Source organism: Solea solea, chromosome 14, assembly GCF_958295425.1.
Source record: "Solea solea chromosome 14, fSolSol10.1, whole genome shotgun sequence".
Classification (NCBI taxonomy): Eukaryota; Metazoa; Chordata; class Actinopteri; order Pleuronectiformes; family Soleidae; genus Solea; species Solea solea.
The window spans coordinates 9,147,450-9,219,538 of NC_081147.1; the positions used below are offsets into that span (position 1 = coordinate 9,147,450).

The window sequence follows — 72,089 nt, forward strand, 5'->3', positions numbered from 1 at the left end:
ATTGAGGGTCTGCATTGGTCTCGTATTCTCCTCATGGGCATTTCCCAAACAACACCCTATCTAGAGTTGAGACAACAGAATTGTTCTCCAACTCCGATAAAAAGCATGAAGTAGAAAACAAAGAAAAGACAGTCTATGCAATGTGCTGTAACACCTGGCATAACCAACTTTCTTACAGAGGGGGGGTGTATGATGGTAGGAGGCAGTTGTAAGAGGAGGACCACTGCACTAAATGAACCATATCACCATCAAAACAAAGATCAGGAAACTTTGTTTATCGTGTCATGTCACACTGGTTATGAGGGTTTGGAAGATGTGACCGAGTGATATATCTGCTGTTACTCATAAAGCATGTGTAATTCATCACGGCTAAACTTCATGCTCTGACAATAACAGCGCAGCATCACACTTAGTAAATATACTAAGTGCCAAGTGTGTGCAAGCGTGCGTGTGCGTGTGTGTTCATTTTTGTTACCTCTTTCGGACCTTTCCTTGTATAAACACTGACTTTTTCCAGCCTGGTTCTGATGAGGCAGAACCTAATTTGTGAGGAACTGCTCAGGTTCAGGACTAACTTTTGGATTGTGGTTAGGTTAAGGTTAGGGGGTAGCCTTTAACTGTTTAATGACTAGGTTAGGGATAAGGCTTTATTTAATCTAGCTGTCCAAATGAATAGAAGCCAATACAGTGTCCTAAAAGGAACTGCTGAGCACACCTGAGTGTGTATGTGTGTACTGTATATGCATGTATGTTTGTATAGGAGGATATATGACGCCTGCAGGTGACTAGCTGATGCAAATCTGGATTACCAGGGCTTTCAAAAGGGGTCTCTTGAGCTGACACGCTTGAGTTATTCTGTGATAATTCATCTGCGTGCAACATTTAGACAAAACTATACGGTTATATCTTGAACATTTGCACAAGCCTGTATTGATTAGAGTGAATTTGACAAGAATGTAATGGATACGTTGTGCTGGGTGTGAGGAACGGTGACTGTGTGCAACAACCATGGCCTAAACATAAAAAAACTAGCTCTAAAAAAAGCAATAGTGAGCTTTGCATTGCGGATCCAAATTCACAGCTATAAGAACAATACGCTTGCTAATAGCCATTCTTATGCCTGAGGCTAAGCTGAGTTGTCTCGAGGTTAATGAGTGGAGTTGCAAACTGGGAGCCTGATCCAATCTTGTTTGTTTTTCTTTCTCTTATTGGTTTTACTTTGCTGTTAAGCAATTCACCATCTAAGTGAGCACACTCTGGATCTCAGTCATGCTGTCTGGTCCACTTTCCAAACTGGTCAATTGAAATAAATGTGAGTCTTTCCCACAGAGAGCGTGTCAGTATACACAGTGCTCTGCATGCTAAACAACAGCCTCATAATCACTGCGTGTGTGATTCAGCAGGCATCTACTCGTGAATGTGAATGTAAACTGCTGCAGCTTTACACTCGTAAAGTCATTTCGTTTAATTTTCTTCTGGTATGAGATAAAAATCCAGCTGGAAACATTATTAATTCTGCTTCTCATATTTCCACTTCCATCATTTTTCTAAGGTATCCAGGTATGGCCAGGGAGCTGCACTCAATCGTTGGCAATAAGTGAGGTACTTAAAAATATACAACACGAAAACACTGCTATTGTATAATATTCCTTTGTGACTATTTTCCACTACAGGGATGTCGCAGTGGATCTGCATCAGTCGTAAGTCACATTATTTGGTGCTGTTTTCTACAAGAATATGATTTACAACCAGGGTTGTTTTCTGTCGACAACAACAAGCAGGTTGTAAATGTGAAGATGCCACAGGGAAGGTCAAGGTCATGGGACCGTTATGATTATGATACATTCTCCAGTGACCAGGGAACGTCGGTAGAAGGAATTGCGCCAATTCATCAGGCGTGTTGTGCAATCCATCTCCACTAAAATACAAGAACATCAACCTGCTATTGGCACAACAGGCAACAAATCAGGGGATCATGGTGGTCTGTACTGAATCTAATAAATTCTCCTAATTTTCCTCTTAATAATTCTCAATGATAGAATTTACTACTAAGTTTTAAGAACAAAAGCCATGAATCTGGTGCACTTGTTTACAGTGATTGCAGTGTCTGTTGTTGTATGTTGTTATTTTCCAATTCAAGTACTTCACTTAAAATATGAAAGTGCAAATGAATACGAGGCCACATTTGTGATTTTAATGTAAAAAAGAAAAACCCACACCACTATTGGTTTGATATATAAAAAAACACACACACTATAATAATGAATGCAGTTCATAGGGTTACACTTATATCAATAACGGTCAGGCACAGTTGAATGCGAGGTGGCGGGCGGGGGCCCCATAAAGGCTTGGGCAGGTTGACCTAGATCAGCCCTGCATGTCCTCTGTTAAACTGTAAAACATTAAAGTCAGTGGACAAGAAAATTAAAAAATGTACTGGGTGTGTGTGTGGGGGGTGTACATAATAGGAAGCAATGATTTTGTATTATTTTATTATTTTTATAATTTCTGAGCGCACCCATTAATATGCCCTGTAGGCAGGACACAACATTTCCCCCCTTCTTACTCTTCCTTCCTCTCCCTCCCTCACTGCAGAGCCCTGTTCATATCACCGTCTTCGCTGCATGTTGACATGAAAAATATTTTAGGGTGAAATAGCAATGATTCATATACACACACACTCACTGGGCTCTGTGTTTGTCTTTAAACTTCACTTTACCCCAAATTGTGTATATAAGCCATGTTTGGGATGTGGAGATCACTCACTGCCTTATTGTCTGGACACTGGGACACACGGTTCTACAAGGCAGGACCTTTTTATACCTTTATGAAGAAAATGTTGATTGGATCTGGGCAGACTGGGACTTTTTCTTTGGACACTGGCTGCTGGACATTTGTCAATGGGAACCTGGAGAGTTATTTTAATCAGCAATGAATAGGATCAGTGACATTTGGTTGGAGTGGAAGTGGTAATTTAACAATGATTTCTGATAAAAGAGCATTTGGAGCACGTTAACAAGCCAGCAGCACTTATTATCAACAGAAGAAATTGTGCAGATCCTAGAATTTTCCACTGACCTTTAAGGGACACAGGAAAGAGAAAGGTTGTTCAATGACTTCTAGACTGAGGGCGAGGTACATTTCTTTCATCACCTCTGTGCGTGTGTCTCTGTGTTTACACATCAAGCATAATGCACAGTTCGAGCACCGGGCATGACGACATGTCTCCAGGCTTGCTGTTCTCTTCTGCCGTTTACTAAACAGCCTTGATAGGACATGACTGTTTTAGTAAATACAAAGAGCTCGTGTGTGTCCTTGTGTGTGTGTGTTGTGGGTTGATTTGGTACCAGAACAGTTAGCTTTTCCGTTCAGGTAGCAGTTATCCAAAGAACTTAAAAGTGAATTAACCTGAACAGATTTACTCGCTGTCAGAGTTTGTAAAATCTTCATCCAGTACAAGTGTGATTTTTTTTTCTTTTTTTCTTTTTGCGTCACTATAATCAGGACAGCTCTTACAAAAACATCATCCCTCATGCATAGAAGCTCAGGTGGAATCGTTCCCTGACTGAGTTTGTATTATAAACATCATACAATGCCTTGCACTGCAACAACGCATACACACACACTCACACAAACGAATATGTGTGTGTGTGTGTGTGTGTGTGAGTGTGTGTGTGGGCACATTCCGTTAGTTCGACAGGTGTGTGGAAGACTGCCACGAGCCAGGCGGCAGGTGGAGATGAGGATTTATAGATTTTAATCGTATCACTCTGTTGAGCAATAATTCTACTGCCTGAGGCGAGGAAGGTCTGTAGCTACAGTAACATGTGATTGATGAATGCTGTGCTGGGTATCCCTCAGTCATGCAGACACAGCTGTGCTCCACACAACATGTATATTAGCCTCCTCCACGATACATCACAGCTTAATTTTGAAGCTGCGATGTATAAAGATGCGTTTGCAGACAGTCAAACAGCTGAGCTGGTGAGCGATTGAACCACCAGACAAATGCAGAGTAGGAGAAAACACCAGGAGGAAAGAAGAGGTTTAATGACTAGATGTTACATCATGGTTGACAATGTGTGAAATTGGTGGTTGAAGTAACTGTCCAAATACAAGAAACTGAAAAACAGACAAGGGAAGTTCCAAGAAATTGAACTGTGCATTGTGTACAAGAAAGGCTTTGGTGTCTGGGAGTCAGTAAAGTAAATCCCTCAGGTTTTTTTCCATCTTATCCAGGAATCTCCATCTGGAATACAGCATTCTCCCCTTCAACCTTGTCATCCCCATCCATGGAGTGTTTAACTGTTACAAATTTGCATCCATCTGAAACTGTCTGGGTAAGACAGCAGAAGGAGACGTCTGCTGTTAAGGAAGACAAAAGCCCTATGATGTGTCTTTTGGCAGATACTCACAGAAAAGGCACATGCTGGAACGACACGGCCACAGGCCACTGCTACTCATATATGTGATATGTGTTTTTCCTGTCAGCACAAAGTCTGAACAACATGTGGAGAGAAAAAAAAAGGAATAAGTCAAATGCGAATCCAGATGGCGTGGATGGAGAATTATAACTAATATCTCTTTATTGACTGTACTTTCGCTTGTTTCTCTTTGATCTTCCTTCTGCACGCTGACCGTGTCTTTTCCGCTCCTCTCGTAATTGCTCTGAATATTGGCACAATCGTGATTGCATGACAGCACGAGCTCTGAAGTTTGAAGTGGGACATGCCTCACACTTCAATCTGCTCTCGGCTCTGTCACAACTAATACAGCTGAACTTATGATCTATCAACCTCATCACTTGTTTTGAAATCAGTTATGCAAATATGGGCAGGTTGACCTCCTAATCTCCAACCTCTAATGCACTTGTTTTTTATTTCACAGCAGGATGTCAATTTCCACTTGAGCCAATGACTCTCAACTGCACTTTTCTTTCTTTCTTTCTTTCTTTCTTTCTTTCTTTCTTTCTTTCTTTCTCTCTCTCTCTCTCTCTCTCTCTCTCTGTCTGTCTGTCTGTCTGTCTGTCTGTCTGTCTGTCTGTCTGTCTATCTGTCTGTCTATCTGTCTGTGTTTAGTGTAAATGCTGCCATGCTGCCTGTGTTTCAGGGTAAATAAAGGCCTAAGGCTGACAGCAATCTAAGCATTTATAGTTATTTCAATAACATGTGCAGAATAACTGAAGAACTGAGAAGAAGGAAACTGGGAAAATAACAGTAACAAACTGTACAAGTCACAGTTGACCCACCTTTGACTTGCACAACTTTAAAATAACAAGCAGTCAACCACAGTTTTGATTGACCAGATTTTCTTGACAAATTAGGCCAAACAAATAACAAACACAAAACATTCATATGTGTATGAAGTGAAATCTAAACTCATATTACTACATAAATTACAGCCGCTGCATCAAGCATATGGAGATTTTTGGTTTTATATTTTCATATAAACGGCACATGTATGTTTTCCTTTAAAGCACTTGTTTACAAATACTAAACACAGAACAAAGCATGTAATGTCTTGATGTACTGTGTATGTTCATATGATAATAAAACGTCTCCCTTTGACTTCATGTGTAAATCTTGTTTGTACCAAATGTTAATATTTGGAATTTAAAAAAAAATCTTAAAAATAGACAATCACCACCAAGTATCCTAAGTCTGAGTGGGTCTTTTTTAAGAAAACAAACAAACAAAAAACCATCCAAACTATCCATATAGAAATTTATTACAGTCAGTAACAGGGTCAAAACTGTAAAAATATTAAAGTTTGTTCTCATGCAGTACACTAAACAACCTTAAACACTAATGATAATTTATCATCGCAATATATGATTAAAAATGGAACTTAATGGAAATATGTAAATATACTGACATATTGTCTTTTGTAGTTTGTGAAAGTGATGATTGTGTGGGGTAAGAGAGGTAAGAGCTTTAGCTTCAGCCTACACTCTTTTAGTTTACCTCACAGAATTCAGAGGCTCAGTTGTCTTTTCTATATTTTAAAATAAACAACTCTCCAAGCTACAGCGGTAAAATTGGGCAATTATGAATCCCCGTGTTGTGAGCTACTGTATTTATTTAGCAGTTAATTCATGTTTCAGCATCTTTACAGCCATTTTACCGTTGCTCCCTCGGCCTGCGTCCAGTCAGCAGTATCTGTGCTCAGATCGTGTGACAGAGTTGGAGTTCAGTGTTTGGTGTAGCGAGGAGGGACAGCATGGGAATGTGTATTTTTGCTGTTTTGAATCAGTTAACTATCAATCACACAAAGATCAGGTTACACTGACATGATATGCAGGATCTTCACTCCTGGTCACTGCTTTTCTTGCAGAACTGTTTTCTCCCAGTATTGTTTAACTTTCTCAAGGGTGTGTGTGTGTTTGTGTATGTGTGTATATTTGGGGGGAGGTATAAGGAAAGCTATAGTCTGCTATTGTTGTATAATAACTCTTACATTTATTTTTCATTAAATAATATGAAAAAAAGAGCAAATGTTGACATCTGAAATAATTTTATTCATAACAAAAACACAAAATAAAACAATGTACATCAAAAGGCAATTTTGTGCAATGACAGTTGCACCAACAAATCAACATAATAAATGTATAACATTACACAGCACAGAGACATAGTATGTACACAGAACAATCCGACTACAAGACTGTCAGTTCATCAGATGTAGACAATGCTGTAATTTAACTACACCTTTAAATGTGCTGTCTGGGCACTGTATGTGTGAGAATCACAGCGTGGAATGACCTGATGTCAGCAGATCAGATTTAGAATCTGTTAATAGTGAGTCAGATCTGATAGAGACTGGCTTTAGGTTGAATAAAAGCTGACTGAGGATCTGATAGAGAGGCTGACAACGGTTTCAGGGAGGGACACTTGTCGACTGCTGCTGCTGACTCAGCTGTTCCTGTGAGAATCAAAGCCTCCGTACTCTGCTGTCACACACTCTACAGATCTCAACCGTCTCTGTCAGCGCAAACATGCTGTGTGTGTGTGTGTGTGTGTGTGTGTATTGTCTTTCACATGAGAACCTCTCTAAAAACACAGGTAACAGACAGACAAGTATAACTTCCTGTCAAGAGTCTTTTCAAGCCAAACTTTTTCCCTGTCATATTGTCTTATCACACCTCTGTGCCCTCTCGATGATAGATGATTCCCGTTGAGCCCAGTGTGGGGTAGAAATGCCCATTGGAGCCAGTGTACTGGCTGAGAATGGGGCTAGTGTACCCTAAGGAAGAGTGGGTAGGTGATGAAGAGAGCACAGGGGGAGCTGGCACTTGAGGTACCCACTCTGGCCCCACTGAGTTGGGGGAGTAGTTAATAAAGCTTCCAGGCTGTGCAGGTCTGGGCCCATCTAAAGGAAGATTAATCTGCAGTGGCCGGCTTAACCCATCGCCTCCCACCTCGGTGGCTGACGCAGACGTCACACCAGACATTTCAGACAAGAAACTACTCAGACAAGGTGCAGGACCCGACGATGTAGGCGATGGGATCCTGTCAGGTGTGGGGGACATGCTAAGGGCAGGGTTTCCAGAATGTTTGGGGCTGCCTCTCTCACTGTCGCCTGATTCTGGAGCCCCTGAACTGCCGTCACCACCGGGGAGGGTGTCAGACTTTCTCTTTCTTTTGCGGCGGAAGTTTCCGTTGTCAAACATCTTTTCACAGTTTGGATCAAGCGTCCAGTAGTTGCCCTTTCCTGTGATATAAGAGGTGACAGTTGGTGAGATTCAGTTAGGATTAAAACAGCATGGAAACAACACCATTAGAATCCAACAGCAAATAGAAATAACTAAGATGATTAATTAAATAATTATCATTCTCTGTCACAGAGACAGACATATTAAAAAGTAGAAAAACAATGAGTTTACTTTGCTTTTATAATATTACCTGGATCATCCTCATCTCTTGGCACTTTTTTGAAGCAGTCGTTGAGTGACAGGTTGTGCCTGATCGAATTCTGCCAGCCTGCTTTACTCTTGTTGTAGAAGGGGAAGTTGTCAGCGACGTACTGGTAAATCTGACTCAACGTCAGTCTCTTGTCTGGCGCTCCGTGGATAGCCATGGCAATCAGAGCAGAGTAGGAGTAAGGGGGCCTAACCAGTTTCATCAGGTCTTCTTGTGAGGGCAGAGAGAACCAGCTCAGCTCCCCTCCTGGGCCTCCAGCTCCAGCTGGACCTAGGTAAGACCTCTGCATGCCATAGTGCTGAGGAACAAAGGGAGGGCCGGGATTGCCAGAGGGACCAGTCGTCGCCAAGTACGGTGGTGTGTTGATCCCAGAGCCGTTGAACCACAGGTAAGGGTTCGGGGAGGAGGTGGTGTAGTCGCTCAGATCGTAGGATGTCGGAGTGGTGCGCTGAGGACTCGGCAGTGAAGGAGGAGGGTAGTAACAGTCACTGTACATGCTGAGCTCAGGTGGCTCCTGTCCCAGACTGGGGAACTGTGGGCCACATCGAGGAGGAGACTGGCCCTGAGTCTCAAATGAAGACATTTCAAAATTTCCTCTCACCTTTCGGTGTCTCTCTCTTCTGAACTTCTTGACTGTCGATGCACTTTCTGTTGATACCAAACAAGTTTTGTGGCAATTCTGTCAGCCCCTGAAAGTCCTTGTTCAGTCCTTTGTTAGTAATAGAATGCAAGTCTTTTCCAAGTATTAGGCTACTCTTCACTACCCCTTTGTTGTCTGTTTGCCCTTGGTTTATGTCAAGATGTCACCTGTCACGCAGGCTTTATCTGTTTCCCTGGAAACACCCATTCTCTTTTGATTGGCTGTTTTTTCCAGGTGAGCTCCCCCCCACCCCCCCTTCCATGCTGTCATCTTATGCACAGGTTTTGTTCACCCTCAATCTAATAATTTTCCACTTGAGCTGAGTTCAGTTTATATTCAAATGATTATGATGCACATTTATTGAAATATACTTAGATTTGTTTGCTGTATTTAGATAAGGACATTTAAAATTACTTTTCCCTCTATCTTGTCAGCCTTGCTATAATGTACAGCTTAGTCATCATGAAAATTAATCATCCTCTCCTGCAGTGGACATCCTAATAGTTTAATATTATTCATGTGTTTACTTAATATTTACTATATCACAGATTGACATGTTTAGGCAGAAATTACAAATGTTTACTGGTTGCAACTTCTACACCACATATTTAAGGACTATCTTATCTTATCGTATTTAATGCGCGGATGTTTGTTGTATAAATATTTATATGTTAAAGTAAAACCCGGTTAAGAATGAAAATTATTAACACAGGAGAAGCCTTTTGACAAATAATTCCAGCAAAACAGTAACACGTATGCAGCAAAATGGGATAACATGTTGATAATATTTAGCCGACTCAATTTTCAATTCTAAACATATATAGGATGAGCTAGTCTTAAATGTTTTTATATATATATGCTAAACTTTTGTTTTCATTCTTATCAATACAGTGCTTCCTGTCTCTCGAAGCAGCATTTTTTAAACCTCAATTGCCGCGAGAACTCATTTTCCGAGGACAATTCTTTTACCGTAAGTTTGTCAACGTTTTTCTTTAATTATTATTTGATTAACAGCCCCATAAAACCGTAGTCTGCTTATTAAAACTGCGCCTACGCGTGGAAATGTTTAATGAGTTCAAACGTAGAGTTTGAACGATGCTCGCGTTCCCGAGCGTTGATAGTTAGCTACCAAACATTTAGCATGGCTGCTGTGTCACCTGTCATCAGGACTGTTAGCCTGTTAGCCTGTTAGCTTTAGCGTGGGTGCATCTGCGTGATAAACTGTCGGCTTGACACAGATGGCCGAGTTGTCTTCGCCTCCTGAGCGTCTTCAGGAAAACAAGGAGGACATGTTGGAGCTAAACAATGATTTAGAGAGCATGATTGAAAACGCTGAAAACATATCAGGTATGTACAACCGCATTCTCGCTAAACTTCATGTAGTGCTACAGTAATGATGGATTTTTATTTCCCTAGAGTGGCACGAAGTTCACATAAACCGCGTTATTGTGTCTTACTTGGGTGGAAATTATTTTTGATAATGACGTTTTATTTTTTATTTTTTTCTTAAGTGAATACATGCAACTTTATGTTGTTGGTTTAGATTTTGTGGTGTGTTTAACAACTTATCTGGGTCAAAAAACTAATTAATGGATCTAATTATAACAATTTATTAAGTTGAGTAAGTATTGTTTATAGATTCCGTATTGCTGCTCTTGGTGGCCACATGCAATTCATCTCATTTTAATGCAATGATTGTGCAATTTATGCATAAATGCACTTTTGCACATTTTATATGCCGTGTTTACACTGTACACACCATGCCCATGTTGTATAGTTTCAGTTCAAACTGGTTATATTGCATATACTGCTGTTTTCTTTTTTCTTGATTTTTCCTTTTAAATATTTTCTATATATTTTATATTTAAAATGTCCAATTATTGCCTTTACTTTTTTCATCTGTGTTGTTGTAACACTGTACATTTCCTCGTGTTGGCACTAAAATAAAGAGTTTTTTTAATCTTATCAATCTGTCGACCCGCAGTGCAGTTGACCTGGATGACATATGACATGGCGGTTCTGCGGACCAGTCCTGAGCTGGGAGTCCTTATGAAGACTTTGGAGGAAACCTGTGACAGATGCAGAGTGGCTGTGTATGGAGAACGTGACCAGGAGCCTGAGAGGGACGAACGTCCTTAAACTGCTGCTGCGACATGTTCTCACATGTGATGTTGTTTTCAGTTTCCCCTTCAAAGGAGTTGCACTGAGGAAAAGGAGGGAAGCTTGTTAAAGTAATATCACACTGAATTGTAATTGTATTGGGCTTCAAGTAAAAACTGTACTTGTTGTAGTCTCTTATTCCCAAGGAGAAATGAAGTATTTGGACTTTCCTTGTCTGTTTACTTAAAAAGGGATGTTTGGTTCCGTAGTGCAATCTGTATTCAGATTTGTAGCATATTGATTTGTTGTCTGTTGATGTTGGGTTTAGGCAACCTGTTTGTGTTAAAGTGATTTGATGCAATTACCATGTTAAATTAATAAATAAATAAAAAATTTGGAATGTGTTCTGTTTTTTTTTTCATTTAATAGACCTTTTTTTTTGCACTAATATCAGTTAATTTTATGTTTGACTTCAAGTTTAAATGGTATGCCTTTTGTTATAATTGAGTCATTTTATTATATATCTTGTTCTGCTGTGTTGTGGTTGCTTTACAGATGGAAAACCCAGAGAAGACCAGAGAGCAAGTCGCATCCACTGGTGACATGAATGTGGAAAACATCCTGAAAGGCCTGGACTACCTGACTAACTCTATGAACCAAGTAGCATGTATGTTATGTTTAACTTTACATCCCTGTCCACACCTCTAACACCTCCAAATTGTCAGTCAGATGACCCCGTTGATTTACAAATATGCAAATCGTATGATGTAACTGTTATCCCAGATCTGAAATGTGATAGCCAAAAATGAATTATTGTACACCCAACTGTTGCACAGCTTATCCTTTCTTGAAGATGTCAGTGGTGTAAAGATACATGATAGTACATGACATCTGTCAGATTGCACCCTCCTGATGGATAGATAGGAGTAACTGAAGGATTTAACACATGGGTTTTCGTCATGCTGTTTGATGTGAGGCGTAATGTTGAAACTTCCTTTTCTTTGCCATGGGGGATAGATGCGGGTGAAGTGGCAGTCAGCTTAATCGTTATATTGTGTGGTTTTAATTGCAACTGTGCACTTGCTTTAAACTTCGAGGCTGGACACATATCAAATGTTTTTTAATTCAACCTTTTTTTATGAAAAAATAAAAAAAACATTTACTGCAAAGCTTTATGCTGTGTCTCCTTATTGTTTACTGTATTGGGAGTAGTGTATAAGAAATTAAATGACTTGAAGGCATTTACAAACGTGTTTGTTCTCTGTCTGCAGTGCGAACCCAGCTGAAGCAGTGCGACCTGATCATTTGTATCGGCTGTCCTGACAAGCAGGCATTTTTGCGAGGCAGTGAAGCAGCGGCCCCCAGCTTGACCTTAGTCAGAGGCATGAAGAACGGAGGTAATGCTGTGTGTAAACACGGATTTCATCAAGTCATACACCATGCAAATGTGTTTTTTTATCTCTTTGTTTTATTTACTCAAACATGTACGTGAAGGCGCCATAAATGACATGACACTGACTTGTTGTGACATTTATTTGGATTTAAAAGTCTTCTAAACTAGAAATATGTGCAGTACCACAAATTAACATAGAGAAACACTAAAACAGACGCAAACACCCATGAGACCCAGTGCTGGTTGCTGGTTAGAGTCCCGCAGGGTGCAGCAGACAACATTGGCTCTGCGCTTCAGAGGTCTGGTCTGTGGCATCAATGAGCAGCAGTGGTGTGTGTGTGATAGCTAATCATCTCCTTCACCCTGGGGAGACTCTGCAACACAGCAGCACACACACACATACACAAAAATGACAGGGACCTAATGACGCATTGCAACACAAGTCAGCTTCAGACCCTCCCCAAGGTGCACAAGATGTGAACGAGGTCTTCTCTGAGGGAGCACACCAACATTTTCCTTCTCATTTTAACAGTTATTAGACACACCAGTGTCATTATTTTTAGTTTACCTTGGTTGTGTTGCCGTCAGTGCTAAGGGAATCATTGTCTCCTTTGTTATGGGCCCTAATGTTGTGCACTTCATCTGGGTGTAAGGATTGAGCTGTCTGTTTGAGCTCACCACAAATGCCCAATTCCAAAGACAAATCAGCACACACATCCCTGTGATGTTTCAATAGTACAGTTGTGGTTATGTATGTTTGTCATTCTCCTTCAGGAAATGGGCGAGAAATGTGAGACTTTGAAAGGTAGCACTTGACCTTGATGAACCCTCTGAGAGCGACTTCAGCTTGATGTCTGGTCACCGTTCCTTTGTGCCAGCTGCCATCCAAAACCTGGATACACCATAAATCATTCACAGTAAGGACACCCTTTCTCCTTATTGTCTTTTGGGTGAAAAAACACAATGTTTGTCTATTTTTAAAGTAACAAAAAAAAAACAAACAAAAAAAACATTACCCATGCCAGAGAATAAAATTTGTTGAAGTTCAAAAGCTCTGACAAAAGAGCTCCTATTGTTCTTTTTTTACAACATCCCCACCTGTTGTTTCTCATATGAAAATGCTTAAAAGGTGTGGTCACCTGTAACATCATGGGGGTCTTTACATACATTGTATAGAAACCATAGCTAACTTGAAATTCTTGAGGCTATCTCTGTCATTGGTCAGGATTACTCCATAACAATTATGAGATGTAAATATCTCAAGGAATAATTTAGAGGTCGGTCTGAAAGATATCCAGCACAATTATGTAAAGTGCAAATAGACATTAAAAGTTTTCTTTTGATCTGGACAATGATCCTGATTTTAGTGTCGGTGGATGTATTCTCTGCTGAAGCACTTCCTATTTCCCGCCTCTTTTAGTTCTGAGACTGTATTTTTCATCATAGTAGGTTGAGCTGACCCTCCAGGAAGTGGCATGAGTTCACATGTTCCGAGTGAAAAATTAAAAAAAAAAAAAAAAAAAACATATTTACATTCTGCAGTATAAAATGCTTGTTCTACTCCTTGATTGCTTTGACTACCTGTAAGACACATCTGTGGGTCTGGAGGTTCTTGGTTGTAGCCACTTGCTGGTCAGTGCATGATCCATGACAATGCTGCCCTCTTGTGGACATTATGTATGGTGTGGAATGCAAAGGCAGCAATTGAGGCATCGCATACTTGATTTTGGAAGATTTTTCAGGGATTGGCCACATTGTCCAGGCATCTTGCTCCTGTTGAGATGCAGATTGGTGTTCAATTGGAATCAAAACACCTCTGTAATATTAACAATTTCTGGTCTTAGGTTTTATGGAGTACTTAAGTGTAGTAAATACAAAACATAAGGGCACAATGGGGAAGGGTTCAATCCTGGTTGAAGTTGAATAAGTTTGAAATTATGAAAATCAGATCTTCATGTGACTGCATTTGTTTGTGTTAATCACCTTTTCTGTTACCTCTGCAAGGATGGAAACACTTGAAGGTCATTCTCAGTCATTTGCTGTAGAAGATTTTGCTATTTTGAGAAGTTTAGAAACAGTTTGTCAGCAAGGACAAACATTAGGGATAGACTCACCATAAACTGTGACACATTCAGAGTGGATATACTGTATAACACAGGATAGTTTAAGGTAAATGTCAGATTACCTCAACAAGACTAAAGATCGTAGATATAAAAAGTGTGATGTTTTATCTTTACTGGTCGCCTTTCCGTACTCTCACAAATCTCAACCTCAAAGTTAGACACAAATGCCTGTAAGCACACACACGTGTACTGTATGATGTGTCATTAGTGCACACACACTGCAGAGAAAGTCTCAGTAAACATAGAGCCTGCTGATTTCCTTTCACTTGCATTCAGATGCCAGCCATATGTCTGAAGCTGTGTGGGTTGTGCTTAATGTTTTTATTACATTCTGGTCTCTCATTTATCAACAGCAAAGCCATATGAAAGGCTGTGTTTGTCGGATCCTTTCCTCCAGCCACAGCCTGTCCCATGTTAGGACTCTTGGCATCTCACACCCAGGTGAGAGAGGTGGGAAAGGGGGATAAGGGGATGATCAATCACGCTCTGATCCCCCTAGACCCTCAGGCATGTCTGGGTGAATACATGAGTCCTCCTGGGGGGTCCTTGTAGGAGATCTCCCACCCTCCCACAGTTTCCCTCCTCTGTCCTGAAACATATGAAAGACACAATTCTGCCACTGTAGAGGTGGCATGAAATAGTAAATAATTGGAAAACAATTATTTTAATTATAAAGCAAGTAATCAGTGTAAAGTAATAATCTGAATGTCCATTGGTTGTTCCAAAACAAATTGACATTATCTGAGAGGGACGCAAACATTTTTATTACCTGTTTTTTTGGAAAAGATGCTGTTTTTTTTAGCTTGTATGGACGGAAACATGTGGTCATCTTGCTTGCATTGAATGGAACCAATAATGTTACCCAGTGAGAGCAGAGATAAGGGGCAGAGCAGTGAGGGCCTCCAGTAGAGCAAAACCTTCATTAACACACAGCAGGGCGTCATGGGAAATACAGGACATCTCCACAAGCAAACAGACAAATGGGGAATGATGAGACGGAGTGTTTTGGTCTGTGGAAGTGTGACCTGTTCCTTCTTAATCAGGATTTTTTTTTCCACTTGGTGTTTAGTGTTATTGTTTTATTGACAGTTTCTAGCAAAAATCTCCTTAATATATCCTTATAATAATAAAAGTCCATTCACCCATAAACTCTTGATTTACTGAATGTGGACTTAATTGTGTTTCAAATGTGGTCCTCATCATTTCTTATATCATTTCTTGAATGGAGTGAAATCAATCTTTTGTAGTAGTAGACCTGCAAGCTGGATTATGATCAGGGTCCAAACCAATGCAGTTTCTGGTCCCATGGCTCATTGAGGTCATGCATGTTGGACCTTTAGGTCCTCTGGTGTGTGTGTGTGTGTGTAATTGTGTCATCCAAATATAATAAAAATTATCTTTTTAAGATATTTTGGGGCTTTATAACCTTTATTTGATGGTGAAAGGGGGCAAAAAAGAGACGGAGAACCCTGACCCAAGACACACACCGTTTTTTGGCCCACAGGGTGTCAGCTCTACCAAGTCTGGCCCCCACAAAATTATAAATTCAATCCTTGAAAGTTGTTTAAGTTAACTTCTGATATTTTGTTGGTGTTTTTCTTTATATCGTTTGTAAATCTAGCTCCAGTCTGGCTTTCAACTCATAACTAATATAACTAAAAGTGTTATCACAATAACAATGTGACAAATCTGTCAATATAAATATTTACTAAGTTAAATGTCAGATAATTAAATAATGACCTTTAATTCTGAGTGAAAATGCAAAAAAAACGTAGTCATGGTCCTAAACATATTTATGGGCAGAAATATATGTCAGATGTTATATCAGTGTGTTTGCATTGTTCTCCTATAAAGAAAATGATAACTAAATAACCCCACTTTGCCTGGCTTCTTGTTAGTTTTCGGATTAATTTTAAAGTTTTACTTTTGGCTTTTAAAGCTCTTAATGGACTGACATAATCTTACCTCACTGAGACCTTTCATCCTTGTACCCCAATGCAAGCTCTGAGGTCAACTCACTGGTTGCTTTACTTTTAGAGGTGCCTAAGACCCAACTGAAAACTCTCTAGCTGCCCCCAAACTATGGCATAGAAAGACTTACCCATTGAACTTAAATTTGCCCCGAATAATGATTAATTGAAATCACTTTTAAAGACCCACCTCTTCTCCATGGCCTGCGCTTAAGAATATTGTCCCGCAATGTATCTAATTGTTATTTTTGTAATAAATACATTTACTATTTTACAGTTTGTTTTTATTGTGTTTGTTTTATGATTTGTGCCTTGTTGTGGTCAGTCCTGGTTGTTTATAAATGTGCTTTAGAAATAAAGCTGACTTGACTTTGAGTTGTTAGCATTGGTTAGCAGCCTCGACTAAAACCACATTTGGATGAAAATGTTTTGGGGTATGTGGCCCAAGGAATAAATGATGAGATTTTGGAGGTGATCTGGTTTCTGGATTGTTTTTAAAACAACGGTTAAACTTGTGAGACAGGAGAATATACCGACATGTTGGGAAAGTGAGAGGCCCGGGCTTTCTCTAGTGTATGTTGGTGATTTGTTGTTGCCTCAGTTCTTCGCCATCAGGTAACGTCAGTTGATCTGACATTTCTCAGTCAAACTGGTTGTGTATTGCTTCTACTGCTCTGAAAAGAGTGTGTAACAGTCATGTAACCAGCACCCCCCCCCCCCCTCCCCCAGGGCATTGGACCCCCTGATGAAGGCAATATCCATGCCATCACTCATGATGCTGAGTCTGTGACAGATTTATGACACGTCCAGCTGAGGGGCAGATTTTTGCAGATACAGGGGGTAGAGGCAGGAAGGAGGCAAATGAATGACTCCTTAAGACACAGATAGGCCAGTGGGCGGAGACGAGGCTCCTCTCAGACCTAATTACTTGCAAATTATAAGATTATAAATTAACTTTGCGTTCGCGAGTCACGCTTCTTCTTTCTTTTTTTTCTCTGGATGGATTCACAGTCTTACAACTGGACCTCGGTCAGTGTGAGAACCTGTAAATGGAAGTCAAATTTCTCTCTTTGACAGTGAGTCAACATGTCTCCCCCCCCCCCCAAGCTTTGATGTATTGTGATACATTTGCGTTGCCTGTGGGATGTGACAAAGGCCAGGATAGGCAGGATTATCAGGCCAAATACCCTCTAACTTGTAGAAGTGGAAATACTTCTTCCTAATTTGTCTTTCAAAGCCTTGCTGCTCTTTGAATGAAATCAATACACGTTGACATCAAAGTGGTAGTGGATCAACACCTTGGTTAGGTGTGGAATGCACCATGTTATCCATGTAATCCGCTGTTAGTGTATTCACTTCATTCTTATTCTAACAGACAAGTTGTGTTGACCTGGGATTTATTAAAGTCCATGTGTTTAGCATTTAGTCAGGTCTATTGGCAGAAATTAAATATGCTAGCCATAAGTGTGTCTGGATTAGCCTTAGGGCAGCAACGATTATTCGATTACTTAATCTGCAACCATTTGAGCTGTGTTTCTTTTAATAATTAAACTGGCTCTCTGATTTTTCAGCTTCTAAAGTGTGAATATTTTCTTGAATATTACTAAACTAAACTTAGGAGACATGATCACGATTTTATGGACAAAACAACTAATTGATCCAACTAGTTATTTTAATGTGTACGGAGTCCCAGACATGACATGGGGAATAAAAAACTCTGATTCGTGGCCAAAAAATACTTATTTGTTCCCACAAAATAGGTAAAACGTGTGCTGCAATACTAATTTGTGGCGATCTGTCCAGGGTGTAGCCTGCTTATCGCCCTGTCAGCACAGCGCCCCTCACGACCCTCATGTGGAGTATATAGCGGTATGAAATGGATGGATGGACATAATACCTATTAATAGCGGTATGAAATGGATGGATGGACATAATACCTATTAAGTGGGAAGGCATTAGTATTTTGTGGCCTCGAATCAAAGTTTTTTTTCCCAATGTCATGCAGCTCCGTTAATGTGAAAATAATCGTTAGATGCAGCCCTAATAAGTGTATAATTCTGTATAAAACTGCCTTTTATATGTACTTAAGGCAAGGGACTTGCTTTTTGGAGGCTGCCATCTTATGCTGCATGCGTCTACAGCAGAGAATGCATTTTGAAGCAGAAACTTATTGCACAAGTGAAGAATAACATCTTCTCTGGCATGCAAAGGTGGAAAGGGAGGGATGAGCATTTGTTTAATAATTAGATGTCACTAATTCTTACACACTTGACATGTAAGTTATATAATTCTGTTGAGTGAATGAAGACATGGCATTGTTTTTAATTATTCTTTATTTATTTTGATCATAAATAGAAAGTCAAGTCTTTATACAAGTACAAATGAGAAAAACACACGATTGGAAAGTGCAAACAGACGTTTAACAAGACATAAAACAGATTCATTTAACTTATGTTTTTGATTATTTGGGTCCCCGGTGCCTCCATCTAAAGCCATGTCCCTCTCCGGCTTCCCTTCGGGCACACACATGTTTGACGATCACCTGGGAGCAGTTGTCACAGTTCACCTTGCAGCACCAGTGGAACTTGCAGTTGCAGCTGCTCACCACCTCTGTGCGCCTCTCCTCCACCCTCAGGCCGCATTCGTGGCACAGCCTGCGGCAGCTCCTCCTCTCCCAATGGGTCAGACCCTCACCGTGCTGCACACACTCGCGGCCCTCGGTGCCGTACAGGCCCAGGCTGACGTTCCTCCTGCAGTAGTCCGGAGAGTCCTCCAGGTAGAGGAGCTCAGTTTTGGCAATGCTGCCGAATGCGTCCATGATGACACTGCGGCCGTCTGCGCTGTTGCCCGCTCTCATGCGCTTTTTGTCGATGTCCAGCTTTTGGGCATTGTGGTGTTTGATCTTCAAGTAGTTGCCAATCTCTCTGAAATCTGACAACTGCATCCAGCAGGTTTGGACACTGCAGCTCTCAGACATACCATGGCATCTGCAGATTCGCTTCATTGTTGCCTTCACAGCCTGTTGGAAATCAGGAGGAAACAATTTAATTACAGCAAATGATCTTTGAAAATCTTTGCCTAAATTTGCCTAATTCTCACATGAGTTATTGCATTAGTAAGAAGGCTCTCAAATCATTAGATTGTGGTCTTCTTCAAAAAAAATTATTATTAAAATTATGTTCCCATTTAGAGGAAAATAGACTAAATAGATATGTGCTGACAGCACATATAAGTTAATTTCAGTGTGATTGATGGCTGCTTTTGTCCAGTAAGTGCCTGGTTGCAGGTGACGTCATGTCATGTTAGTCAAACCATAAAACTTCTAAAAGGAGCATATCACCTCCAGCCAGAAAACGTATTTCCTTTTTTATATACAGCCCATGTCAACGGCTTAAAAAACTCTGCACCGTGACTGTGCAAAAGTGACTGTGAATATATTACCCACCAACCGTCCGGCCTCATTGTTGTGTAAGTTGACTGCAGCCCTTGAGTCCTGACCAGTCTCTTGCGCGTCCACGTACTGTCTGGAAATCCTCTCCCCGAAATCCACGTTATCACTGCAGCCACCCCACAACCAGCCACGACCACCTGCCACACACAAAACACCACTGCAAATCAAATCACCAACTTCAACACTATAAAAGAAAATACCATGTTTTTTAAAAAAGGTTTTATGTCCTATGTCATTTTTACCTATTTTGCCGTTCTTGGACACATCACAGCCACAGTTGTCCAGGTCTCCCAGACTACAGTTCCTGGTCAGAGTGTACATGACCCCTGCTGCACTGATGGCGTGGACAAAGGAAGTCTCTCTTGTGGCTGTGGATGTGCAATTGTGTTTATTTATTGATGAAGGTCAACAGAAATACATTTCAATGTTTGAATAATTTGGTGAAATTCATGCAATTAATGTGATGATTTTAAAAAAGTATCACTTTCAGCTTTGTATTTCTTTTCAAACCTGCGCTGAGTTTCTGCATCATCAATATATAAGTTATTGGGGACATTTTTGTCAAATTTTGTGATCGTTGGCATTTTGGATTGGAATAGTGTGACTGAAAGTTTGTCTTATATATGACCAAGCTGTCAACGAGTTTAAATCAGTGTAATACTCAAGCATGTCTTGAATACACTGGTGGTGGTGAATAGACCTTTTTCACAGTGTAAGAGTAGGTCACACTAAATACTTATGTTTTAAAACTGCGTATGCGTTTCCTGTATTTTCTGGATGTGTTTTTAATTAAGGGTTTGAGAAATAATTATACTGTATGGTCATCATAGCTTTGTTCAAATGACAAAATCTAATGGTGGCCAGAGACTTTTGCATATGTTAAGGGACATAGGTCTTACTGTACCCATATACAAACAGTTTTAGGTTTTACACAATTCATGCATTTATCAACAACTAAGGTGCATTTTGCTCATAAATTTTATATTTTATTCTGTCAGTTCAATTTATTAATGAACATTAAAGTACAGTAGTCTCGGAGAAAAGAGGCTTTGTACCAGATTTGACCACTAGACCGTTTCCATCTGTAGGTGACCAGATAATAAAATACAGAAGACTTTTTAAACGTGTTTAAATATAACTTTTGTGTCTGCACCTACCGCGTCTTAGCCCTTTGAGCTGAGTGGCGCTGTCAGGACAGTTCCATTTGTCCCACGCAAACTGTTGTTTGCACTCCTCAATCCCACTGTGCGCGCCCACCTGCACGCTCCTCGCATAAGTGAGATAGGCCTGCGGGAGAGGTAGTGACAGTTATTCACTTTAATGTTACTTTTCCCCCCTCTCGAACGCATTTTGAATTCTTATTAGACTCAGTAAAAACAATCCAGCTTTTCTTTTTACCTTAGGTCCCGTCATTAGAAAGTTACTGGCCACCCTTAGGAGAAGAGAGAGCAGACATAATCAGATACCTTTTAACTTTACGCATGCATGGAAAGGTGGAAATACCGTAATTGTTTCTTACCAAGCATGTCCCGGACACGTTTTGTGTAAAAGAGGCAGCAGGAGCCAAAATATGAACTGCACCATTTCCATCTGCTAAAGCTCAAAACGTGGAGAGATCTGCTTACTTTGACCCTGTCTGCTCTAACTTTCTCTGTTAAATGAATGAAGAACAAATAGGACTCCCGTGCTTTGTCCCTCAAGGTCCGAGAAAGCTGATTGGGTGACAGGTTCAGGAAACGCCTTATGCGCACTTCAAAGGCTGCCACCACAGGTCACGGTTTATTTTCTTCCCCTATGACACCAGCCACCAATATACAAACCATCAACAGATTCACTGACGAACCAGACGGGAGTCATGAATGTTATTAAAATATTTATTAACATTTTCAATTTGTACAAATAAAATTAGACAAACACAACAAAACCAAGTACACAAAGGGAAAGTTTGGTTCTCATCCTGCATATAAACAATCAGGATGAACTCATTTAGATAAAGTGCATTATAAAATCTTCAATTACCATGACAGCTAAGAAAACTGTGTCCATAAATGAAAAGTAATGAGCAGAATTGGCTGCATAGTCTTTGCAACAGATGAGGATCAGTGCCGGCGCCCACGGTGCCTGCGCTTGGCTTTATTGTGCTGTGTCCTCCCGCTCTCTTTGCGCGCACAGTAATATTTGGTGACAATCTGCGTGCATTTGTCGCACCTCACTGTGCAGCACCAGTGGAACTTGCAGTTGCAGCTGCTGACCACCGCGATGCGCTTCTCCACCACTCTGAGGCCGCACTCGTAGCACAGCCTGCGGCAGCTCTTCCTCTCCCACTGGGACATGTTCTTGTTCCCCTTCAGACACTCCCGTCCCTCGGTGCCCTGGAATCCCATGCTCTGGTTCTTGAGGCAGTAGTCCGGGGAATCCTCCAGGTAGATGAGCTCCGTCCGTGGGATGCCACGAAACGCGTGTGCAATGCTTCCCCTGTTGTCTGCGCTGTTCCCAGCTCTCGCGGGCTTCTTGTCCATCTCCAGCTTCTTTGCTTGTTCGTGCTTCTTCTTCAGATAGTTTCCAACCTCCCTGAAATCTGCCAGCTGCATCCAGCAGGTTTGGATGCTGCAGCTCCCAGACACTCCGTGACACTTGCAGGCTTTCCTCATGGTGCCTTTCACTGCCTGCCAGGAGAGTGGAAGAAGTTTAGAATGACAGAATGTTTGTTTTTTTTAACTCCAGAATGTCACTACCCGTCATTTTGGGTTATTATGACATGCCTTCATTTGAAAACATAGTCATAATAACTCTATAACCACAGCTTACCAGTCTGCCTGCCTCGTTGTTGTGCAGGTTGACTGCTGCGCGCGAATCATGTCCACCTTCTAACGCGTCCACAAACTGCTTGGAGATCTTCTCTCCAAACGCCACATTATCACTGCAGCCTCCCCAAATCCACCCTCTGCCACCTGGAGATGAGGAATACGCATTATTATTCAGTTCAAAAACAATAAATAAAAAATAGTTACACTATTTAGACAAAATATATGTATCAAAAATGTACCTGTTTGTCCAATTCTGGAGTCATCGCAGCCGCAGTTCTCGAAGTCCCCCATACTGCAGTTCTTGGTGAGCGTGTACATGACTCCGGCTGCGCTGATAGCGTGGACAAAAGACGTTTCCCTTGTGGCTGCAGTGGGTGATAAAGAAAACGGACCATGATGTTGCTGTCAAATTATATTTGGCACAATCGTTGAGTAATAGCTGCAGATACTTTGCGTAAAAGGCGCGTGTATGATGCGTTAAGATATCCTAGAACACTAATACTGTAGTAGTTGTCAGCACACTGATTTTTTTTTTTTTTTCAGATGTGGTTCCACTCAAAGAATATCTCCGGTGTTTTGTCTCCTCTCCACGGAGGTCAGACTCCAGAGCAGCTGCAGAACTAAATGATAACCTTCAAGCTGACTCATCCCCGCATAATCCCGCAGCAGCATATGATACAAATATGCGGATAAGAAAGTGCATTACCACTTCGAAGGCCGTTGTGCGTGGATAATTGGAGCGTGCTCTCTGGACAGTTCCATCTCTCCCACGCAAACTGGTGTTTACACTCCTGAATCCCACTCTGTGCGCCCACTTGCACACTGCTGGCATAGGTCAGAAAAGCCTTGGGAGAAAAAGAAAATGATTTTGTTAGTTTGTTGTTGCATTTTTATACATCTTATCTTTTTTATAAATCTTACGCATAGAGTTGCTCAAATATGGAATACTTATTTACCTTAGGTCCAGTCATGAGGAAGTTATTCACGGTCCTGCAGAAAGAGAACAAGAATGTCATGTTAATTCCATGTCATGCTATCAGCAAAAGTAACAATACACTGTGTTTTAAATCAATTCGTCCAAATTTAAGCGACATACCAAGCCATCGCAAACTGAAAGTGACAGCACACGGATAGAGCCAAAGCTGTGAGGAGGTTTAATGGTCCCATTGCGGCTGTATTTCCAAGCGGAGGGCCTGCGTGTTCCTCTCCCAGATGTAGAGGACCAAGAGGGAAGAAGGCGACTGAGGATGCAGCCGGACCCCACGCTGATGATATTTATATTGCCATTGCCCCTTTGATTGACAGATTTGTCCTGCAGGTAACGTTTCACTGTGAAAAAAAGTGTCAACGACGACGCTGATTGCCGCTGTCGACGCATAAGTGCACTTCAAAGAAATGACGCAGACCATTAAACAGTGCCTCATCCATTCACCTGTTCGTTCCCAGGCTCTAATCCTGAGACGCTTTTCACGAGGTTATATTATAGGAAGCTGCATCTCATATCATACAGCCATTAAGTTCCAGATTTATTAAAGTGACACAAGGAGTCACAGATAAACACATTATATTATAATGCAGTTGTATTGTTTTTGTTTGAGGATGTAAAGTGAGTTGCAGTGTCTGAAAAATGTGTTTTCTTATTTAAAACATTAGTGACAAATTATATACATATATGTGTGTGTGTGTGTGTGTGTGTGTGTGTGTGTATGAAGGAAATGCTGCAGTGACTGCTGCGGTAAGGGCTTCACGTGTAGTTGGAGCCGTTTGGGAAATGGCACCAGTGTCCCAGGGGGAGAGACGGTGACTACAAAGCCATAAAGTCTTTCAGGCCGTGGCGGTATATAGTCATGTAAATATTGCCTCACACATCGGCGACATTGGCATCGTTGTGATAATAGGATAATAGATGTTTCCCTGAGACACAACTTGGTGTGAAAACAGTCTGGAATTTACAGGAGCATAAACACATAAGCGCTTTAATGTTGCAGCCATTAAACACTAAGTTAGTTCGTTGGTAAATGTCGACTGTAAAATCTTGGTGTAGTTCAACAAGCTGGATTAAAATGCAAACAAACTCCTGATAATCCAGAGTTGCTGATCATTCTCTATAATCACTGCCATCATCAACACCCATGCCAGTTTCTGTCATTTCATGCCCACACTGTGATTCGATGGGAGAGAAGTGGCCGAGTCAGTTGATTACTATTACACATAATTTTAAATTAAACTGCTTAACACTTGTCAAATCCCCATTTATCCACTCAAAATCCCTGAATGCGCATCGATCCACTCAGCGCCGTGGACAATAGTCGGACTGCTGCATGGGCGAGGTCCGTGAATGGGCGGAGGTGTAGGTGAGGATAATCCCCACTAATTAGATATCACCCACATTCAATGCGGCAATAAGACAGAAACCTAGAGCCCCTTATCACCTTTCCGAGAAATAATACAGAGCAATTAAAAAAAAATCAATCTGAGCCATTTAATAATAAATAATAACACTCTTTGTCTTAATAACACTCAAACAATGGCGCTGTCTGCGACTGGGCGTGTTTTTACACCACATTAGATCGAAACTCTCTCCAGGACAAATCACGTGGGCTGTTAACTGACATTTAATTACACATTTATTCATTTAAACAAACGTAACAGATTGTTGTCTCATGTGTTGCAGAAAACTGTATATACATCCACTGTGTGCATGTTACAATAACGTCGCGTTTTAAAATGCAACTTAATTAAATTGTTGTTGCAGACATCTCCGACACATTGCACGCTAAATGAGTGATTTGCGGCAGCGCAAAGTGATAGAAATCGAGCAATAAAGGCGCGGGAGGTGACAGCTTCCACAGGCTGAGGGGAGGGTGACAGGACTGCAGACGCCAGTCAGCAACACCAACAATGACACCGGGCCATAAATTACCATTTTAGTGCTTTATTATTATTGAATTAAACAAACAAAGCAACAACAACAAAATTAACCACATAATGAATTATGGCATACATGTAGATGGATCACGCAAAATAGTAAACGAAAAAAACAATAATTAGGTCAAATATACATTTTATCATAGATTCTCTCCAGTGAAAGTTTATTTAGTCATTCTGACAGATTTTTTTGGCAGCACCTATTTGTTTTGTTTTTTGGACTAGCATTCTTATTGTATTTATTTCTTCATTTATTATTATTTATTGCTATATTGTCTACCTGACTTTTATTTTGACCTTTATGTTGACGTTTATTATCTTATCTAACCTTGTTTTTAATTGTTTTATTTATATTTTTAGCACCTGTATTTTCATACTTTTATTTGCTCTTGTTAATTGAATTTATTTTCTTTATTTATTTATATTTTATTTATAATTATATAAATATAAATCATTATAAATTTATTTTAAGACCTCACCTGTAAATGCAATAACAATGCAACATAACAAACCTAAATATTATTTACCTAAACATTATGTGCAAACAACACAGAAAGTATAACTTAAATACAAAACAGAATTCACTTAACAATTGTCTAATGGAATCTTGAGTTTAATTTTGTATTGGGCAAAGACAGAATCAGTAAGTAAGTATAGTTGCAACATACACTATACAAACATATTGATACACTGAAAAGATTATTTGAAACTCAAAATGGAAATATTATCTTTGTATTTAAGCCTCCAACCACTAGTTAGCAGCAAGCTTTCCGACATTTGACTCTCTCCCCCTTCCATTACTGTCTAGACCAAATTGTATAATGTTAACACATAAAACATTATTTCCCCCTCAAAATAGAATAATATTGTGTAGGAAATATTCGTAGGACATCACAATATCATCTCTCATGTATACGGATTTGTATGCGACCCTGTTCTTTATGTTAGAGAAAATTATGCATGCATACATGCATGTTATGCATGTATGCTCGTTCACATTTAATTACATGTTAGTAGTCTACATATTATTCACACATTTCTCAAATAAAGTAGATAAAAATACAAGAATTGCATTTGAATGCAAATATACATTTTAAGTATAAATAACTTTGGATTGTACCTACAGACACATGATACTTTAGCAGTCTTCATTGTAAGTAATTTACTTTTTTATTCAAAGAAAAAGGTATTAACAATGTCATTGTGGAAATCCATAGCTTTTTCTAGGTGAATATCACTCCACATGACTTGACATTTTCATTGAGAAATGCTCTTTTCCAAATAATAACAATCACTGTCCTCTCAGATCTGCTAGTTAGCATGCTAGCTCCTCTTAGCCACAGCAACAAAAGTACTTTTTCGTGTCCAGTTAATTTGAGCTACAGTTAAAGCTCATTGCACGGTTGTGTCTTTACTGAAGTGTCTCTGCCTCCACTACACTAGGTGGCGATACACCCTGTCTTAGCTTATTAGTGTGAGTCAGGCAGGTTACAGTTTAGCTTGTGGCTAATTGTTAGCATCTCACAGGCTAACTCGAGTCTTCCTACCATTCATGAACATTATATATTCAATTATTTAAGCTGACAGAGCATGAGAACAGTGTGCGTTACACCAGTCTCTGTTTGGAAAAACAATTAAAGTGTATGATCATAAATATGACACTGATTAATGTGTTCATTTCAGTTTCCCCAAACCTCAAAATGCTTTTGTTTTTGTCAATGCCTTAAAACAACATTTTAAGTGGATAAAGGACAACATTAAAGCACATTTTGGAAACTGAAACATCTGAGTATTTGGAATATTCTGCCAAAATGTTACACAAGTAGGTGATTAAGTGTTGAGTAAATAATTTAGTCAGCAATAATAGATGTTTATTACCAAGTAAACGCCATGAAAGTTAGCTTGAAGCACCAGCAAGTAGTCATACTTAGGAGGTGAGTTTGGGGAATTTGTGTAGTTACTGTACAATTACTAATGGTATGTTTTCTGTATGGTTGTGTATTTTATAAGTTTTATAAGTGTTTAGTGTTTTGTTAATGTTATTCATCTCTGATGTACATCACTTTGTTTCAGCTGTTGTTGTTTTTTAAAGTGCTTTAGAATAAAGTTGGATTGGTTTACAAAAGTACACTTAAACATTTAAAGTGATGAAAACTTTATGAATCTATTTGTGAGATAATAATAATAAGACTTTCATATAAATATACTATATACTATACAGAAATTGCAGATAGTCATAGGAGGCAACTCTGCTCGTCAGTCAACTCAGTTTTCAATGGAAGTCCATGGGCTTCTCACTTGATTTATGACAGCAGTAAACATTTAATTGGTGAACTAATGGTCCCACTCACTAGTTTCAGGTCTTCTTCAATGTCACATGATGTCAATTTAGAGGAAAATAGATGATAAAGCACATGTGAGTGGACACCAGTGTGACTGACAGCTGAGCCTGGTTGCAGGTTACATCTGTGAATTTCCATTTGCAAAACCTCTCATGGCATCAAACTAGAGGTTTGTTTTGCAGCAGGAAATATTTACTAATATATTATAATATCCAGTCTTATGGGTCCAACTAAGTTACACAGTTGTGTAGTGATTTATAGACCTGTTGCCTGTTGCAAGCAGTCTCGATTAATACTTTCTATTTTTATTTATCTATTCTGTGGCCTTGCTTGGTCATTCACGTTATTAATGTGTGTATTAGATGTGGGACATAAAGGAGACACAACACAATGCTCAGGAGCGACTGGTTTCACGTCTTCATATTTATTTCATAAAGAAAAAGTAAAAAGATTGATAAGAAAAAATCCCACATGATTAAACTCCGATTGCTCCCATGTCCAAAGTGCCCCACACCCCCAACCCAACCCCCCGTCACCTCAGCCTGGATGCCTGCCTTTATCTCTCACTCTATCTATACTACTTCACTTCCTATTTTGGCAATATTGTACACATGTTAGCTACATGCTAACAGTGCAAGACAGGCACCCAGGCTCAAGTTAATCCACCCAGGTGGCAGGAGAGCTCCCCATGTGAGAATGCCATGTATGATTACAGCACCTCAGGGAGCTCACAAGCACACATTTCCGAAGACAAAGCAAGAGACTGTAATACTGTGATAATCAAAAGAAAGTGCTTTTTTTTTGCTGTGGCATCTCAGCGTCTTTTCTTCATGTGCTCTGAAGTCAAGGTGTGGCATCGCCTTTCCTCTCTTGCTCAATGGCTGAAAAAGAAGAGCACAGGATGCTGTTGAACTGTTGATCAGCAGGCTTGTGTTTAGTCATTTATGTGAAGGGCACGATGCAGTTTTTCTATTTTGCTGTAGACCAGCCATGTGCTGATACTGCAGCAAATTGATGCTGCTCTGCTTGCTGAGCATGTGGTGCTTCAGCAGCGTTGGAGATGAGGTAAATAGCCACTGACAGGAAAATGGTTGCAGGGGATTTTCAGCATCGCTCAGAAACGCACACACAGACACACGTGCACCCGGGAGATACTCACTCTCTTTGGTGGGAAGAGGGTTTTTCTCTTTTGTCTCCGTCTTCTTCAGCTTTGTCTTGTCGAAGCGGGCGATCTCGGTCATGTCAGGCTTGTCAGACATTTTGGCTGTAAAAGATGAGGACAAATAGCTGAGCACACAGGCTGGACTTTTCCTGTCTGCCATTATCAATCAATAATACGTCATAAAATTATGAAATTGTCCACAAGCTGTATGGGATATACATGAACGCCCAAGGACAATGTTGTAAAGGTTAAAATGAGAGCTGTCAAAAAATCCTGAAGTCACTGATTGATATTGGGAATTTTGAGCAAGTGCACAGAAAGGGAGTGGCTATACGACATGTGCAGCTGAGATGTTCACATGGATTGTTGCGCCTCCCACACATGCTCTGCCTACATGTTCTCTACAAAATGGCTTTGCAGCTAACACACACACACACAAAAACAGCCGTTAGTTCATTCCTTTGTCTCTGCTTTTCCCACTCTGAAGCTGAGGTCTTTGTTCTCCTCCTCCTCATCCTCCCTCTACCTTCCTCACCCCCTCTCTCCTTTTCTCTGCATCCACTGCTGCAGCCTCCTGGATGGAGGCGATGCTCCACTGGCTCCTCTGCAGTCATAATCCAGACCCAGCCTCAGGTCTCTCTAATACGTCTCGCTCAGTCTGGACCAGTCACGCCTGCTTGAACCGGCTCTGTGCAGATGTACAAGCCCACTACCCTGCAGCCAGTCATTTGAAAACCAAGTTACTGTAAAAATCATTCTCGCTGGTCTGAATTTATAAGAGGCCTAATAGAATCAGTGTTACATAGTCATGCTGGGCTCATGCCCAGAATTCTTACATTTTCAATTTCTTGAAAAGAGGCACACCGAATAATATCTGGATTACACTCAGATACAAATGGTGCCTACTGTTATTGTACACCCCCCCACCAACCCCTCCAAACACTGACATGAACAACAGCAGCCACAATCTCAGCCTTTTCCTTTCTCCACTTCATCAGTAAACCTAATTATCCATTTACATCTGTGCCATTGTCCCTTTATCGCCACCACATCATCATCGTCATCAACCTTTGCCGTTCACAACATCTCACTGCTGCCATCAGCTGCCAGTTTCTCCTCATCCAGCCACACCCCAATCCTTTGTCTGACTCCTTGTGAACACGTAATCCAGAGACTGACACACGGACACAGACAGATGAAGAACAGACGGAAGGACACATGAGTCTTTCTTACCAGAGTTCCACAAAGCAGTGGGATAAAAATCCACCAGAGGAGGGAGAGAGAGTGCAGTTAGAGACACGAGAGATGGAGACGGCAGAGCGATGCGGAAGCTGAGTGATTCTACCGGTGTGTGCACGCCTGCCAGAGAGCATCCAGGGTGTGGGTTTAAGAAGGAGGGAGGGAGGGGGAAGAAAGAGAGAGAGAGAGAGAGCAAGAGAGAGCTTGGTCAGCCTCCCTCTATGTCATCAATATTAATCTTTTCTAGGGAAAAGACTGGAGGAAAGCCATCCCAAATAGGAAACAGATGTAATGCGTATATTATGTATGATTGATTATGTTAAATTCTTAATGTAATACATTATTATTATTATTATTACAGTGATTTTGATGAGCAGGTTCATGGATATAATGTCTGACATGGTGGGAAGAAGACTGTACTTATCGATATCATAGACGTACCATCGTGATGTGTGTTTTTTTATTTTTTTATTTACCCTTTATTTCTCTAGAAAGTCACATTGAGATTAAAATCTATTTTATTAGCCAGAACATAGTCTAAAACATACAGTTGCTCAGTAACATGTAACATTAAAGAACAATACAAATAATATAGCTCAAAACAATGTTAGCACGAGCTAAAGCAGAAACTACTTCCATAATATATTTGATATCATTAAAGGGCCCAGGACCATAGAAGAAAACAAAGATGTGCTTGTCTCTCATGTTTGTCACAGGAAAGTTTACCACACTGAATTAAATATAGATAGAGTACTAAATAAAACACAATTAATGTTTATTTTTACCAGGACAAGCATGCATGGCATGGACCAGTGTTGCATACCACAGCTTTTATAGCCTCAGCCAGTTTGCTGCATTTGTGTGTCAAAGGACATTTATACAAACACAACTTAACACACACATACACACAACATGAAGACAATGATATAAATGATGTATATCTCAGTGAGACTAATTATAATTTTCCAGTTCATGAGTACTTTATACAAACCCTTCTAACCTTCAGTGATATATTATTATTTGCTAAAATGAGCAGGTGTTTATATAATTAAAGACAGTGGCATCATGTAGACATTTATATTTATCATTGTTTATTCATTTATAGATGACAGTGGACTAGTGCCATATACCACAGTTGTGTGTGTGTGTGCTATAATTCCCAGTATGATTAATACTAAATACTGAAAGTCATTTTTAAAGGGGAAGCACTAAAGATTAACCACTATCAGGCTCTTAAATGTGAGTTTTTGCTCTTTTTGTTTCTTCCCCTATGAGAGTAAACTGTACCTCTTTGAATATTGTACTGTCACACCATGAAACCAAAGACATCCCCATGAGTTTTATAAAAATGGCATGGTCGAGTTGTTTGTTCTTACTGTTCTGACATTTAAAAAAAAGGAAATTATTACATTGAAATTGAAATACCTCTATGTACAGCCATATACACTTTGAGCCACAACTCACCCCTATTTTCATCACTGATTACTTCATTATTCGTCATTTCTTACCTAATCTAGTCGGTTAAATGTTTGCTTCATTAAATAATAGCAAATGTCAACCAGTGTGTCTTAATCTCAATCTCAATCTCAAAGATTAGTGTCATAGAGGATCAACGGAAACAGAACATATTCACATTTAAGAAGCTGAGGCCAGAGAACTTGTTTTTACTCAAAAAAGAACATATTTTTTAACGTGATTATCAAAACAGTTAGATATCAGTTTAGTAGCTGACTACTAATGATTGAGTGGTTTCAACCGTAGTTGGTACAGTATACACAGTCTGGTTTTATCCTGAGTGTGTCACATCCTTGATTTTGCGACTGATGAACAGCTCTTGATGACATCAGGCTATAATAAAGCTGTGATGTGCAGAGCTCATGTTCCTTTGCTGACATCATGAAACCCTCCTGGTCTTTTCTCTTTAATCTCCCCAGAGGTAAAGTTTCAACCTGCTGATGCCGCCACTGAGCACATGGATCCCAGAATAGCAAAGTGAAGATGAGTCTGATATGATCTCAACCCTGGAAATGATGCAGTGAGCCAAGCAGGCTGATGCACAGTGTGTTTCTGTCGGGCCTGTTAATGTGACTTCATTTTCCTGGATGACTCTGGGTTTTACTGGACTGCATCCACGTCATACTGAGGTCATACGTTTCTTCAGAGTGCTCTGAAACAAGGCTGTGCTGCCACCTGCTGGCTCAAGTCTGGAACTGGGCAGCAGCCATTGTGCACGTGGGCCTCAGAAACAGAAAGAACATAACATGCAGTTGTTTTTGTTACAAGTTAGATGGACACAAGGCTCACTAAGTACTACATGCAATACCCTAATCACCCAGACAAACTTATGAGACAGCCCCAGTGGAGCTAATGATGTTTCAATGCTCTTCATGTCACTCACTGACACAGTGTTTCAGATGATTCCCTCCACTGAGCTGTTTGTTTCTCTGTGTTGTTGTTGTTGTTGAGGCGAGAGGGGGGGAAAAAGATCTTTGACCTTATCTAAGTTTGAGTCGAGCCCTACTATTAACCTTTCTGTTTGGAGCGTAGCACATCTGAGGCGGAGACGCGGGATGCACACTGACAAAGGTCAGACTCAGCAGCCAAACGACCTGTCAGAAAAATTGGACAACACGCTGCTCGTCGGTTGGCGGTAATTGACCGGTAAACCTTTCCTGGAATCAAGTGTCTGAGCTGTAAGACGGCGTCTTGATGACCAACAGTGCCAGTGATGAGCACATTTCAGTGTTAGGTCCAGTAGGTGGATAGCAGCATCCTTGGAGTTTGAACTGTTTCTACAGATACACTGAAAATAAATTGATTATTGTATTAATGTAATCTTATTGTCCTTGATTTAACAATAACCCAGACATATAGGAAGCCTTTGTTAGTGTACAGTGAGCAGACCTGCTTAAAGAGGATGTTAACACAGGATGGCAGCACAGGATTATTTTCAACTTCAGGTTAAGATTTAGGAGGAGAGGTGGAGAGCCCATAAAAGACCATTAGGGGGCAGTCATTCCCCAGCTCTGCTTGGAAGAGACAATGTCACTAATGCCATTAATAAAAATCTCCTCATACTTTTCTAATTGATGGTAAACAAACGACCACTGTGCAAAACTTGAGTGATTTGCTCATTTACAACAGCCTTTTTGAATCCACGTTGAAGCTTATTAGTAAAAATGAACAGTCTAAAGACGAAAGCATTGTACAAGTTAAATAACTTAACAGAATTCTTTATGTTGAAGAACAGTATTTGGATTTAAATGGATATTATACTCAATATAATTGTTGATATTTTTGGGGATATGCTTGATGCTCTCATGATAACCTGTGAAAATTAGGCTAATGGAGAGAAAAAAGGCACATGATTAAGGAATCTTTGTTCAGTGTTTGATTATTTGACATTTTCTCTTCTGTCATGATGGATCCCTTAGATTTAAAGGAAGTGTTCAGTTTTTTTAAATTATGGTTGTATGAGGTACTTACACATGGTTAGCAGATCTGTGCTCTTCCTGTGCTTAGAAGCCACAGAAGGCACACATTCAGTGACACATAGATGCTAGTGAGGAATTCAGGAAACAAAATAAGCCAACTTTAAAACAAGTTTGCCACTTTATCTTAATAACAAAAGAAAATCAGTGTTTTTAAGTCTCAGGACTCAGGAGTCTACTGTACTGCCTCAATTAGTATGTTTTTAAATTACAAATGGAAAAAGAATCGGATCAATAACTGTCAAATTGCTGATTTCCTTTCTGGACTTATGTGCAGGGGGAGTTACAAAACTCCAATTTCCAGTCAGAGAAGGATTTCGAATGGTGAGATTGTTAATGCAACGTACGTATGCTCATGCAGGCATATATTTCATCATATGAGCCTTTTTCATCTTTTTTTTTTCACTGACGTTCCTGCTGGCTTCCATGTTTTCACTGAGCATGTGCCTGTCACAAGGAAAGTGCACAGCACAGTCGGCTGTATGTGGCACACTGACTTTATGTCAGTGCCTCACTTCAAGACATCTTTAACTATCACTCTAGCATTGAACTGAAATACTTTATTTTTTTTTTAAATAAGTCACATTTTGGCTGTGAAACACAATGTGCTCTGCTTGAGAACTTCCATGTAACTGAATAACGGAGGCTTGCTCAAGAGTTTGTGACCTCTGAACACAGCCAGTCTTCCCGTTTGCCCTCGTGTCCTGAAAGTCAAGTGAAGCTAACCAGCAACTCTGCCTGAAACTTCTTAGCATAAAGACAAGAGAGTGGTTTCAGCAATTTCATTTCACTGCAGGCAAAGAAAACAAATCGGGCCAAAATGTCAAACCATTCCTCCACCAATCAATTCTCCTCTTCCTTCAATTATTTCCATCATTTCTTCCCTCCCCATGTTCCACTGTGTGTGTCAGCAGCCATGTCTGTTGTCAGTGAACGCAGAGCGCTAAATGTGCTTGAGGGAAATGCATGCGATGTTAACACTTTCACGCACAAATTTGTTTGCCCGCAGCTTATGTTACTTTCCATCATATAAATTGACAGGAGACGAGTTTGGTGGTCAAGTGTGTAACATTTAGGAGGGTTTATTGAATATTGAATAAACTGTTGAATAACTATGTTTGAACATTGAACATATTAACCCTAAGTATTTTAGTACAAGAGTGTGATTGCTTTAAATCAAAAACGGTGTGGTTTTCATGGCCTTTTATAATAACCATGGCAGGTGGTATCTGCCTTGTCACCAAGTCTTACACACTGGGCCTTTGAGTGGATAGTTGATTTGGAACATATAGGCGACATAGTGGTTGTCCCACGAAGCCCGCAGAGGTTAATTGGACACTTGTCTCTATGTGTTGGCCCTGCGATGGACAGATGTCCTGTCCACAGTTTACCCTGCCTTTGGCCCTATGTCAGCTGGTAGACAAGAGAACAAATGAATAAATGTTGTTTTTCAACAAGTAGAACTCTGGCTGAAGTGTAATAAACATCCACGCAGATTAAATCCTCCCAAACACTTTTTACTAGCTTTAAACCAACACAATGGACCTTTTTTATTTAACTCAGATTTGCAGAGGCCTTGGAGATATTTTATTTTTATTTTGTCAGTCAGTGTAAGAGCACTAAGTTATCTCTCAAATTATTATTCGATATTAGCTGTTGAACAAAGTAGAGCTTTTGTGGAGAGACAAAAGCACAGGGAAGTACGTTTTGAGAGTTGCCTTAAACCTGTGTGTAAGACGGGCTGGGAAAGTGCACAATCAGTCGGACCAGATAAGCACACTTCCTCCGTTCATGATCTCCACGACTGATGAACCAGCCTTCGATTGGTGCCCCGCGTTCCATCACCGGGCCAATGAGCTGAGAGTATCCGTGTGGAGGAGTTATCTCACCGAGCCAGCTGGAGGACAGTGACAGAGATGAAAAGAGAGGGAGGAGAGGAGATGGAGACAGCGATGAGGGATGAGGAACCGAGCGAGAGAAAGAGATTGATGGAAGATTAGAGCACTGCTATAAACACTTAACACATCTGTTATGCACATTATCAGGTATCGTGGAGAAATGACAGTCTTTTAGTTTGTGTGTGTGTGTGTGTGAGAGAGAGAGAGAGACAACACTCTGCTTTGAAATATCTATACTTTTAGGGCGAGCTTATAAGCTTTGTTTGCAAAGCTCAACACATCAAAGTAAATATCCTCCTGCGTCTTGTCCTCTCTCACCTCCTCCTCTGATGTTTTACTACTTTGTCTCAGGGATAAATTGTGATAAATTAGCCACGCACACATGCACACAGTGAGGACTTGACTGGATTAAGCCAGTGATCAATCCTTTAAATTGTAAATTAAAAGAACAATGGAGAGAGCAGACATATATACGGATTTACTCATTTGTTCAAATTAAATCTAAAAGCAGTTTGAAAAAAGTGATTTCTTGCCTCAAGGAGTAGAAAATTGTGTGTGTTAAGTTGTTTGTCACTGGCGATTACGATGAAACGGAACTCACAGCTCTGTAAGCCAAGTACCAGGAGGATTTATGCTAAAAAGGCAACAGATCAGGAAATAGACTGAGCGGGGGAAAGAACTGATTTTGACATGAACTTGCAGTGTTCCTGGACTCACCATCCTCACTTTAATTTTGTGCTGGAAAGTTATTGCTGTTGTCTGTAGTGGCACTTCCTGTGGTGTGCAGACATCAATCTGTAAAACTGTAAAAGCTTGAAATTCAGTTATGTCGTACTGTGATTCCCACTGAACAATAACAGGGTCTGAGCAGCAAGACCCATCCAGATCTATTATTCCTCATTTTATTTGGGAAATGAGGAATATTATTATTATTATTATTATTATGGTCTTCTAGTAACACAGGGTTCAAATTCAAGGACTTTTCAATACATTTCCAGGACCAATTCCCTCAAATTCAAGAACCAGATGTGCTTAAGATGGGAGGGCAAATTGTAAGAGCTGCTTTGCCCATGATGTCACTTTTATAAATATGCAGCATACTCTGCATCTGTACAAGTTATTGTCCTTGAGATTTGGGGTAAATCAGTCTTTGTAATTGTCTTTGGTGAGCCAGAGATCTTGGAATTTTCATTTCCCAGACATCACATAATTTGCTCTCTCTTGCTTAACGTTACACGCTCATTGTTCTGCATGGAATCTCGTGTCAACGGCGGAGAGAGAGTGGACAGTGTCCACAACACCGCTACTAAATACAACTCAGCGTTTGTAGGCCTATTCTATGTACATCAAGCAATGCATGGCACGAAACAGCAGGTGGCGCCATACCTAAATATCAGTTCAACTTCTTTCTTGACTTTCTTTTAATCTTTCAAACGATTTTCAAAAACAAAATTTTCAAATTTTTTTTTTTTTTTTTTTCAAATTTACAAACCTTCAAGGACCTGTGGGAACCCTGGTAACAATAACATTGTATTAGAAATTAAACATGACACTTATTTTTGTATTTTTCAACACTGATCAATACAATCTTATCAGATCACCATTTTCTAAAGCACACAGTTAGTAATAATATAAAATATAAAATCTATACAAAAATGTCTGAATTGGGTTTTTGTCAATATTCATATTATATTTTATTCTACTTTCTAATCTGACTTTGTCACGTTAACATCTCACTTTCACTCTGATGCTGTAAAGTGATCATATCCACCTGTAAAGTTCTTAGATGTTGACCAGACATCCAGACTGTGGATATTCACTGTCACTACTTTTTATCTTCTCTCTGCTTATTCAGAGGAAAAATATTCTGCCCCTTCCTTTTACTCTGGCTCCTAATTTCACGGCTAGAATTGATTTTCTTGAGTCTGTGTTTGTTTTCCAGATAAACATCTTTTCCTTGTTGATTGATTGTGTTTATCCCGAGTGTTGTTTTGGGACCAGTCCTAGTGGAAGTTTGTATCATAAAACTAATTTTCTCTATTTTTTCTCTAACCCTTTTTAAACCGTTTTCTATATAATGTTTGATGATCATATATCATAGATTTATGTCGTTATAATTGAGGCCATCTGGTTTATTCCTTCAGAACGTTATGGTGTGGCTCTATAAGGCGCTTGTCCCATATGTTGAGTGTGTATCCAATCGGCTGGCATATACAGACCAACACATGCATGTTTAATCCAAAACTATAAGATAAATGATCAGGAGAGGGAGCTGAAATGACACAAATTCAACAGTAACTCGTAATGACACAAAAGCATAGAAAATCATCTGCATCACAAACATGTTAAAGGAGATCAGTAAATATAAAAACATTGGCAAATAAATAGTTAGAGATGGAGATAGAGATGGTGATTGAGAGTAGATCACATCAAATGCAACCATTGCTTTCAGCAAACAGTGGCGAGTCTGCAGTGTTGTGGCGCCTCGGGGTGATGATGCTCGGTTAAATGTGCTAGTTTGTTTGAGGAGGAGGAGGAAGAAGAGAGGGACCTGCCAGACACGGAGGATGGATGGATGTGCCTTTCTCATTTCCGTCTATCAGTGTCTCTCTTCCAGGTTCTGCCCTCTCTTCACTTGTGGGTGTAGATGAGAACACGGAGCTTGCAGTCGTAAATACTACACTTGTTGTGAAAGGGGTGGATAGACACCAGTGGTGAACCTGAGCCAACCTCTTTCAAGCGGACCAGAGTCCAGTTGTTTGATCTGGATCTCCTCCTACTGTACAATCACATTAACCCAAATTGTGCTAATTGGGTAAATGCAGCAATGTTTGATGTAACCGCAGTGGAAGAGGCTGGTGTGAGCACACCCTAAAACCCAGGTGAACATGGCCATTTTTTTATTAGTTTCCTCTCTTTTTGCTAAAGATGAGACATGTCCAGTGCAACGCTACAACATGCATTCATTGTCTGACCATTAGCTCAGCTATTAGTATTAATGTTTTTAGCTCTCCTTACTTTTGAAAACTTGGGACCTCATTACTGGTGTTAGTGTTCACATCTGTGACATCACAATTCACACAAGTGTGAGGCAGGGAGGAAAACAGAACACCACAGGGCAGAACAACCACTGGAAGTGGTGTTAATTGCCTATATTTTTGCCTATTTACATTGGAGCCGAGCGCACATGAAAGTAGTAAAGTCATCCATCGGGGGGTCACTAGAATATAATTCAAAACCTACACCCCAGCCCGCCCACTTCGCTCTGCATCGGCAAACCGGCTCGCTGCCCCCTCACTGAGAGGATCGCAGAGGCATTCACAGAACTCGAGACTGTTCACTGTCCTCGCTCCCAAATGGTGGAACGAGCTCCCCATCGACATCCGGACAGCGGAAAGCCTCCACATCTTCCGCCGCCGACTAAAAACACATTTCTTCTGACTCTACCTCGACTAAGACGATAACGACGACGACAAAAAAAAATAAAAAAAATAATAAAAAAAAAAACCTATACATCGCACTTACGACTGGCACTTCATACTTTGGTTTACTTGAAGCTCTTACTTACTTCTAGCTCTTATTTGTACCCAAATGTTTAAATGCACTTATTGTAAGTCGCTTTGGATAAAAGCGTCTGCTAAATGACATGTAATATAACCAACAACTGTTATTTAATCACAAATAATATAGTTTTCAATGCAATACCTATCAATTAAATAAAGGAGATAAACAGTCAAACAGAAACATGTTTTCCAACCAGCAGTTTAACAATAGGTGCTATTATTAGCACACACACACACACACACACACAGTATATACTAAACCAACAAAGTGTATTTTACTTTGGTTATTGTATTAGGAAAGTAGAGGGGACAAAAGGGACAGTGATCAGAACCGTGCTCACTGAAAGTGCTGAGGAGCTGTTTAATGTCACCATGGTGCTGAAATGTCTACCAATTTGGACATAAAAGGGCATCATTTATGTGGCCGCACAGCAGAGTAGTGGTCAGCACTGTTGCCTTGCAGTAAAAAGACCTGGTTTGTGATGTAGTTGGAACGAGGGCCTTTCTGCATGGAGTTTGCATGTTTTCTCCGACTTCCACCCATGGTTTAAAACATGCAGAAGTAAATTAGACACTCTAAATTGCCCGTAGGTCTGAGTGTAAGAGTGGATGGTTGTTTGTTTCTATGTGGCCCTGTGATGGACCAAGTTGTACCTTGCCTTCCGCCCTATGTCAGCTGAGATTGACACCTGCACCCCACGTGACGGATGGATGGCATTATGTGTGCAATAACCTCACAACAGGACCTCCTATTGTATAAATGGGCAAGCAATTGTAATAAGATTAAGCCTATAGAGCAAAATGAGTCTGAAGGGAGCAGCAGTTAAAAAACATCATGTCACAAAAGGTGATCAGCTGGATGATCTTAATAAACCACATCAAATGGTGATTTTACTGCAGAGAACATGAGCCGTCACACAAGGATTTAACTTAGTTTTATATTTTAGCCACTGGGGGCACTGCCCCCTACCACCGCCCAAACTCAGCCCATGATAATAGATCATGAATTACTAACTATATATAATATTCAGAATTGTTTTTTAAAGAATTTGTCAACAAAGACATGGGACGGTGTTGCACACTAAACGTGCCATCAGCAAAACCCCGGCACCACTTAAAATTCAGTATTAAAATGCTGTGCACGTGCATTTTCTGCTTAATTCACCTGGGATCTCACTTAACCATTCACCCCATGAATGTTTAATACCATGTAACAAAAGTCCCAAATACATTTAAAAAACTTCTGGCCAAAGGCAAACTATGTAAAAATCTACAGAAATGGCCATTAAAGTTTTAAACAGAGTTAACACAAGCCAGCTGCTCCAAATGAATGTGAGCTCATTTGCAGTCATTTAACAGTTTTTCTTTGCAGTAACAGGCCAGGATGTGTTCAGGCTTTAGTGCAAACATTAGGACAGTGTCATTTTGTAGCAACGTCATGAGCTAATCACCAGTTAGCATTGTTTCTGAGGAAAATGTAGACATTATAATGTTGAGCAGCCTCACACGTCACTGTCATTTTTAAGGGTCACCTCTGTCTCGTCTCAGGGGGGACGTCAGGTCTCACGATCTCTGCAGTGCGTGTTGTATTGACTGTTTTTCCAACTCAATAAATGTCCTTGTTAATGCGTAGACAGTTGGGATGACTCAGACAGAAGCTCAGTCTCTCTTTTGAAGTCAGTGGTTCAGATGACTTTCCTGCATAGGGTTATTTCATGTTTGTCATGAGTGAGTCAGCTTAGGACACATTTCGGCGCAATATGGATAGCAGAAGCAACACTTTCATCATATTATAGTATTCCACCATTTTTATTTGAGCGGTGACAGAAACATTTTGTTCCCACCATCTAATTCCTTTTTGTTTTTGTTGTTTCATGCTTCTTTGTCCAACCACTCAGCCTCATCTGTCAATAGCCAACGTTAATGTAGTCCTTTGTGACTGTGTACAGTAAGAGGGCTATTAGTGGTTTACTGTAACATTCGTATAAATGCAGTGTGGGCTGAGTGAGTCATACTGGCTTTTTGAAAGTGAAGGATATTTGTTAAAGGAGCATTTGGTCTGTTATAAACTTAACTCTTCAAATGTGTATTGGCGTCACAGCAATGATTCCATGTCTCAGTGTCTCTGGCACAGCTACGGTGGCCTTTCATGGACACAAATAGGAGCTGATTAATTGGAGTCGAATTTTTCCATGTAACGTTGAGACTGTTGGGATACAACAGTTATAGAGTGGTGTGTGTGGGTGTCTTTTTGATTACGCAAAAATAATACGATCAGTCTTTTTACTGCAAGGCCACCACGCTAACCACTACTCCGCCGTGTGGCCACAGAAATAATGTCAGAGTTGGTGGTCATTTCAGCACCACCGTGACATTAAACAGCTACTTTCACCCAGCGCTGTTCTGATCACTTTCCCTTTTGTCCTCTCTACTCTCCTAATACAACAGCCAAAGTAAAATCCACATTGTGACAAAAGGTCAGTGTTTAGGCCAGAAAAAGTCCATTACAATTGTGGGGACAAGAAAAAAATGTCAAAATGTCCTCACAAAGATAGGTTTGTTTTTTGGACCTCACAAAGGACACACAAACGCACAAATATACACATACACTGTGCTTCAGTTTAGTTCTGATCCTCAGATTTAAGAGAAACTGTGGTTGAGCCACAGTTTAAGATGATAGTTGGGCTCCTGTTACCTTGACAATGAGGAGTCAAATAGAGGCGTGAGTGTGTGCGTGCCCATTTGCATGCGGTTCCCATTTAAAATAAAAATAAAACTGTGCAGTTCCACCTGTCTTCGTCTTTGAATTTCTTTCCCCATCATTTTTATCAGGCACATCCAGTTCAGTCCAAATTGAGCCAGGACAATAAATTGGAAGTATGTGCGGGGAGGAAACGGGAGGTTAGTATATAGAAAACAGAAAGGTGGAGCCTGTTTTTATTCACTGCTGTAGCATCGGCAACAAAGCAAAACAAAACAGATTTTGTTTTGCTGTTGCGGCTCCACACCGGGCAAATACAAGGTGACATCTGTTCAGGACTCCCTGCTCATAGACCTGAAAGGCTTTGACACTCTCTTCTCTGAAATAGGGAGATCAAAAAAATGTCCCTGTCTCTGCTTTAGCATTAGAAAAACACACAAAGCACTGTGTGTGTGTGTGTGTGTGTGTGTGTGTGTGTGTTTGTGCGCGTGTGTCATTGTCAGCACAATATGCTATACGTTATCTCCACACAGCCACCTGTTTATATGAAGGGAGTCAACAAACATCGTATGAATTCCAATAAGGCCGATCCTCAGAGTACACACACTTCATCAACATGAAGCAAGCGCTGTTCACCCTTATTTGAAAGCTGCGTGTGCGCGCATTCATGTGTGTGTAAGAGAGACACTGAGACGGCAGCAGGAAAGCCAGATTATAACTGACAGTTTCCGGTGGTCTGAGGGTGACTGTGCTGAGTGGGGTGAAGATAATCGGTGTTTAGTCTCAGCAAAGGATTGATCGCAGGGTTAATTATCAAGAACCGTGCTCAACACCAAAGTGACAGGTGAACCAGACGTTTGAAGTATGTTGAAAAAACACAGCGAGAGGACTTTCTGATTTACAAAACTAGTCTTAAGACCAAAGTTTCAACAATCTTTTGCCTTTTAAAACAGCGGTGTCAAACTGAAATGACGTGGGGGCCAATGAGCATCTACTCTAGGGAAAAGAAAGGCTTAAGAGCTTAAGATTATGACAATATTCCATCATGATATCAAAGTTAAGATATTGATGATGATATTTCACAGAATTTCAAAGTAAAAGTGTTTGTATTGATATGGAATGATGACAATTATGATGCAAAATAAATCTATTTATATCAAGGACAGTATCTAAAATTAGGAAAATAATAACATGTAGATTGTAAAACACACATTCAAACATCCATCCATCCATTCTCTACCACTCTATCCTCCACATGAGGGTCGTATTTCAGATGACATAGGGCGATAGGCGGGGTACACCATGGACAGATCACCAGTCCATCGCAGGGCCATAGAGAGACAAACAACCATCCACTCTCACACACACACACACCTGTGGTCAATAAAATAAATGATATTAAATTAAAGTCTCCGTTTCACCTATTCCCCATATTGGATGTTTTTGGACTGTGGGAGGAAGCTGGAGCCGAACCCTTGTTCCAACTGGGGCTCGAACCCGGGTCACATTCATACATGCATAATTTAATTTAATAATTTAAGTGTTGTGTAATATATTTAATAAAACAACAATTACAACTGAATATCTCCTATAATTATTACACAAGTATTGCGTACAAACACATTTAGTGTTATATTCTCTCAATATTCTCTCACTCCATTGGCAGCTGTGCCTTGGCCACATATATGTTTACAAGGAAGAGGAGGATGCAGGTCATGTTTTCACCATAACATGATATTAAGTGGCGGGCCACATTTGGCACCTCTGATCTAAAACAAGGAGCAAAAACTCCTCTGCAACACTTGAAATATTTGAGTAGTCACCTCACGAGCTGCTTCAATTTTCAGCAGGGAAATAAGACTTTTTAGACAGGGACTGTGTTGAGAATTAAAGCTGCTAATCCTGTGGATTAATACAATTGAGTTTGCTGGATTTTGGTAATGCCCCGTTTCCGAAGCTTTGCCCATTAGGCACCTGCTGCTGTCACACTCCGTTGGCTTCACAGGAAATTGCCTGGTTTTAAGAGGGTGAGCGCATCCCAGGGCATTTGAACTGAAACACTGAAAACCACTTACACACTCAACACACACTTATACAAAGATACAAAGTGAGATTTTGCCGTTCTTGTCCTTTTGGCTTCATGAGCCCAATTACCGGCTTCTGTGTGTGTGTGTGTGTGTGTGTGTTTTTGCATGCAGGTGTGTCAACAGACCCTGACAGTCAGATTTCATGCACCACAGGCTATGCCACAAAACAGACACACTCTCGCGGAGAAGAGGAGAGATGATTGGCCCCACTGCTCCTTAAGGAAACAAACATGATGATTTAGACTGAGCCGGTTGTGAGTGAGCCACTGGCCGCTGATTATCTTTCCTCCTCACCTCTACCTACTCCAGGCAACTTGAGACAGAACTGTACAGAGACTGAAGTGCTTGTCAGTTTTGTTTGGTGACAGAGAAATTGACTCAATGAAATATGGAGATGGAGTCTCACAATCTTACACCACGCAATCTTTCCCGTGGTTTGAATATAAACTGTGTATAAGAAGTGGACGTTGTCTTCTGGTTGCAAAACAGTCTCCCGTGGTAAAGCCTCAAGGCTCTGAAGTTCACTGACGCATTTCACTTTTTCATAGCGGAACTCACCTGTTGTACTCAAATCTGCCATGTTTTCTCTTCTGTTTTACTCAAAATGGGACCTGAAACTAGCAATTGAGACATTCACTCTCTCAGGAAAATATTTGCAGATATTATAAATCAACAAAGAAGTCGGCACATTTCCCTATAAATGACCATTTTCATTTTTACACATTTACTCCTATGCACCCCTACTTCAAAACAGCTTGAACTATCCCCTTAACTAATTGTCTAAAGCTGTCTTAAAGCTGCAGAGTCAAAGAACTGCTGGTGTTACAGGTGTAGATCTTGTCTGACAATGGCCAAGCAGCTCCCTCTTGTGGAACATCTGCTAAAAAGGGAAGGTGTGAGCCAGTTCATGTCCACAATAAACAGCAGAAATAAAGAAATGAACAGTTGACCTTTGGTGTTTAAAAATCATCTAGACTTTTACGAGCGCCATCCATTCATCAAACCCTTCTGAACCCACTCACCCGTCTGGCATCCAGTTCTATAAATCTCCAACATCCGCTGTGCGTCCGCTCATATTGTGCACCAGCGATAACAATACATCACCTCGCTGCAGATACGAATGTGTCATTGCAGATGAGAAATACTCCACGGGGGGACACAAGCAGCTGTGGAGGTGGAGAGCAGCGTCCATGAAGGATGCCGTGTGCTCATGTGCTCTCACACTTTGCACTTTGCTCGGTCCTTCACACATAAACCCATACGCTGCATATAAATAGGTCAGTACGAGTCGTTATCTCCCCTTTTGTTTCCTCCATGATTCCCTCCCATGCTGCTCTGCCATGAGAAATTACCACTCACTTCATTATATCTATAGTGATGCCTCTACTGACCCCATTCTCATTTCTCCAGCTCTCCTCTCCTCACTTACCCAGCACCATATCCATGTACAGGGCCCTCAGGGAGGAAAAGTAGTAATTACTATGCTGATACATGAGCCTGTGGTGTTGCCACAACTAGTTAAATAGCTATTTCCACCTCTCGCTATGTAGTGAAGCCCTGAAGAAGCCTCTGATGCGTGCACACGTGTGTGTGTGTGTGTGTGTGTGTGTGTGTGCTGGAGTGTGTCTTATAATGAGGCAGAAGTCGCACAGTGGTACATACTGTTCTTGTCACAGGAAAGGTATAACGCTGATGACAGATGCTCTCACTATGTGGTCTCGCACTGACTCACTCTCATCTGTCTGTCTGTCTGTCTGTCTGTCTGTCTCTGTGTACATGCGTGGGGTTTGTGTCGTTACATAAGAATCCACACAGATTCCTGGGATATGTGCTCTTTTCATTTGTGCGAGCAAAGGAGCGAGGGAGTGTTACCATGACGATGGCATTAGAAACCAACCTTACATCAAACCCTATGTGTGTGTGTGTGTGTGTGTGTGTGTGTTTTTTCTGTGTTGCTGTGATGTTTGTGCGAGCTGTGCTTCTGCGTTCACTTCTATTAAAGCCAAACCGGAGAACTACGCGGCCTCACAGTGCAGTGAAAGGGAGGAGAGGAGAGGGGAGGGGGTGAGGAGTGGGGGGGGAGAAAAGAGAGATTTGGAGAGCTGTTGGAGGGACGGAGAGGGAAAAAAAACGAGGATGCAGGGGAAGTTAATTAGAGGGAGGGAGATACTGATTGCACACCCAGATGTTTCTAAATGGTCTGCTGATAACCTCCCTTCATCTCTCTCTCTCTCTCTCTCTCTTTCATGCCTGTAAATATGTCACTTTGCCAAAGCTGTGTGCAGACTGTGTAGGTATGGGTGGGTGAGTGTGTTTGTGTGTGTGTGTGAGACTCTTGTTGCGTAGTGTACAAATGCAGTATATGTGACCTGACCTACTCTTATCTGATTAGCCGTGTTATTTTCGAGTCAATGCTACAGGCTGTGAGTCCAGGCTTGACCTCTCCACTCCCTCAGGTTTCCTGTATAACACCCCCCCCCCCTCCTTTGCCACACTGGTTCGTGATCATGACTATTCTGTTGTTACATATGTTACTACTTTCAATACTTTTTTGCTGTTTATTGTATTTGAGAATAGAATCATGTGCAGCCAATTCAAACAATAAAGACTATAGAGAGTTTTGCAGAATTAAAACAACTCAAATTTACTACAATTAAAGGTTACATTTGCCTTGAAATTATGATTAAAGGCATACTGCATTTGTTTTTTAAGTGCGTTATTGACACCTATTTTTTGCCAGGCAAGCTTTTTGTTAAGTGGTTAAAATCTGTTTTCCTTTCTGTCCTTTCTCATGTCATCAGTGAGAGGGAGTGACCGGGTCCCAGGCTGGTTTTACTGAAAATGTCCAAATGACAAAGGCAGTGTTGATATTGTGCCAATGACACAAAAAAACTGAAGTGGTACAAAAATATAATACTATAAACACTAGCAATATAATATGCCAGTAATGTAATACTGTAATATCACCAACATGGATTAATAATGTAACACACGTGAGAATAAAGTGATCAGTCAGGGATAGATGGAATAATAAGTATTGATTGTGAGGTGGTTTTCACCATGATGAGACATAAACCTCACCTCACAAGGTGTCCTTCCGCGACTCCACAGACACACCAGTGTTTTAGATCAATCCACTGGTGGCACATTTAGACTGTCAGAGTAGAGAAGGGGTCAAATAAAAATCAGAGATTGGGTTAGGATTAGGGGCCAGGATAGGACCAGGGTTAGAGTTAGGATAAATATCCGGGTTAGGCTTTGTTAATATTCGCTGATCTGAGCGCGTGTCTCTTTCACCTTGTGTGTGACATATTCATCATACCAAGAGATTCACTGATAAAGAAAATAATACAAAATAATGAGCTTTTACTCTTGGTTAGGCTCCTAAACTAACATCATGATACACCCTCTTGCATCCTTGATTTCTATAGTATTTTCAGTTTCACATACTACGAGGCACATTCGGTACATTCCAGATAAAGTTGTGAGACTCGTTTTATAGACTTTAATGAGTGCTTTGTCACATGAGACTTGTTGAGCTCACGTTGGAGTCTACAGATTCACTCGGATGAAGGTGAGAATTGATGTGAAACCACAAGGGCGACATTTGGCAGAGATGCAAAGTATTAACAAGCTCTAAAATCAGGTTTCAGAACCTATGCTCGAATCAATAAAACTGCAGCTGAAAACTAAGAAATAATAATAATAAAAAACAACAGAAAATAATATCTTAACAAAACATAAATTGAATGTCAGTATTATCGCTTAAAGTCCTGCTTTTGACCCATTCATCCACCACAGCCTGCTCTGTATGCCGACTTTATTACAACATCAGCAGGGATGTCAGGTCTCCAAGGTCGTCGGGTCACAGTGTGCAGGGAGCTCCTCCATCTTGGCTTAAAACTAAGGGGACTGTGTATTTAGAAGTAGTAGCTCTTGAACTTTAAAACTCTCCCATTGGACTTCAGATCTGTGGAATGGTGGAGTCTTTTAAAGAGCAAGGACTCAGCATCCATTTGTTCAGACCTGCCTTGGTGGGATTTACTTTTATGTTCCGTTTATTTTTGTTGGAAGTTTTAGGCTTTAATGCCACTGTGAAGCACTTTGTGACATCCATGCTCTTGAAAGGTGCGACATAAATACAGTGTACGCACTGTTTTCTAAGCCACACCTGACTTCTTGAAGGCACAATTCACAGCCGTGTCCTTTTACAACTTTATGATAGTTGTGGAATACTGTTTTGTTACTGTTTTTTTTTCTTTTTGAAATATGTGCTGAATCACATGATCATCCAAGCAAGTGCAGAGAAGGAAAACAAAAGATAATCTCAGTGTTTTTTTTCTCTCTTGTTTTGGGGTTTTGTCTTGATCTCATCAACCAGCTGCTGTTTGCATCTGAGAAACAGATGTTTATTTCTGTTTTAGCTCAGTCTACTATTAATGTTAAAGCAGACATTTTGCTGTTGACCGCACTGCAGTGCATCCTGGGTATAATTCCCTATCACTTACCTTTCCTCTCACTGTGATCAAATACTTTCCATCAGGACTTAACAGCAAAAGATTCAATGAATTGAATCCACTTTGTACCAATAGAGATGGCAACTTTAACCTTTACAACACAGTAACTTAATGGTTATATTATGCTAATACCATATTATCTGTAAAGCCATTTCCAGCTTGGTAATAACAATGATACTAGTGGGGTAATGGGGAGATAATAGTATAATAATTCAACATTTTGTTACTGTACCGTAGTGCAAAGTGTTACCATGGCAACAAATCTTTTACTCTATGTTGCATGTAATCAGGAAACATGAACACTGTGCCCTATTTCAGGTTTTGTAAATCTCTTGCACACAACTTACATGATTGAAAATTCATCTATACTCTCAGAGGGTTTTCCCTCTGACCTCACCCAATTTAATTTATTTCTTGACAACACATTAAAGACTCTGCCACTCTGCTATTACCGAACTATAGCTCACTTTTACTTCACTGACCGTGTGTTTTCTGAGCTCAGAGCACTGTTCACTTGTATTTGAATGTATCCAGAAAATCCTGGAACTACCCCACAAACTGTTGTTTCACATTTGACAGATCCATCAACTTTCATGTTTAGCAATAATGTTTTCATATCATTTACAACAGTTGTCCGTCAGCAATATGGCAATACAAAATGTAAAGAAATCCTGAAACAGTATGAGATCCATGCCTCTGTTGCAAGAGTGACAAAAAGTGAGACAGGCTGTGTGTGTGTGTGTGTGTCCCTAAGTGTTCAGGATGTCATTCTAGGTTTCAGGGTTTATCACAGAGAGCAGGCGCAGCCTCTGGACAGGCTTTGCTGTGGGGACAGCAGGTGAGTGTGTACACTCACTGAGGATGTGACGGCAAGTATCCAGTGGGTTTGGGGTGGGTGGGGGTTGACACTTTGTCATAATGTGCACTGCGTCAAACATTCACAGCAACGAGGTCTTGTTGTAATGTTTGCCCCTGGTTTGTTCTCCTGGAACATGAAAGCACAACACATGCATGGGAGCAGTGGGCTCTGAAGGGCAAATAGAATAAAACACAGAAATATATGTTTACATCAGCCTGTTATCTTCCTGCAGTGAATGCAGCACCTGATGACTCCCAGAGAGGCTTAAAATGACTGCCGTGCTCATGTGAAGTGCTTTTTTTTTTCTGGATGAGCACATTCGCCACGTTCACCAGTACTTCTGCTCGCTGTCATGCTGTTCTTTTCCGCTGACGTACGCTGACAAGCGCACAGCACTGTGCACTTAACTGCACGTATACGCGCGTACGTGGACCACACAGACTCACACTCACAAGTCCATATGTTTGCATCTGGCTGGATAAATCATTTTGACAGCTGAACACAGATTATGTGTCCCTGAGCTCGCTCCTCAAACACAAAGATGGCACAAATCCCCTGGAGGGTAACAGGGTAGGAGGTGGCACTGGCACAAGTAACAGGAGCAAAAGCAATAACGCAAATTCTTATTTTAAGAGACATTAAAAGAACAGAAATAATACATCTGCGACGCCTAATGCATGAATCATTTCACATCTATTTTGAAACACGGTGAAGTCAAGAAGCATCAGGAATTATCTGAGTAATGTTATTGCTATTATGAACTAGTTCACGTATAACACCTGGTTAACAATTCTAATAAGTAATAGTACAAGGTAAGAGACGATGATTAAAAAAGATACTGAAACTGATGTCATCTCTGTCTGATCCTCCTGTTGTACAGTTTTTTTCACACTTGCAAAGACACATTTGCACATAATGCATTATCTAGTCACTTACCCTAACCTTAACCATCGCCCTTACCTAAAGCCACTTCTAAACCTTGCCCTACAACTAAGTCTTAAGCAACTGCAACTATAAACTGTCGGTGACAAAAGTCTTAATGCGTCTTTCAGCGGTGGTCAGGAGAGTTGAGGATTGAGAGGAGCACAGGGTTTGACTCAGGTGTCCACAAGCAATGAAAACAAAAGCTGGGGTTGGTGCACTTCTTTCTGTGCCAAAAAGAGCCAAATTAACAGATTGAATAGTTTACATTGAAGATGATGAGTGAGACCTGAGGATTGAACTTCTCTACCAGTGGAGTTTCCAGATTCATCTTTCATCTGAAAGCAGCAGATCTCCAGCGTTATGCTGTGATTTCTGTGTGATCTGACTTACGTGTGTTCACGTGTGCGTTTTGAGTTCAGGTTGCTAATTGAGTTTGGTGTTGTTGAAGGTGGTAGTATTTCAAAAATAATAGCGCAGTTTTGAATGATGTGTCTCATGTCGAGATGTGTGTTTGGAGTTCAGTGTGCAAAGATGCTGGCATTTTGCTTGGTGTGTGTCGGGTTTCAAATGTTGCACATTATTTTGATTGTATTGTGTAAACAATTGTAGTTTCATGTTCACTATGTGGCCCGGGAGAGATGTACTTTGTCTGTGTTGAACCCTGTCTTACAGCTCCTCCTCCAAACACTGACATCACTGAATAACTTTTTATCAACAGTAGTAAAACATTCATGTTCAGATTTGACAAACTGTGTCTTTAAGAACAAATCAGTTATCTCAACATTTAACAATGGACTCTCATTGCAGCTGTGCCCTTCGAGTGAAGTCACAGTAACCCAGTGGCATATTCAAATATTATTAGTTAAATCTTAATAAGGCTGGTTGTTTAGATTGATAATGTCCTTATAAAGTATAAATAAAATATAACCATTAACAGCATTTACATAACATACACATTAAAGCAGTGGACTAAAATCTGAACTGAAATCATTGTTCAAAGTTTGGAAAGTTTTTCATTTAACAGGTCAGCAGTGTAAATAATAGGTTCCAATTATTGTTTGTTTTAAACATGCATTCAATGATCTAGATGCTGAATATCCAGAGTGCACGTGCAGAAAATGACATCTCTGTTTATTTTGTTTTTAATCCTCCTAATTTACGGCGTCCAGCTCCTTTGAGGACCTGAGATTATCAAACATGACATTTCACAGCGGAGTGTCAGCTTCCTAGAATGTTTTCATGTTGACTTGTCATGTGAACACAGCTCAGATTTCCATGATCATTTACAGCAGGCCTCACGATGTAGCTGACTGAGACATGGAAATGTCCCTGCCTTATTCTGATGTTCACAATAGAACATGTGCTCATGGGAATAGACAATTCACTTAAAAGGTTCTGTGTGTATGATTTAGCAGCATCAATGGGTGAAGCTGTTGCAACTGTTCATGCAGGATAATCTATGGTGGATAATCAGTTATGATTGAAACCAAGTCTTAACCCATAAACAGCCCTTTATAGGTGTGAACAAATGTGAGGACGAGTCAAAATGTCCTCACTTCCTGTGGTTTAGACGATTTTGGTCCTGGATGTATGTGCAAGTTCACACGCAAAACACACAAAGACACACAAACACTATATGATTCTGTTCCTTTTCTGCACAATGGAAACAATGTCACCTGTCTTACACATGGAACCTTTAAAGCTGTAGTACACCTTTGGTGATGGTTCTGCATGTAACATTATTTGTATGTCGCCTCGTCTATCTTAAAGCAGGCTCTGTCAAGGAATACTAACCCAGTCTGCACACAGGAGGGATTTAAAGGCGACATAGAATGCTTGTATCACACATATATGTTAGTTATGGAGGTCTACTTACATATATTAACTTGTTTTCATGGTTAAAATCCTCCTAATTGCTGCGAACGAGCCGATCAAAATATCTCCTCACTGACGCTCTCGTCAGCCGCGCTGTTTCAGACCAAAATCACACCCCCAGAATGTGGACTGTGTTGTGATTGGCCAGCCAACGAGAGCTTTCCCACTGTCCTGTGATTGGCCAGGTACCTGGAAGTGACATAATTGGTAGGCCAGCTCTCAGATACACAGCTCCCCCTCTGGCACGGTGGATGCTCTGCATCTCAGCAGCTACAACGAGAGTAGTTCTTCTTCTTCTGCGGTTGAATGTACGCAACCGGATGTGCCCGGACTAGTGCCCGCACCGGGAGGCGCTACGGTGGTGAGAGGAGTGGTGAGGATTTCTGATGACGACATCAAACTACGGAAGTGCCGATCCGCTTCGCAGAGCCCAGGAAAACAATACAACACTATTTTCTCAGCAGTGGCTGAACTGTTGTTCTGAAACTTTAGGGTTTCATAAACGAGGTAATGACGCAGATACACACACACAAACGCAGCGTTAATTGGAGCTTCCGGTCTATGTGGCCTTTAAGAAACCTTTCCTGGCCTCTTCTTTGTGTTTTCAGTCATTCTCCATCCGCCTCACTTTACTAGCACAATGCAAATCACTTCCTGTGTGCAGCGCAGGAATTTTGCCCAGTATCACAAGATCACAGCTATATTGAGATAGACAGAAAAAGTTGTGATTTATAGAAGGATAATTCATGTTTGTTGATGTGGATGTGTATGAGGTACCTTTCCATTGTCAATACACTTGACAGTGCTCCCTGTGCTTCCTGTTTAGAAAGAGACATGGGATGTATGCAGTGTTTTGCTGTGAACGGGGACAGCAGAGAAAACATGTTGTCGCCCATCTGACAAAATCAATAACATTCTAACTGCATGCTATATTTTGAACATGTTAAGCGGTGTACCATGCTGCCAGACTGGAATTTGAAAGTGACACCCAAACAGCTGATCTGCTGCAGCATAAAATGGCTTCAGTGCTGCTTGCCTGTCGGTAACCATGGAATATATATATATATATATATATATATATATATATATATATATATATATATATATATATATATATACTATATATGTATGATGCCAAAGGCTTGAACATTTTGTATTTTGTTTTAGTTACATTATCCCACTCCTGGACACATCCGGTGAGACTAACTCGGAAGATGTTTTGCCAGAAGACATAGTCGTAGAGGAGTGAAAACACAGATGGTGATGTATCTGTTTGAAAAGAAGAAGGCAGAAGCATACACTTATATGTTCCTACCACATTCCTATTACACACAACTCAATGCATCATTTTACAGTTCATTTTACAATGTTCTTAATGTTCTCAGTACACAATAATTTTTCTGACTTTAAACACTGCCATTTCCATTACTGTCCAGGATTAGACTGTTTTTCTTCAGCCTTATATTTATCTAAAATTTATATTGTGTACATTCTCTTAAATTGATTTCTGTTTTTAATGTTCTTTAATTCATCTGTTAGACTGTTCCAGAATTGTTCCCAAGATTGAAACACATACAAATGTTTAAGTTGTCCTGTCATTTTTAAATTATTTCCCCTTTGTATCTACAGTTTAGTCCAGATTGTCGTTTGTTTTATTGTCGGTCACATGTTGGACATCTGCATGGTTCAAACTGGTATTTTTATTTGTACATTACAAGAACGAAACAGCAGGAAATAAGATATGATATTTCTGATATTTCACTGGTCAGCATGACACAACACCTAAGTTGTCTTGTCACAAACGGTAGCCATCAAGCATGTTGATGAGGTTGGGACTCAGTCTGGAGGAGGCTGCATGTTCTCTCTGAATCAGCGAGGGGCCGACCTTCTCACAGTGGGGTGACAACCAACAAGACCCGGCCAACATGTGTATTCTGACAGTCAGACTGCATGGAAGACATTTAAAACTCGCCGGGAGTCAGTTCTGCCTTAAGTGAGCACTCGTTTTACAAAAAAGGTAACTGAAACAGTGATTTAGTGTTGGTATGCAGGTAAAATGACAGAGAGTCTGACAGTGATTTGCATCATTAAAGTGGAGTTTTAGAGGAAACAAAAGGATCCTGGAGTCTTGTTGTTGCAGTTTGGTTGCCAGCATATGAGCCAGGTGCCTTTTCCACAGCACAACAGTAAAAATGCAAGTATAGTAAATAAACTTGCTGACAGATTAACTCCATTTATCTCTTTTGGTTTTTGAATCCTAGTTTTATGTTGGTTCGCTGTCATAGGAATAAGACTTAGCCATTGTTGTAAGTGGTGACACTATGGCTTTTCCTACTGTGATAAAGTATTGTACATATTATCTTATGTCTCTTACTTTGAATTTGACTATTGGCAATTTTTTCCTCAAAGATATTTTTTTTATCTCCACATCGGTCTGGTTCCATTACATTATTAAGGTACTGGTCTGCAGGAAATAATGTGCAGCTCTTTTTATTGACTTGTCAAAAGCCTTTGACACTGTCACCTCAACCACTCGAGTATCTAGATATCATCATGATCAGAAACTGCAGAAAAACAAAGAGGTATTTAATATCAGCAACTTTTTTTTCATAACCTCTGCTGGATTATGGCAATGTTGTTCATGTGGAAATCACACACATCATTGTATTCTGTATGCCATTGTTAAATGGCCATCCCTGTATGTGTGCGGACTCTCACATTGGTCGATCTTTGTACATGTGTAGAAACCATGTTGTTGTTGTGCTGCCTTCTCAGCCAGGTCACTCTTGAGAGAAGAGATTTTTAATCTCAATTAGGCTTTTTATATTTAAATATATATATTTTTATTTTTCTAGGAATTCAGAGTGTTGGCAGAGCTAACCACAGAGGCTGGCTTTATGTCGTTTGAAACGACAATAAATGTGAAGAAGCTGTTGGTGTTAGAAAATAACAGCAATATCACATATTGTACAACATTGCAACAGGTATTACTGTAAGTGCCCTGGCTGAAACAAGCAGCACTGTCATTTACTTTAAGTACCCTCAGGCATAACTTTTTACACACACACACACACACACACACACACACAGCCACGTGTGTGTGGGCAGAGCATAACTTTCCTCGTTTCTACGTGAAGACATTCATATCTACCATCTGCTCTCAGATCTTCTTCCCCCTCACTTAGCAGACCTCTTCAGCCAAGCCCCTTTCCTCCTGGCCCATTACATTCCATCATCTCTGCTATCCCTTCTGTCATAAGTGGCCATAGGCTTTTAACAACGCAGGACGCAGGAGGCCAGTGAAGCAAGCATGGTTAAACGCTCTCTGCCCTTCCATTTTCCGCACTTGAGCGTGGTGGTGATGGAGTCTCATGTCTGGAAGCTTTATTTCCCCTGTGGGTACTCAAGCATATTGTGGGTCATTTGTAGCGCTTAGATGGCTGAGCTCATGAACAGATCTCAGCCTAAGCCCTCCACAGTGTGCCTCAGTCTCTGCCTCAGTCTGTAAGCCTCACTGCCAACAAAGAAAGGGAGGTATCGTGCTGGTTGATCACTTGTTTGCCACAGCGGACGAGATGTGTGGCGTTCAGCGGTGGTGGCTGCAGTCACCAAGGTGGCTGCTAGTGAAGCATCCACTGTCACGAAATGGTCTGTGTATCATTTGAACCATACGTGTCTGTGCTTGTGGCGGTAAAGCACTCGGCTAAAGAAGAGATAGTTTGCATATTATGGCAAGGGAATCATCAACAGACTGTTTGCTAAGCCTTGAGTTCTGTCGCTGTGTCTGTCAAGTGTTCTGTTCTCACAAGGAACATATGCAGTTTACAGTGACAATAGGCATCAATAATCAGCGCTGAACAAAATAAGTAATTTTTTAATTGTGGAAATACTAAGAACATTTTTTTTAAGGCACTGACTATGGATTCCTTTCAGCAGAGATGAGAATAGATTTTAGGAGATGTAGTTTGCCTTATAAATGCTGCAGTTTGCGTTTACAGCATAGTTCGATTCATTCCTTGCCGTTTTACTGTAAATAAATAAAGTTTGATTTTAAGAGAGAAAACAGTCCATTAACTTTATAAATGTATCACCCTTAATTTATTTTACTGTTACTCTGTCCCCAGAGGCTGCAGCAGCACGTTTAGACATAAAGAAAAAGACAGATGTGTTATGCCCACATAACAGTTGCTGTAACTGGACATCACTGTTTGAGGAGAAAGTTGAGTGAATGCTTAATCTCTCGTCCCGTGTGCAGTGTTGTTTACAGTTCAAACACTGTAACTGCAGTGTTTCATCCAAACAAAGAGCTGTTGTACAAATCATTACACATCCACACTTGCTTCCAAATAGCTGTTCAAACAGAAATGGGGCGAGATGACACCAATTATGAACAAAACAAGATTATCCACAGCATGAAAACAATTTACTGATAACATCTAATCTGAGAAGGGTAATGGAGTTAATCATCAGTGTTGAAGGTGTGATCATTTGTGATAGAACTCTCTGGTTCCACTTTGTACAAAGCTCCATCTTTTGCCGTTAGCAGAGAGAGATGCACAGGATGTGAGGGGATGGAGACTTAACTGCCTTAACATTTGTTTCAGAGCGGCCCAATAATAAACTGAAGGCGCTGAAAGTGTGGTTGTGCGGTCCCTGCGGCCTCTGCCTGCGTACAAAGAGACAGGAATCAAGATAGATGAAGTGGTGTTATTTTGTATGGCAGAGAAAGCTTTGGGATGCGTTTATTACGTGATGCAAGTGTTAAGTGGGGGTAAGTGAGACCTCTGTGGTGCCAGTGCTTTTCTGAACAGAACGAGAAAAGAGGAAGAAGACAATATGTCAAATGGCATCATAGTGAGCCTGGTTCCTTTCAGTTAGTAAAAGGAGTTGTTTTTGTTGATTTCTGTGCAGACCGTGTTTCATTATATAGTTGGTATATATATATATAGTTATGCATATGGATATGTTTGCTGTTGTACTGCAGTCCTGGTGAAGATGCAGAGCATAGTGTGATTTGTGTTCGAGCGGCACCTGCTCTGTGAGGCTGTTAGCTTCAGCCTGTCCTCTGTGATTTCAGCCACGCTCATTATCCGGCCCAGAGCTGCCTCCACACTGATTGAGCCAAAAACCCTAATGGAGGATAATGAGCCACACAGTTTCCCTACTGCCAGCAGACATAGAGCAGAGAAGGGGGTAACCAGAGAGTCACAGTACTGCACTCGCTGACAATCCACGGATAAAAACAGAATTGTGAAAAGGAAGATGCAGATTGTGTTCCATGACGGCTAGTTTGTGATTTCTCTGCTTATGTGCATCTGACATACAGCTGTTTGTCACAACACCATCTTCCTTTCAGTACAGTCTATAAAAAAGCCTCCCTTATTATTGGCCATTGGATCTACAGTATGAGCATCCACTCACAACCACAGACACTTCTCATCAAACTCACCTGTCGCCAGAGGCTAAATTGGAACAAGTAATATCAAAGTGAGTCACACTGCCTCCGCTCCTATCCCCTGTTCACATCAATCAGAGGGCTTCTGCACCTGCAGGTTTCATTTAAATCAAGGTTTCTGATCTGAAAGGCTGAACTTGGCTGCAGATGAATGCAAAAAAAAACAAACCTGCATGATATAGTACACAGGCAGGCAAAAGTCTGAAGGGGAGTTTGGTGCTTGGAGTGCTGCTGTGAGTATAGAGGGGAAAAAGGCAGGAAAAGTCCACAATGGATATTTTAAGTTTAAGTTCATTTTTATTCAATTATGATAATATAAAACAAAATAAACACATATGCAGTAAACGTCAAATCCAAATTTCAGAGAAACATTCAGAACGACACAGGAGAAAAATGAGAAAAGAAGAAGTACAAAACTGAAAAACAAAAAGTCCCACTGCACTAAATCAGGTTATGCCATTCCACTAGTTTGTTCATCTTTTCCATAGCTGTCATGAACATGTTTTTAAAGATCTGTTGAAACTTGTTTCATATTCTACATGATGTTGTTTTGCAGTAGATATGCACCGTTTCTGCTTCAAAGACCTTAGCCACAGGCTCCACAGGCTCCACAGCACCAGCCTCCTGCAGAAAATGGAACAACATTAACATTAACATCACAGTCAAACAGAAATGATGTTGAATGGTCTCTTGAAAACACAAAACAGATAAAAACAGAATAAATGCCATGGATGGACGGAGGTAGTAGTTTTCCCTCCTCTAACATACCAGTTTAAAACACATATTCTTGTATTTTTGAGTTTGGCTGCTCACGCTTTTATTTAGGCTGCAACAGATTTTAAATTCTCATGCTCCACCACAAAGCAGCAGGCAATTCCCCTACCAGGCAAGTCATTCTTTGGGTGTCATGTTACTTTTGGTGTGAATAGGAGATAATTAGAAGCTGCATCCTTTTATGTCGGGGATCACTACAAAGACCCTACAAGTGGCAGCGTACACTCTCTCTGCTTTCAGAAGAATCTGCTCTACTCTCTTTTCTTACCATTGTCATAGACTGAATCTGTGTGTGTGTGTGTGTGTGTGTGTTTGTGTTCCAGGTATTACTCATGTTGTAGGGACCTAAATCTTTTTAAACAGTGACAAAAAACAATTCCCAATAACGTAAATTATAACATTTTAAGGTGAAGACATGTTGTATAATAAGGATGAGGTTATAGTTGGATTAAGATTATGGTTAGGTCAGTAGTAGTTATGGTTAAGTCTCGGGGAAATGAATGTAAGTCAATATAAAGTCCCGTGAAGTCATGGAAACCACACGGTGTGTGCGTGTGTGTGCGTACTAGCATGTGTTGTGCTGCGAAGTGGTTATTTGTGGCAGACTACTGTGGGGCCTTTGTTTCCCTTGTCTCTTTGCTTCTGACAGAAGGAGGAAAGAACTGTAGCACACTGCACTTTGATCACACTCTGGAACAGCTTCATACAGAAAGAGGGAGTATAAGCGGGGAGAGAGAGAGAGAGAGAGAGAGAGAGGGAGTGACAGAAACGTGAAAGAGAGCTAGAGAGCAGAGGTGGAACAGATGGAGATGGCGGTGATGGAGCAGAAGGAATTGAGAAAATAGGAAAAGCTACTGCAACTAATAAAATCTCAGTTTGTGACTCCTAAATCACTGAATGGGGTATAAAAGGCTGTGCAGGGTAGACTGACGATGTAAACTACAAAGATAAGAAACGGAAACTGCTCAAGCTTTGACACTTGGGTGCTGTAAAACAGACTCCTACATATATTAAGTGTGTGGACAGCATTTCTGATTAGTTTGTCGTTTCGTTAATGCATGCAACTCTGTCCCTGTCTCTGCAGCCGTGACACTGAAGTAATGCTGACACAGTGCTATGTGCTTCTCATTGGATCGTCAGGTCTCGACAATGTCGATTATTAAAATCCGTTAATGTAGAATGTTGTTGTTGACGTGTCATCAACCTGTTGTGTCTGCAATGCGCTGTAGGAAGTGCTGTGGGCAGTAAGTCCTCTTCTCCCATTGTACACACCAACATCTTTCTGAACCAAAGAAGAAGAATGAATGGAATGATCGCCTCACTGCATGTTGTCCTGCTTATGACACTGCTTAGAAACAAAAGACACGGAAGACACTTTGAAAATCCCCTCTGAACGACGAGGCGTTCGTAATGATCTGTACAAATCTGATCACATTCGAAACCACCTCCATACGTTGTTTGAATCAGCTTTGATACAATCTAGATATGCTTAAAAATCGCATTTGGGCTGCAGTCTAAACAAGGCCTGAAAACCAACCACATATACAGTAGATGCTCGCTGTCACTGAAAGCATGGCTGCCAGAAGGGAAAACAGATTTTACCCCCTTAATAAAGTCGACACTTACTATAGTCTACAGCATGTTTGCTGCTTTACTTTGTGAGTAGAGAGCCTTTTTTTTAGCTGGAAACCAAATTGTGTAAAGAGCTCACTCTCCTGCACCAAAGCCCACAGAGAAATCAGTGTTTAAGCTCGCATGCAGGGATATGGGAGCTGCTGGTCTGCTGTTGCCTTCTTTGGTAAGTTTGTGTCTGACAGAAAGTTTTCAAACACAGAAGTCACAAAGTAACACATTTGAATTGACTGATGGAGGGAACGAAACGTACGGATGCACAGTGAGTTTGAGTTGAGCTGTGTGCAGCAAACAAAAACACACTGTCAGTGTGTGATATGTGCTCACAAAATCCAGCCATCAGCCACTGGTGATGGACGCTGACATCGTTCATCTGTCCAACCTTGCTGGAGCTGTGCAGCTGTGCAGGTGGATTTATGAGTTTCTACATCTGCTGAGACTCTCCATGGTCCTGATGACATATCGATGTGAAATCCAAACCTTGTTAACGCTGCATTTAACACACGGATCAGAATGTAGAATCAGGTGTTCATGTGTGAAACACGAGGCTGACATTGACCAATAGTTTAAATGTGTGGCCAATGAGCAGCCTGAAATACAGTAGTAAGAAGGTGTGATTCTCCAAATCCTTGATTTTTTTTATCTCTTATAGCACATAATATGGGTCTGCCATATTTAGATTTGTCTAGTTTAGTCTAGGATCAATGGTTATATGTCATGATAACTCTCTATGTTTTTCCGATTGTCTACATGGTGTTGTGGCTGATATAATGTCCTTCATTTGTTTGCAATGTACCACACTATTGTCATATTTGAATCTTTTATTAACAATATGAATGTAACAATAACCAATACATGCTTAAATCCAGGGTTAAATCCAAGGTCCCATGTCTCAATCATCTCTGTAGTGCTAGTTACCACTTTACCTCTGTCGCTCCTGTAGGACGTCACATTGGGGGCGTAGTTAAATCCTCGATTCCGAGATCATGACGTCGATTTGATCAATATTCGATTTACAATCGAGATCGTCACACCATGTAAACATTTCAACATATATTCTTATTTACAGCTGAAGTCATGTTCAGGTGTATCATTATGTAATTTGACACTCATCAGGAAATAATTTGACTCTTTGATTTAATTTCTGTTTCAAAATGAATACTTAAATACATTAAAAGTGACTGCACAGAGTTACCTTGCACAGGGTTTTACCCTGTGTCCAAACTAAAAGGCCATTGCAACATAATATTATTATTTTGCATTTAATTCTGACACAAAAGAACTGAGCCAAAGTACAGTTTAGCTATTACACATACTGAAACTCAAAGTAGTCTGGCCTCCTTTTTTTTTTTTAATGAAAGCTCCATTGTTTGATCACTTCAAAGATTTTTTTTTTTCCTACATTTTCCACCCCGTTGCTGCTGTGTGTGTGTGTGTGTCTGTGGAACACACACACACACAGCAGGGGAAAAAACTGTGTAGACAGAGAAAACTGTATGTATTAATGAATCATGTCTGCTCTGTCAGCAACATCCTGAAAGCTATTTTTTCCTTCCTTTCGTTCTCGTCCATCTGTGAAAGGTTGGTTTTCACTGCTGACTCCTCTGCTCGGGGTTATACAAACACAATCTGCCGCTAATGAAATGTGGAGAAAGATGTCACAGGTTTTGGGCCACTCGCCTCTGCATGCTTCCACTATTCTAGACAGAAATCCCTGCATGTCATCACATCCACCTGATGAGAGTAAACACAGGTTCAATATCTGAGACAATTTCAGCTCTTATCGAAACACTTTCCTCTCAGTTCTGCTTTGCTTTTATTTTTCATGTGGGATACTATTGTGTACAAGATTGCATTTAAAGACAAACCTTTAGTGACAGTTTCACTGTTCTATAATTCTCCCTGTGGCAATGTGTGCGAATGAACTGATTTGAGTTTCCCTTAACGGAAATGCTCGTATTTGGGAAGAGATACAGTTCTGCTGAAAAAGCTTTGGTTGTGTGAGTGAGAGCTGCATTAACTTTTAAGTTTGCCCTACAATTTATTAAATTTGATAAATTCAGGAACACATTCTCTCTACAATCTCTCAATACCACTAACTAAGCCTAACTTGTTCTGAGGTCTTTCTACTCCTGCACTTGTATTTGAACTTGCCTCTCACAGTCATTTCTTTCCCCCGATGGTCTTTCATTGTGCTGGAACTCTAATGAATGTCCCTGATTGCATTGTAGCTGTTAATGAATGTTTTCCATTAACACTGAATGTGCTTTATTACCCTGTAACCTTAATATGTTGATCACTCATAAGTTTCATTGGATAAAAGCATTTTCCCAAATGGCTCAGTGTAATGTAATACAAACATCTCAGTTTAGTGTCTCTCTTTAACAGCAATGCAATCCTGGTTATAATCCTTATGTGTTTATTTGGACAACAACATACATTGTGAATAGAGGTTTTTTTTTTTACTGCAGTGAAATCATTATTATTTAACTTTTGTTGAGGAATTTCACAAAAGATTACAATGGCACACTACTGGTTGCTGCTGGGAATTTACATACTTACAATAATGGCTAAATGATTTGGGAAAAGTCAATATTTTTTATGGATAAAAGATTTAAAATGGAGTGTTACCAGTGTTTTTTGACTCTTCTGCATTCTGTGTGTGCATTTTAATTATAGAGAAAAAACAGCAATCAAAACCAGAAGAATTAAATTACAGTTTTGAGTTGTGTCAATTTTCAATTTGAAAACAAATACTAATTCTGCCCTAGTTACAATACCACTTAAACTGTAATGGGCAACACAGGCACTGTACTGTATATACACTCTACATTAAACTGGGGATCTGAAGTTGTAGCCATAATTAGCATCTCTGATTTGAGTCTATTGCCCAATTTCAGTTTGGTTCATTTTGGCATGTCACGCAATTATTTGCAATTCCATTGTCAAACATTGAGAAAGTGTGCCAAAATAGCTGACCTGTTCCTTTCAGTGTTTGGTACTCTTTTACTGCGGTACTAAGCACAGTGGTCCAGCTCCCACAGACTGGAGCTAGAGACAGTTTCAGTTGATTTTTCAGCAGAGCATCATCACTCACGTGCGACGGTGGGGAAAATTGGCAGTGTTTTTTAGTGCAGCCTGCAGCCTTCTCTCAAACAAAGCTTGTCTTCTTCTTGTGATAAACAGCCACATGCCAAGAAGAAAGAACACAAAATGCTGGATATCCTCCATTATTACCCTTTGTTTATTGTGTTGCGTTCTTTGTGGAATTCATTGGCAAGTTACCCGTTGTCGTGCTAGAACGACGTCATGTTATTTACCTAGCAGACAAGGCCGTCACCAGTTCAGGATGTACTGTTCCAAACTGCACCGTGGTGAGCTGAACTGTTCTGTACCACTTAGTGGAAACGATGCTTATGCTACTTTGTGACTGCACAAGTAACTCACTGTCATAGTTTATATCTTTAACATACTTAATGCGGTAGATTAAGATGATGCTATGTTTTATCATATCTTGTCATCCATTCAATGCAATCATTTATTAACAATATGAATGTAACAAAAACCAATAAATGCTTAAATCCAGGTTTTCCACCATTGAATAGTCAAGTCAACTTTATTTCTAGAGCACATTTAAAAAAAAAAAACAAGGTTGACCAAAGTGCTTTAAAGAGTTAAAGGCACATAAATAGTATAACACATAAAACCAATAAAAACATTAAAGTAAAACAGTAAATCTAGATACAAGTATCTGGGTTGACTATTCTTATCCTAAGTGAAGGCCAAAGAGAAAATGTGGGTCTTTAAAGTGATTTAAAATGTTCAATGGTGGGGACAGATTTCATTTCCATGAGTAACTTGTTCTAAAGTTTAGGGGCAGCTACATAAAAGGCCCGATTGCCCAGGTTTTTAGTCGGGAATTGTCTACCACTTCATCCTCCACATGAGGGTCACAGTGGGTGCTGAAGCCAATCCCAGCTGACATGGGGCAAAAGGCGAGGGACAGCCTGGACATGTCATCAGTCCATTGCAGGGCAAACATTCAATTCAATTTTATTTGTATAGTGCAAATCAAAACATACATAATCTTCAGGCCCTGTACATAGTAACACTATTATAGAGAGAAGAGAAACCCAACAGTTCACACAGTAGGCATCAGTGGAGAGAGAACAGAAATACATCTCTGACAGAACCAGACTCAAAGACGTGCGGCCATCTGCCTCGACCGGTTGGGGTGAAAGGAAAAATGGAGGACAGAAAGGTAAAGAGGGAGGCGAGGAGACAGACATAAGAGAGAGTCCAGGAGCAGATATATAACAGTTGTATCTAGTTATAGGTTTAGACGGGACAGTTATTAATCGGTAATGACATGTTTAAAGTACTACAATGTCATTTATTCATGCAGTAGCATGGATTGTTGATCAAAATAAACTGATATTGGTTTTAATCATAGCATAATAATGATTACAATACTAATACTGCTAATAATAATTATAATAGCCTCAAAACTGGATCTGGATCCTGCAGCCTGCAAGATAAGGACAGCGAGAGAGAGAGAGGACAGAAAGGAAAGACACAAACAAAGTTAATCACATGTAATAAAGTCATATTCATAGTTATAAAATATACAGATGAACAACCATTAATTCTCACACCTATGGTTAATTTAGAGCGTCCAATTGTCATTTGAAATCACAAATAGAGATTACAAATGGTCTGTATTTTTCTGGCACTTTTCTAGTCTGATGACCACTCAAAACTTTCACCCATTCACACACTTTCATACAGCACATCTATGTACAGCGCGTTTTTCTATCACTCTTCAGCACAGCCGTCTGGAGCAACGTGGGGGTTAAGTGTCTTGCCCAAGGATACATCAGCATGTAGATTAGCGAAGCCAGGAATCAAACCCACAACCTTCAATTTGAAAGACAGCTCGCTCTACCACTGAGCTACCGTTGCCCCGAGATGCTAATGCTATTAGAGTGGAACTGTAGCTCTCCCTACAGTGTCGGAATACATATTTTTATGACACCACTGTAAACATCCATCCATTCATCGTCTATCCTCACTGTTTTAAAAAACTCACCGCTGACACTCCCCTCCTCCCTTCCCCTCTCCTCGCCATGTGCATTTGTTTTCAACGCAGCTGGCGAACACAACCTGTGGAGCCATGTCATGCCGGTCAGCATCCATTTGGCATGCTTCTGTGTTTTTCGATTCTCCCCATTGGTCTGATGTTTTCTTGTGTGTGGCCCCTCGCTTGGCCAGACAGTTGTTTCCTCCTCCTCGCTTCCTCCGACAACGGTTTTCTCTTTATAAATAACACCATATCACCGCCTTGATCTTATAGCTGGTACCTGACCAGCGGGTCTGTGGTGCTAGAAAGTAATTTGGGTTTCTCGTGAGACCCGAGACTTGGCACTACCTCCTGATTCTGAGGACTCCAGGTCGGTGGCCCTGATCATGCAAGACTGTCTTTCCGCTAACAGACAGTAGAGGGATAGGAGACAATGACTCTGAAGCTGTTAATGTATGGTAAAAATCCTGCCTCACATATCTGAAATGAATGCTTGGAGGAATCACTGTTGCTGTGGACATGATATATCAAAATCTAACTCAGGGGTTTGGTTTGTACCTGAGGAGAGCAGGGGGCTCTGGCTCTGCTGTCTGGAACTCTGTGGCTGCGGGAGATAAAGAGTTGTTGCAATCAGTTGTTTTTTCCTGTTAGGAAGGTGTCGCCTGTCTCTGGCCCATGCTGACAGATAAGAGTATAACATGCCTTTTCTCAGATTGCCTCAGTGGCTCTTGGCTGCCAGAGCACCAGGGAGTGAAGAACTTCTTGGTGTATAAGGAACAGGAGCAGGAGACAGTTACATCTGCAGTTGTCAGTCAGAGCATGACTGATTCGAAGGGAGATTTGCTAAGCACATTCCACACCTTGGTAAAACTCACTAAGCTGTGCTCTCTGTTCCATTTTCATTTCTTCTGTCTTCTTATGCATGCACTTGAGGTTTCCTTTTTTCTCCTTTTTGAAAGGCAGTTAGTATGTGTCTCATGAAAACCACAATAATAAATCCAGTGATAAATTGCAAGGCATTCCAGACATTTGCCATAGGCTACAAAGTGTTATTGTATAAAACCTGAGCATGTCACTCTGTGCATTTTCATTTAATTACCTTTGAAGTGCACATACAGATGCAAACCAGGTTAACTAAACATGCAGAAAGGAAAAGTCATTTACCCTCGTACTGTACACATTTCTTTGGCATTTTAAAAGCCAGAATGCAGAGGCTAAAACTATGCAAAAGCAAACAATTAGTGCTGAGACGTTAAGAACCAAATTGCCAATGAATTAGCACTAGATGTGAGAGGCGAGGAAAAGACTTGAAAATTCTCTCTGATCACTTGCTATTACTGACAGATGGAAACCAGCCTACGCCAGATCAGACAATGCTCGACTCGGTTCACTCCCACTGTAGCATCGGTGATGGCAGGAAGCACAGAGTAATGACAACCTCTTTTAAATGTAACAAGCTTTTGTCCTATTTAGGATGAGATGAAAGCACAATGATTAGGAAACAGACAGCTGATTTGATAAATAAAGAGGATTACTAGTGGAGTCTTTTGAACTCCACTAAAACTCAGAATGTTATTTTCCATGCATGTCAGTGTGGAAATGGTTATACTGTTTTGTTTTTCAAACCTTGCTATTGCACAGTGATGCCACATGAGGATTTATTTGACTAATATTGATTAGACTAATTACACATTACTGAATATGTGCTAAAAAAATAACAGTCAATGACCATGTTCAATGAAACAAAACCTCAAAACTGGAGACATTACCAAATTAGATACCCTAATAATTTAATCTGAATGAAGTCACAGCTTTTGCATTTAATTTAATGTATATCAATAACACACAATATAGTTGACTGTATGCCACTGCAACATTGTTTCATGTGATTAAAGCAAGGTATATGGTGCTTTCCTTATATTCAAACCCTTCATACATTATATATTATACTGTATACTATATGATTGTGTGGTATCTGTGTGTTCTGCATGAATAACAGCAAGTAGGATAATGGTGAAATGAGTCTATGGCAAAAAAAATAATAATAATAAAAATAGGAAACTCAGTATTCAAAGACTGGATTATAATATAAAGCTATTAATGTAAAGAGATTGATGGTGTGGACGAACTTGAATTTCCTCCAGTGTGGCTTTTTCCTTGTTCGAGAAGAGCCGGATTAATAGCAGTGGGTTTCACCTGCCTGCTCTTACTTATCTATGCCTCTGTATAATAATTCCCTAATTTTGCATAATTACTCTCACTGCCAGAAGAGGGAGACAAACACACTTCAGGTCTAAAATGTTCATTCCCACTTGTTATAGAATATCCAAACGAATGTAAACAAATGACTCTTCCTTTTCCACCAGTTACTCCGCAGTGAACTGTCGTACCCAGTGTAAGAAATCTGAAGACATTTATTATTCAACAGTCTACAGAGAACCAATGCAGAATGTCAATGGCTGTAATTAATCTAGTATTATGGACATTAGTGTCTGCTTAGACAGAGATTTAATTGATGAAAGGACACTTAGATGACAAAAAATTAGACCAATGATCAATATCTTAATGGTGATTTGCTGCTCATTCACATCCATATAGATAGATAGATAGAGTGATAGAGTGAACTGAAATGGGGGTCGAGCCTTTTGCTTAACGATCTACCAGGGAGCACAGTGGACTGGACAAGATGGCCTTTAAATGTCTAGTAGTGGTGTTGAGAGGGTCAGTGTGTGAGACAGCTGCCAGTTCAACAAGGATTTTCCATTTGCTGGAATTAACGGGCAAAAATCCCATATCCTAGGGAAAAGCACTGTGGCACACAGACAGGAAGTGATATGTTTTACACTTTACTGCAGGAGAATATGTTTATTTCAACAAAAATGAAAATAATTATGCAAGAGAAGAGAAAAACTGCAAAGTACTGAACTTCATCTGCAGTAGGTTCAGTCGGGCTGTCTGCAATCAATCTTGGAACCCATCGGCTATACTGTCTGGCAGGGAATTATCCTCTGCGTGCAAAGGCCAGTCTCTTTGGGCTTCTTGTGTTGACAGTGGATATCTGGCCAAGCCAAGGCAGATGAGCAGGAGACATGCACCCGCTGTTAAATACAGAGCTGAGAGATTAGCGCTGCATCACGCACTGCATACGCATCCAGTGTGACACTAGAGTGAAACCAGCTTTTCTGCAGCACCAAATCCTTGTCCCTCACCTCCAGAGTCTGCATATTAACACTGTTCAGAGAGATGTGTGTTGCTGCTTCACTGTTGTGAAGAAGTTTTAAGTTCTGATTAAGTGTAATATGACCGTGGAAGAGTGCTGAGTTTTCCAGGGTACTGAGAACATGTCATGCCTGTCAGACAATTCAGCTACAGCACCTGTGACGGTGCCTGTTTGTGTTACTGTGTGTGACTGGAAGAGAATCAGGAAGTGAGTGTTCACCCGGCTCTGTGGTGTGTGACATGCGGCGGGTTTAGAGAGAGGGATGACGAGTGAGAGACTGTTTTTTATGCTGTGTTTTTTTTGTGTGACACGGTAGCCTGTGTTAAGAGCACAAAAAAAAGTTTGTGCCCTAAAAATCGATCATCAATTAAAGATCAATTATTTTCTTGATTAATTGGTCCACAAAATGTCTGAAAAATGTCTTGGAAAAAACCTCAGAATAAAGACGTTTTCATATGTCATTTGTCATTTTTAATCATCTATTTGTTATATGGAGCAAAGAAACCAGAACATATTTACATTTAAAAGGGTGAAAATTCAGAGAACTTCATTGTTAAAAGACAATTGCAACAATTAATAGATTAATTGTTGCAGCCCTAGTTGTTGCAATAGTTAATCCAGCTTGCTATTGACACACCATTCGTAAACATGGGTTGTTATTACATCAGTTATGTGAATTTTTTTTTATACATAAAAACATTTAACAATTCAAATGTTTGTGCATGTATCAAATAGCACTACACAGAGACACTGCAGTGCAGCAAGTCAGCTGCAACAGTTGGAGATTTATACATTATCTTGTTAAAAGTGTGTTTGTTTCATCATGACAAATTATGCAATGGCAGGCTGCCATAGCCTAGATAATAAGTGGGAAACATTGTTGATATTTGGATAAGGATAGTTGGTGGAAAAGTACAGTTCATTCACATTTTAATTCCCCTTTTTCTGTATCAATTTTCCAGATTGGGTCCAAATTTGCAATCAATTTGGGTGGAAAATTGGCTCTTAATGCGAGACTTTTTCTGTGTTTATCAAAATGTAGGACAGCTGGCTAAATAGAGTGTCACTTGTCACTTCTATGAAGACTAATGTCTTAAGCCAAAAGTCATTGATTAGTTTGCCTGCGGCTGTTCACTGTTGTAGATTAGCAGCTTTTAAAGTAAATGCCCAGTTACACACGTTCAATGATATCATACAAAAACTGGTTCGTGAATGTGTATGATTATGATGCTTTTAATTCTTTGCCACAGCGGGGGTGTTTCTGTTTGAACACCTGCAATTACCCAAGCAGATGGACACACAGTGATTCTTCCTGTGTACACTCGCCTTAACCAGAGACAGAATGAAATATCAAAAGAGACTAATTTAACAAATTAATTTCATGCAGACACTCTTGGGCAGAGGGGTACACGTTTCAGAATGCAGATCCCTTTCTCCTAAAATAGTGGGGTTTTAAAAGTCACATTTTAGTATGAACGTGCATTTTTATGAGAAATCTGCCTATCACTTCTTCACACCTTGAAGAAGATGAGGATCCAAGAGGGAAGGGTGAAGAAAAGGGGATGTAGTGAGAATGAGAGAGCGAGGGGGCATAAGAAGAGAAGAGCGGTGATGAAATGAGACTAAGGGTAGATTAAGCAGGAGGTAGACTGTTTCATTGCTACCACCAGCAACAAATCCCCAAATAATAACTGCACCCAATTTCATCAGTGTTCCAAAATAAAGAAATAAAGGACTGCGGCTAAGGCACCATTGCGTGAAATATCCCGCTGTGGTTGAGAGCTGGATGCCAGTGGTCTCCCTCCTGGTATTATGGCAGATCTTATCAATGAGGAGGGGCATTTTGCTGGCAGGATTACCCGGGCTTTGTGAAAGGGGATATTCATTAACTCCTGTTGACATCTCACAGAGCGATCATAATCCCCCCGAGGAGCAGAGGACGGGGCATGTGAACCGAAACAGAAGCTTTCTGCTGCTCAGTGGTGCTGAGATGTAGCCGTCCTTGTACTTTGCTGAGAAATGCCAAAGGTTCGCTTGCGGAAGAGTGCTTCGCCCGGCAAATATAAAGGCCACTTAAGTGGTAAATAAAATTAAACTGTGAGCACAAACCATAGACTGTGGACAACCATGTGTGGGGCATCAGCTCAATGCCACCATGTAGGTTTTGGAGGGAAGCTTAAAGCCGATCTATGCTGGATTTTTACCCTTCAGAGCTTCGGGTAAATATCTTGTTGCAGGGAGATTGGGGGCTGTTTCACCTCCCTCTACTGTCTGTTAGCAGAAAAGCAACCTTGGAAGATCAGGGTCACTGACTTGGAATCCTCAGAATCAAGAGGTCTTGAGAATTCTCAGGTCACACTGCACACACCCACTAGCCAGGTACTGGACAAAAAAATCAAGGCAGTGGAAGCATTATTTTAGAAGAAGCAGGAAGGTTGTCGGAGGGAGCGAGGAAGAGGAAACGACTGCCTGACCGAGCGAGGGGTCACACACAAGTGAACATCGGAGAATTGAAAAACACAGGAGCATGCAAAACGGATACCAACCATGCATGGACATGGCTCCACAGCTTGTGTTTGCCGGCTCTGTTGAAAACAAATGCACATGGGCAAAGGGAGGGAGAGCATCATCCCTCAATGGATGGATGGATGTTTTATGGTGGTCTTGTAAAAACATGTACTCTGAAACTATAGGGGGAGCGCCGTAGAGAAAAGGGCAAAAAAGTGACCAGAAATCTTGGATGTTTGTTAATCACTCACTTACTCACTGTCACAATCACTCTACACATCATTAGTGGGCCACTGGGTGGGTCAAGCGGTTGTGAAAATGTGATAAGCCACAACCTGACTGATTGTGATTGGCTGTCAGGTGAACAAGCCTCCAGAGACCTGAGTTTGCTAAAAAGAAAAGTGCTTGTTGGATCATTAGACTGAATCTGCATCCACATACTTTTTAGAGCTGGTTCTGACAATGTCTGTTTCTGTATTTGTCCCTCATTTGTCACACAGGCGCATAGTGAGAGTGTGACTGATGATGTGCGGCGCTGTTGTCCTTAATACTTACATAATTACATGTAGGTGATGTCGAACAACTTGTATGAAAAGTTGTGGAAGTTTCATGCTCTGGAAAAAAATGTCAATACACATAAGCTCAAGCTGTTACAGTTCTCTGTTGACTTGTTTGAAACTTAAACTTAACAGTGAGAGTCATGTTCAGCAGCATTTTCTTTCTCTGTGGACACATTGTCCTCTAAACTCTAGATTCGGGGCCAGGCTGTTGAAAGCACTCAAAAGTGACGCTCTCTTCCACTTCATTCCACCCTGTTTCTGTGATGCAGAGTGTGCTGTGCTCAATGTCAAGTTCAGTGTCGCATGTCGAGTTCAGCCCACTCTAAGCCCGTCATGAAAAAAGCTACACACTCAAAGCAGCATGGGGTTGCCAGAACACCAGCACAATTAGCTACAAAAACAACATCATGAATTTTATTGTAATTAACTTCTTTCCTAATGAAAATGACCAACATCTCCACCATTTATTTGCAAAAAACTGTGTTGGTACCAGTGTTGTGCTAGTTACTGAAAGAAAGTAACTAGTTACAGTTACTAGTTACTTTGGAAAACCAAAAAGTAATGCATTACTGAGAAAGTAACTTTTTAGTTTTCCAATGCTCCCATTAAATAAAGGTTGATTGATTGAGTTCCCCTGTCATTTCAGCTCTATACTGATGTTTTCCACTACATATCTGAGGGGGGAAAAACACGTGCTTTTATCTGTAAAATTGTACCATTGGACTCTTGAAATAATAGCCTGATATTGCTAAAAGAGATCCAAATAAACAATTAAACATACCGTGCTGTTGTTTTATCAAGTTGTGCCTGGCTATGGGTCCGTCTTTCGAACTCCAACCGCTGCTGCTTGGGTGGAGTGGGCGTGTGCTCG

At 40.5% G+C, this 72,089-nt stretch overlaps 4 protein-coding genes across 4 annotated transcripts; all 4 read right to left on the reverse strand.

Annotated features, from left to right (window-relative positions):
• Positions 1-6,496: 6,496 nt before the first annotated feature.
• Positions 6,497-8,698, reverse strand: foxi3b (forkhead box I3b). Its single transcript, XM_058649923.1, has 2 exons — positions 7,902-8,698; positions 6,497-7,710 (listed from the first exon to the last, which is right to left on the reverse strand). The coding sequence occupies exons 1-2, from the start codon at positions 8,500-8,502 to the stop codon at positions 7,136-7,138; spliced, it is 1,176 nt and encodes a 391-aa protein (XP_058505906.1). The 5' UTR covers positions 8,503-8,698; the 3' UTR covers positions 6,497-7,135.
• A 9,762-nt stretch (positions 8,699-18,460) lies between these two features.
• Positions 18,461-21,263, reverse strand: LOC131472721 (protein Wnt-8-like). Its single transcript, XM_058650146.1, has 6 exons — positions 21,116-21,263; positions 20,995-21,028; positions 20,754-20,883; positions 19,839-19,964; positions 19,591-19,733; positions 18,461-19,164 (listed from the first exon to the last, which is right to left on the reverse strand). Exons 1-6 carry the CDS (start codon positions 21,184-21,186, stop codon positions 18,607-18,609), a joined length of 1,062 nt encoding a protein of 353 aa, XP_058506129.1. The 5' UTR covers positions 21,187-21,263; the 3' UTR covers positions 18,461-18,606.
• Positions 21,264-21,456: 193 nt separating this feature from the next.
• LOC131472718 (protein Wnt-8a-like) lies at positions 21,457-23,709 on the reverse strand. Its single transcript, XM_058650141.1, has 6 exons — positions 23,500-23,709; positions 23,360-23,393; positions 23,110-23,248; positions 22,643-22,768; positions 22,405-22,547; positions 21,457-22,262 (listed from the first exon to the last, which is right to left on the reverse strand). The coding sequence occupies exons 1-6, from the start codon at positions 23,568-23,570 to the stop codon at positions 21,696-21,698; spliced, it is 1,080 nt and encodes a 359-aa protein (XP_058506124.1). The 5' UTR covers positions 23,571-23,709; the 3' UTR covers positions 21,457-21,695.
• Positions 23,710-28,067: 4,358 nt separating this feature from the next.
• Positions 28,068-30,214, reverse strand: tmsb2 (thymosin beta 2). The gene is made up of 3 exons (XM_058650103.1): positions 30,069-30,214; positions 28,833-28,937; positions 28,068-28,554 (listed from the first exon to the last, which is right to left on the reverse strand). Exons 2-3 carry the CDS (start codon positions 28,930-28,932, stop codon positions 28,517-28,519), a joined length of 138 nt encoding a protein of 45 aa, XP_058506086.1. The 5' UTR covers positions 28,933-28,937; positions 30,069-30,214; the 3' UTR covers positions 28,068-28,516.
• Positions 30,215-72,089: the final 41,875 nt, after the last annotated feature.

What these genes read in the sequence shown, in the direction of transcription:
- foxi3b (XM_058649923.1), bottom strand. Translation starts at nt 8,502, where the DNA reads ATGTCTTCATTTGAGACTCAGGGCCAGTCTCCTCCTCGATGTGGCCCA. An exon ending in AAGAGATGAGGATGATCCAG is followed by an intron (nt 7,711 to 7,901) that starts GTAATATTATAA and finishes CTTATATCACAG; the next exon opens with GAAAGGGCAACTACTGGACG.
- LOC131472721 (XM_058650146.1), bottom strand. Translation starts at nt 21,186, where the DNA reads ATGGAAATGGTGCAGTTCATATTTTGGCTCCTGCTGCCTCTTTTACAC. An exon ending in ACGTGTCCGGGACATGCTTG is followed by an intron (nt 21,029 to 21,115) that starts GTAAGAAACAAT and finishes TCTTCTCCTAAG; the next exon opens with GGTGGCCAGTAACTTTCTAA. An exon ending in GCTCAAAGGGCTAAGACGCG is followed by an intron (nt 19,965 to 20,753) that starts GTAGGTGCAGAC and finishes GCACATCCACAG; the next exon opens with CCACAAGAGAGACTTCCTTT.
- LOC131472718 (XM_058650141.1), bottom strand. Translation starts at nt 23,570, where the DNA reads ATGGGACCATTAAACCTCCTCACAGCTTTGGCTCTATCCGTGTGCTGT. An exon ending in TTTCAGTTTGCGATGGCTTG is followed by an intron (nt 23,394 to 23,499) that starts GTATGTCGCTTA and finishes CTCTTTCTGCAG; the next exon opens with GACCGTGAATAACTTCCTCA. An exon ending in ACAACGAGGCAGGCAGACTG is followed by an intron (nt 22,263 to 22,404) that starts GTAAGCTGTGGT and finishes CTCTCCTGGCAG; the next exon opens with GCAGTGAAAGGCACCATGAG.
- tmsb2 (XM_058650103.1), bottom strand. Translation starts at nt 28,932, where the DNA reads ATGTCTGACAAGCCTGACATGACCGAGATCGCCCGCTTCGACAAGACA. An exon ending in CCCTCTTCCCACCAAAGAGA is followed by an intron (nt 28,555 to 28,832) that starts GTGAGTATCTCC and finishes CTTCTTTTTCAG; the next exon opens with CCATTGAGCAAGAGAGGAAA.